Raw genomic sequence first — 72,089 nt, forward strand, 5'->3', positions numbered from 1 at the left:
AATTATATGGTCAATTTTGGAGAAGGTGCCATGAGGTGCTGAGAAAAAGGTATATTTTTTGTTTTAGGATAGAATGTTCTCTATATATCTGTTAAATCTAATTGGTCCAAAGCTTCAATTAGTTTCATTGTGTCCCTGTTTAGTTTCTGTTTTCCTGATCGGTCCATTGAGGAAAGTGCAGTGTTGAAGTCACCCACAATTATTGTGTTAGGTGCAATGTGTGCTTTGAGTTTTAATAAAGTTTCTTTTACGAAAGAGGGTGCCCTTGCATTTGGAGCATAGATGTTTAGGATTGAGAGTTCTTCTTGTTGTATTTTTCCTTTGACCAACAAGAATTTTCCCTCAGAGTCTCTTTTGATGACTTTGGGTTGAAAGTCAATTTTATCTGATATTAAAATGGCTACTCCAGCTTGTTTCCTGAGACCATTTGCTTGTAAAATTGTCTTCCAGCCTTTTACTCTAAGGTAGTGTTTGTCTTTGACCCTGAGGTGTGTTTCCTGTAAGCAGCAAAATGTATGGTCCTGTTTACGTATCTAGTCAGTTAGTCTGTGTCTTTTTATTGGGGCATTAAGTCCATTGATGTTAAGAGATATTAAGGAATAGTGATTGTTACTTCCTATCATTTTTGACTTTTTTTTTTTTTAAATTTGATGGCTTAACTTCTTTTGGGTTTGATGAAAGGTTAGTATCTTGCTTTTTCCAGGGTGAAGTTTCCCTCCTTGTATTGATGTTTTCCTCCTATTATCCTTTGTAGGGCTGGGTTTGTGGATAGATATTGGGTAAACTTGGTTTTGTCATGAAATATCTTAGTTTCTCCATCTACAGTGATTGAGAGTTTTGCTGGATATAGTAGTTTTGGTTGGCATTTGTGTTCTCTTAGAGTCTGCATGAGATCTTCCCAGGACCTTCTAGCCTTCATAGTCTCAGGTGAAAAGTCTGCTGTGATTCTGATAGGTCTTCCTTTATATGTTACTTGGCCTTTTTCTCTTACTGCCTTTAGTATTCTTTCTTTTTTTTTTTTTTTTTTAGAACATTTGGTGTTTTGATTATTATGTGACGGGAAGTATTTCTGTTCTAGTCCAGTCTGTTTGGAGTTCTGTAGACTTCTTGTATATTCATGGGCATCTCTCTCTTTAGGTTAGGGAAGTTTTCTTCCATAATTTTATTGAAGATATTTGTTGGCCCTTTAAGTTGTAAATCTTCACTCTCACCTATGCCTATAATCCTTAGGTTTGGTCTTCTCATTGTGTCCTGGATTTCCTGGATATTTTGGGTTACAAGCTTTTTGCATTTTGCATTTTCTTTAACTGTTGAGTCCATGGTTTCTATGGAATCTTCAGCATATGAGATTCTTTCTTCTATCTCTTGTATTCTGTTGTTGATATTTGCATCTCTGTCCCCTGATTTCTTCCCAAGGCTTTCTATCTCCAAAGTTGCCTCCCTTTGAGTTTTCTTAGTTGTTTCTACTTCTGATTTTAGATCCTGGATGGTTTTGCTTAGATCCTTCACTTGCTTGTTTGTGCTTTCCTGTAATTCTTTAAGAGATTTTTGTGTTTCGTCTTTCATGACCTCAGCCTGTTGACCAAAGTTCTCATGCATTTCTTTAAATTTTTTTTGCGCTTCCTCATTGTTGGCTTTTTTGTTCTCCTGGATTTCTTTCAATGATTTTTGTGTTTCCCTTGCAAGGGCCTCTAACTTTTGATCCATTTTCTCCTGAATTTCTTTAAGTATGTCCTTCATGTGTTCCTGTACCAGCATCATGACCGGTGATTTTAAATCCAAATCTTGTGTACTGGTGTGATGGGGTATCCAGGACATGTTGGTAGAGGAGAATTGGGTTCAGATGTTGCCATATTGCCTTGATTTCTGTTAGTGACGTTCCTGCGTTTGCCTTTTGCCATCTAGTTCTCACTGGTGTTAGTTTGTCTTGTCAGTGCTGGACTCACCAGTGCAAGCTGCCCCTTCCCAGTTGGCCTCTGGTGCACAGCTTACCTCCTGCACTGCCTGTAGACAGGATGCTGCTGCCCAGGCTGTTCAGATCCCGAAGCAGGCACCCGAAGGCTCCCGCTGGGGCCTGCTGGATTCACTGGAGCACACCGACTTCTCCCAGCTGGCTGCCCAGAAGCCCCTCTAGCCTCTTGCAGGACCTGGAGATGTGGTGCCACCGCCCAGGCTGATCTTGATCCGGAAGCGGAGAGAGTTGAGCTGAGGGCTCCCGCCTAAGGCCTTGCCCCAGATTGTGGCTGTGGACCACTTGGAGCCTGTGTGCACCTCCAGGGAGCGCCGACGGTGTATGCTGCCGGGACCTCCCCTGTGTTCTGATCACTCCGCTGGGCAGCCGATCCCCCAACCGGGCTGGTGCACACAAGGTTAGACTGGCCGCCCAGGCCCTGAGTCCAGGCCAAAGCCTGGGAGGCCAAGGTCCGAGCAAAGTTCCCCTAGGGCTATGACTATTAATTGGGTCTGCCAGGTGACCAGGATGGCGGGCGTGCGTGCTCATGCTCCCTGAAAGCACCGGGAGAGTCTGCTGTGCTAACAACCTCCTGGGTGGGTTGACACACAGATGGCCCACCAAGCCGCCCAGTTCTTGGGGTCAGTCCTGGGCCTTTTGGGGCCTAGACACCTGCTTTGTTAGCCTCAGGCTATGCCTGTTATGGATCTGCCCGCCAGAGCTCTCTGTCGTCCTGCAGGCAAAATGGTGTCGCGCGCGCAGGGCAAAAAACCTCCTGGCTGGGTTGGCACCCCGATGGCCCCCCGAACAGCCCAGGGCCTGGGTGCAGGCCAACGCCTGTCGGGCTCAAACCCCCACGGTGTTGGCCTTGGATTATGTTTGTGTACCTCAGTCTGTCTGATCTCTCTGGAGCCCGAAACCAAGATCCATCTTACCCATTCTAACCAGTATGAGGTGGAATCTCAGTGTTGTTTTGATTTGCATTTCCCTGATAACTAAGGATGCTGAACATTTCTTTAGGTGCTTTAGAGACATTTGAATTTCCTCAGTTGAGAATTCCCTGCTTAGCTCTTTACCCCATTTTTAATAGGGTTATTTGACTCTCTGGAGATTAACTTCTTGAGTTCTTTGAATACATTGGATATTAGTCCTCTATAGGATATAGGATTAGTAAAGATCTTTTCCAAGTTTGTTGGTTGCCCTTTTGTCCTATTGACTGTTGTTTGCCTTTGCAGTTTTACTAGGTCCCATTGGTCGATTCTTATTCTTAGAGCATAAGCCATTGTTGTTCTGTTCAGGAAAATTTCCCCTGTGCCCATGTGTTCAAGATTCATTCCAACTTTCTCCTCTATAAGCTTCAGTGTGTCTGGTTTTATGTGTAGAACCTTGATCCACTTGGAGTTGAGCTTTGTACAAGGAGACAAGAATGGGTTGATTTGCATTTTTCTGCATGCTGACCTCCAGTTGATCCAGCGCCATTTGTTAAATGTGCTGTCTTTTTTACACTGGATGTTTTTAGCTCCTTTGTCAAATATCATGTGACCGTACATGTGGGTTCTTTTCGGGTCTTCAATTCTATTCCATTGTTCTTCCTGTCTGTCTGCATATCAATACCAAACAGATTTTTTTATCACTATTGCTTTGTAGTTGAGGTTGAAGTCAGGGATGGTGATTTCCCCAGAAGATCTTTTGTTGTGGAGAATAGTTTTTGCTATCCTGGGTTTTTTGCTATTCCAGATGAATTTGAGAATTGCTCTTTCTAGATCTATGCTGAATTGATTTGGGATTTTGTTGGGGATTACATTGAATCCGTAGATTGCTTTAAGCAAGATGCCCATTTTTACTATATTGGTCCTGCCAATCCATGAACATGGGAGATCCTTCTATCTTCTGAGATTTTCTTCCATTTCTTTCTTCATATGCTTGAGGTTCTTGCCATACAGATCTTTCACTTGCTTCACTAGGGTCACACCTAGGTAGGAAATATTATTTGTGACTATTTTGAAGGGTGTCATTTCCTTAATTTCTTTCTCATCTTGTTTATCCTTTGAGTAGAGGAAGGCTACTGATAAACTTGAGTTAATTTTATATCCAGACACTTTGCTAAAGCTCTTTATCAGCTTTAGGAGTTCTCTGGTAGAAGTCTTGGGGTCGCTTATGTATACCATCATATCATCTGCAAATAGTGATATTTTGACTTCTTCCTTTTCAATTTGTATACATTTGACCTCCTTTTGTTGTCTGATTGCACTGACTAGAACTTAAAGTACTATATTGAATTGATAGGGAGAGAGTGGGCAGCCTTGTTTGGTCCCCAATTTTAGTGGAATTGCTTAAAGTTTCTTTCCATTTAACTTGTTGTTGGCTACCAGTTTGCAGTATATTGCTTTCACTATGTTTAGGTATGGGCCTTGGATTCCAGATCTCTCCAAGCCTTTTATCATGAAGGGATGCTGGATTTTTTCACAAAAACCTTTCCAGCATCTAATGAAATGACCATGTGTGTTTTTTTCTGTTAGTTTGTTTATGTAGTGGATTACATTGATGGATTTCCATATATTGAACCATCCCTGCATCACTGGGATGAAGCCTACCTGTTCATGGTGAGTTAGAGTTTTGGTGCATTCTTGGGTTAGGTGGGCCAGGATTTTTTTTCAGTATTTTTGCATCAATGTTCATGAGGGAGATTGGTCTGAAGTTCTCCTTCCTTGTTTGGTCTTTGTTTTGTTTAGGTATAATCGTTATTGTGGCTTCATAGAATGAGTTGGGTAGTGTTCCTTGAGTTTCTATTTTGTGGAATAGTTTGAAGAGTATCAGTATTAGTTTTTCTTTGAAGATCTACTAGAATTCCCCCTAAACCCATCTGGTCCTAGGCTGGTTTTTTTTTTGTTGTTGTTGTTTTTTTTGTTTGTTTTTTTTTTTTTTTGTTTTTTGATGGGAGACTATTAATGACTGCTTCTATTTCCTCAGGATTTTTGGGACTATTTAGATGGTTAATCTGATCCTGTTTTAACATTGGCACCTGGTATGTATCTAGAAAGTTGTCCATTTCATCCAGATTTTCAAACTTTGTTGAGTATCAACTCTTGTAGTAGGATCTGATGATTTTTTTGAATTTCCACAATTTCTGTTGTTATGCCTCTCTTTTCATTTCTGATTTTATTAATTTGGATACTGTCTCTGTGCCCTCTGGTTAGTCTGGCTAAGGGTATATCTATCTGTTGGTTTTCTCAAAGAACTAGGTTCTTGTTTTGTTGATTCTTTGTATTATTCTTTTTGTTTTTGTTTGGTTGATTTCGGCCCTGAGTTTGATTATTTCCTGTCATCTACTCCTCTTGGGTATGTTTGCTTCTTTTTGTTCTAGAGCTTTCAATTGCACTGTCAAGATGTTAGTGTAAGCTCTTTCCATTCTCTTTTTGGAGGCACTCAGAGCTATGAGTTTCCTCTTAGCACTGCTTTCATTGTGTCCCATAAATTTTGGTATGGTGTATCTTCATTTTCATTAAATTCTAAAAAGTTTTTAATTTCTTTCTTTATTTTTTTCTTGACCAACCTATTCTTGAGAAGAGCATTTTTCAAAGTACATGTGTATGTGTGTTTTCCATTGTTTTTGCTTGAGTTTAAGACCAGCCTTAGACCATGGTGATAAGATAAGGTATATGGAATAATTTCAATATTTCTGTATATGTTGAGGCCCACTGTGTGACCATATGGTCAATTTTGGAGAAGGTACCATGAAGTGCTGAGAAGACGGTATATTCTTTTACTTTATGGTGGAATGTTCTATAAATATCTGTTAGATCCATTTGGTCCATAACTTTAGTTAGTTTTACTGTATCTCTGTTTAGTTTCTGATTCCATGATTTGTCCATTGTTGAGAGTGTGGTGTTGAAGTCTCCCAATATTACTGTGTGCGGTGCAATGTGTGCTTTGAGCTTTATTAAAGTTCCTTTTATAAATGTGGTTGCCCTTGCGTTTGGAGCATAGATGTTCCAAATTGAGAATTCATATGGTAGACTTTTCCTTTGACCAGTATGAAGTGTCTCTCCTTATCTTTTTTGACAACTTTTGGTTGAAAGTCAATTTTATCTGATATAAGAATGGCCACCCCAGCTTGTTTCTTGGAAAATTGTTTTTGAACCTTTGACTCTTAAATAGTTACTGTCTTTGTCACTGAGGTGGGTTTCTTGTATGCAGCAAAACGTTGCATAGGACCAGCTGGTTTTAGTGCAGAATTCTATCAGACCTTCAAAGAAGACCTAACACTAATACTCTTCACACTATTCTACAAAATAGGAACAGAAGGAACAATATCCACCTTGTTCTATGATAGCCACAATTATAGTGATAACAAAACCACATAAACATCCAAAAAAGAAAGAGAACTTCAGAACAATTTCTCTTATAAATATTGATGCGAAAATACTCAATAAAATTTTTACCAACCTAATCCAAGAACACATCGAATAGTTCATTCACCATGATCAAGTAGGCTTTATCCTAGGGATGCACAGATGGTTCCATATATGGAAATCCACCAATGTAATCCACTACACAAACAAACTCAAAGTAAAAAAAAATACATGTTCATTTCATTAGATGCTGAAAAAGCATTTGGCAAAAGTCAGCATCCTTTCATGTAAAAAGTCTTGCTGGATATAAAATTAACTCAAACAAATCAGAACCCTTCCTATACTCAAAGGATGAACAGGCTGAGAAAGAAATTAGGGAAACGACACCATTCACAATAGTCACAAACAAGATAAATTATCTTCATGTGAGTCTAACCAAACAAGAGAATGATCTGTATGACTAGAACTTCAATTCTCTGAAGAAAGAAATTGAAGAAGATCTCAGAAGATGGAAAGATCTGCTATGCTTGTGGATTGGTAGGAATTTTTTCAAATTATTATTATTTTTATTAGATATATTCTTTATTTACATTTCAAATGATTTCCACTTTCCTGGTTCTCCCCTCCCTGATAGTCCCATAAACCCTCTCCCCTCCCTCTGATCCTCAATCAACCCTCTCCCACTTCCCTGTCCTGTATCCCACTACATTGCTTCATGGAGACTTTACTGGACCACGAGCCACTACTTTCTTCTTCTTGGGAGTCATTTGATATGTGAATTGTGTCTTGGGTATTCCAAGCTTCTGGGCTAATATCCACTTATCAGTCAGTGCATACCATGTGTGTTCTTTTGCGATTGGGTTACCTCACTCAGGATGGTATTTCCTAGTTCCACCCATTTGCCTAAGAATTTCATGAATTCATTGTTAGTTAATAGCTGAGTAGTATTCCACTGTGTAAATATACCACAATTTCTGTATTCATTCCTTTGTCGAGGTGGGTTCTTTCCAGCTTCTGGCTATTATAAATAAGGCTGCAATGAACAGAGTGGAGCATATGTCCTTATTGCATGCTGGGGAGTCCTCTGGGTATATGCCCTGGACTGTTATAACAAGGTCCTCCAGTAGTATTTTGCCCAGTTTTCTGAGGAACTGCCAAACTGATTTCCAGAGGTGTTGTACCAGCTTTCAATCCCACCAGCAGTGGAGAAGTGTTCCTCTTTCTCCACATCCTTGCCAGCACCTGTTGTCTCCTGAGTTTTTGATCTTAGTCATTCTGACTGGTGTGAGGTGAGGCCTCTGCCATCTTTGTTTTGATTTGCATTGTCCTGATGACTAAGGATGTTGAACATTTCTTTAGGTGCTTCTCAGCCATTCTCTTATTTCTCAGGTGAAAATTCTTTGTTTAGCTCACTACCCAATTTTTAATAGGATTATTTGGCACTCTGGAATCTAACTTCTTGAGTTCTTTGTATATATTGGATATTTCCTGCTGCCTACTTCTCTTGGGTGTATTTGCTTCTTTTTGTTCTAGAGCTTTCAGATGAGCTGTTAAGCTGCTAGTGTATGCTCTCTCCAGTTTCTTTTTGGAGGTACTCAGAACTATGAGTTTTCCTCTTAGCACTGCTTTCATTGTGCCCCATAAATTTAATGTTTCTACCTCCATTTTTGGATCCTGAATGGCTTTGTTCAATTCCTTTACCTGTTTTGCTGTGTTTTCCTGTAGATCTTTAAGGGCATCATCCTGTTTACTTGTGTTCTCATGCATTTCTTTAAGGGAGTTATTTATGTTCTTCTTGAAGCCTTCTATCAGCATCATGAACTGTGATTTTAAGTCCAAATCTTGCTTTTCTGGTGTGTTGGGGTATCCAGGACTTGCTGTTGTGGGAGAATTGGGTTCGGATGGTACCATATTGCTTTGATTTTTGTTAATAATGTTCCTAAGTTTGCCTTTTGCCATCTGGTTATCTCTAGTGTTAGTTGGTCCTGATGTCACTGGCTGGTGCTTGTCCCTCCGGTGTGCCTGCAAGCCTATCTCAGCACCCCTGGGTGACTGACTTTACCCTGGCACATATTGCTGTGGGGCTGTCCAACTCCTGGATGGAGGTGGGGCCTTGGCAGACCAAGTCTCCTGTGATCTTACACTCTGGTATTCCCTACGTTCCTGGCTGTAACAGCTTGCTCAGTAGATGGAGTGAAGATGGCAGCCTCACCTGTAATTGCAGGACTCCCTGCATAGCAGATATCCCCTAGTAGACTAGCTGCACAGATGGCTGTCATGGTGCTGCCCAGCTTCTGGGTGCAGGTGGGGCCCTGTTGGACCATGTACCAAGTGGTGTTCTACTAGGGTGATCCCTGTGTACTTGTGTGCACCTCTCTACACAGTGACTCTATACAGTCACAGGAGCAAGGATGGCAGTCCATCACCTCTAAGAGATGGACTTCCTTTAACCGCTTCCTGCAGGGCAGATGACCCAGGCAGGGTAGGTGCCCAGTTGGCTATGGTGCTGCCAAGCTCCTGGGTGCAAGTGGAGTCCTGGGGGGCATGTACCAAGAGATCTTCTACTCTGGTGATCCCTGAGTAACTACCTGTCTGCAACTGTCTGCTCATTCACAAAAGCAAAGATGGCAGAGGCCTCACCTCTAACTGCGGGACTCCCTCTCTCTGCAGGGCAGACATCCCCTGGTAGGGTAGGAGCACAGATGGCTGTAGCACTGCCCAGATCCTAGGTTCATGTTGAGCTGTGGCAGGCTGTCTCCCAAGCGATCTTATACTTGGGTTATCTCTGTGTGCCTGGCTGCACTTGTCTGCTCAGTTAGAGGAGCAAAGATCAACTACTGACTTCTTTCTTAGGTTTTCTATGTCCCGAGTTGTTTCCCTTTGTGATTTCTTTATAGTTTTTACCTCTATTTTTAGATCCTGGATGGTTTTGTTCAGTTCCTTCACCTGTTTTGTTGTGTTTTCCTGTAGATCTTTAAGGGCTTCTCCCTGTTTACTTGTGTTCTCCTGTATTTAAGCGAGATATTTATGTCCTTCTTGAAGCCTTCTATCAGCATCATGAACTGATTTTAAGTCCAAATCTTGCTTTTTTGGTGTGTTGGGGTATCCAGGACTTGCAGTTGTGGGAGAATTGGGTTCAGATGGTGCCATATTGCCTTGATTCTGTTAGCAATGTTCCTAAGTTTGCCTTTTGCCATCTGGTTATCTCTGGTGTTAGTTGGTCCTGCTGTCACTGGCTGGTGCTTGTCCCTCCTGTGTGCCTGCAAGCCTATCTCAGCACCGCAGGGTGACCGGCTTTATCCTGGCATAGATTGCTGTGGGGCTGCCTAGCTCCTGGGTCGAGATGGGGCCCTGGCAGACTGTGTTCCAAGTGATCTTACATTCTGGTATTCCCTGTCTGTACCTGTCTGTTCAGTCACAGGAACAAAGATGGCAGCCTAACTTCTAAATGCTCGACTCCCTCTAAATGCGGGACTCCCTGCAGATCAGATATCCCCTGGCAGGATAGGTGCACAGAGGACTGTGGAGCTGCTCAGCTACTGGGTGCAGGTGGTGCCCTGGTAGTCTGAATCCCAAGTGATCTTACCCTTAGGTGTTCTCTGCATTCCTGGCTATAACAGCACACTCAGTAGCAGGAGTGAAGATAGTGACCTCACCTCTAACAGCAGGACTCCCTGAAGAGCAGATGTCCCCTAGCTGGATAGGTACACAGACAGCTGTGGTGGTTTTGCCTAGCTTCTGGGTGCAGGTGGAGCCCTGGTGGACTGTGTCCCAAGCTATCTTACACTCGGGTGTTCCCTGCATACCTGTCTGCACCTGTCTGCTCAGTTACGAAGCAAAGATGGCAGGATTAATATATCATAAATGGCCATCTTGCCAAAAGCTCTCTACATATTTAATGCAATCCCAATTAAATTTCATAGAGTTAGAAAGAGCAATTTGCAAATTCATCTGGAATAACAGAAAAACCCAGGATAGCTAAAACTATTCTCAACAGTAAAAGAAATTCTGGGGGAATCAGTATCCTGGGCCTCAAGCAGTACTACAGAGAAATAGTGTTAAAAACTGTATGGTATTGGTGCAATGACAGGCAGGTGGATCAGTGGAATAGAATTGAAGACCCAGAAATGAACCCACACACCTATGGTCACTTGATCTTTGACAAAGGAGCTAAAACCATCCAGTGGAATATAGATAGCCTTTTCAGCAAATGGTGCTGGTTCAACTGGCAGTTAGCATGTAGAAGAATGCAAATTGATTCATTTTTATCTCCTTGTACAAAGATCAAGTTCAAGTGGATCAAGGACCTAAAACCAGACACACTGAAACTACTAGAAAAGAAACTAGGGAAGAGCCTTGAGCACATGGACATGGGAAATTTTCTGAACAGAATGCCAATAGTTTATACTTTAAGATCAAGAATTGATAAATGGGACCTCATAAAATTACAAAGTTTCTGTAAGGCAAAGGACACTGTCAATAGGACAAAATAGCAACCAACAAATTGTGAAAAGATCTTTACCAACCCTACATTCGACAGTGGTCTAATATCCAATATATACAAAGAACTCAAGAAGTTAGACTCTAGAGAGTGAAATAACTCTATTAAAAATGGGGTACAGAGCTAAACAAAGAATTGGGATATTCACCTGACGAATATCGAATGTCTCAGAAGCACCTAAAGAAATGTTCAACATCCTTAGTCGTCAGGACAATGCAAATCAAAACAACCCTGAGATGTCACCTCACACCAGTCAGAATGACTAAGATCAAAAACTCAGGAGACAACAGGTGCTGGCAAGGATGTGGAGAAAGAGGAACACTCCTCCACAGCTGGTGGGATTGAAAGCTGGTACAATACCTCTGGAAATCAGTTTGGCAGTTCCTCAGAAAACTGGGCAAAATACTACTGGAGGACCCTGTTATAACAGTCCAGGGCATATACCCAGAGGACTCCTCAGCATGTAATAAGGACACATGCTCCACTCTGTTCATTGCAGCCCTATTTACAATAGCTAGAAGCTGGGAAGAACCCAAATGTCCCTCGACAGAGGAATGGATACAGAAATTGTGGTTTATTTACACATTGGAATACTACTCAGCTATTAAATCAATGAATTCATGAAATTTTTGGGTAAATGGGTGGAACTGGAAAATATCATCCTGAGTGAGGTAACCCAATCACAAAAGAACACACATGGTATGCACTCACTGATAAGTGGATATTAGCCCAGAAGCTTGGAATACCCAAGACACATTTCACATATCAAATGATCCTCAAGAAGAAGGAAGAACCATGTATGCATACTATGGTCCTTCTTAGTAGAGGGAACAAAATTCCTACAGAAGGAGATACAAAGTGTGGAGCAGAGTCTGAGGGAAGGACCAGCCAGAGACTATGTCACCTAGTGATCCTTCCCATATACAGTTACAAAACCCAGACACTATTATTGCTGTCCACAGGTACTTGCTCACCAATGCCAGATATAGCTGTCACCTGGGATGCTCTACTAGTACATGACAAATACAGAGGGGGACACTCTCAGCCAGCCATTGAACTGAGCACAGGTTCCCCAATGGAGGAGCTGTCGAAAGGATCCAAGGAGCTGAAGGGGTTTGCAGCGCCATAGGAAGAACAACAATATGAGCCTCCCAGTACTCCCAGAGCTCCCAGGGACAAAACCATTAACCAGAAAGTGCACATGGAGTTACCCAGGGCTCCAGACACACAGGCAGCAGAGAATGACCTTGTTGGACATCAAAGGGAGGAGAGGTCCTTGGTCCTGGAAAGGCTCAATGCTTCAGTGTGGGGGAATGCTGGGACAGGGAAGTGGGAGAGGGTTGACTGGGGAACAGGGGGAGGGGAGATGGGTTATGAAGCTTTTGGGGGGGGGGGACTAGGAAAGGGGACAACATTTGAAATGTAAATGAAGAATTTATCTAACAAAAAACGTACTTAAAAAAAGAAATATGTAACTTTCCTCTTCAATACTCATTTATTTTTCCTCATTGTTCAAGATTTTTTATTTAATTAAAGATTCACTGAAGTTTTTTGCATATTAAATAATCAAGCCAGGCATTGGTTGAACATGCCTGTAATCCTAGCACTCTTGGAGGCAGAGGCAGGTGGATTTCTGAGTTCGAGGCCAGCCTGGTCTACAGAGTGAGTTCCAGGACAGCCAGGGATACACAGAGAAACCCTGTCTTGAAAAAACCAAATCCAAAAAACCAAAAAAAGAAAAAGAAATAATCAATCTTAATTTTATCGTAACAAATATCCTTGATGAAGAAGCAATGACACAAGCATATTAAAAAACTGCTGGTGGAATGTACAGAGCCATATTGGGGCAGTCTTGCACTTGGTCAGAGTTTGACTTTGGTCAAGGTTAACTTCTCCCAGTTAGCCAGGATCCTGCTCCACCTAGGGTGGAGCGCTCGTACTAAAGGTTAAGTTCATTGTTCCTCCAGGTATAGGGATTCCTGAATTAAACAGGTGACCCACCCAGCTGCCGGAGCAGTCAAGACGAAGACCTCCAAGAGAAGCTAGACAACTTCCACCGGAACTCAGCCTGGAGTCTGGGGGGAAGGGTTTGCCCGAACTGTTAAAAGGTCTGGCGCCATTAAAGTTTACGGCTTTGATCAGTGAACATTGACTTGGCCGTACGTTCTTTTCGCCCCTCTTCCCTATAACCCCAAAATTCTCTCAACAGGTAACCCGGTTTACATGTGGCTGCGGGCAGCTACATATTGGCGCCTGAACGTGGGAAGACCTGGCACGAGAGAATTTCTTGAGGTAGCCCTATCCAGCGAAGCTTCGCGGAAAAGGTGAAAATTAATGGTATCCGCACGGTAAGCAACATAGAGGTCAAAACTAGCGCTAGTGAATTCGTGTCTATTGTTGTGAGTGCAAGGAAGGGATACAGTTTTTCAAGCATACTGTGTGGACCCAGCGCAGGGACTGCTTGGGTTGATAAGATAGGGAAATATGGGGAAGGAATTTGGTAGGCATTTGCCCAAAGCTCGTAAGAGCTGATTTCGGCGAAAAGAAAGGGGTTTTTAAAAATAGGCATATGTCCACAGCTTCTAAGAGCTGTTTAAAGAGGAAAATGGATGCATGCTTAACAAGCACGCTTAACTTTCTGTGTATCTTTCCGTGTTTGTACCGGTGCACCGACTGTCTATGTGTATGTTTATGTCCTCTCTGTGTCTTTGTGTGAATGACTGTTTCATGTTAAAAAGAAAAATTGGTAAAGATTACATCTGCTGGTAACCTCTTGAGCTAGCCACAGTTTGTGTGGGGATTGATTCAAAGCCACGCCGCGACAGCGCAGCTCACTCAAGAGGCAAGCGTGGCTGGGGAAAAAGCCGCTCTTAAAGCCCAGAAACCTCGAGATTTGGGAAGACCTTGGTTTGGCTTGTGAAATTCATGTAGTCGCTTTATACTTGTTTCTAATTGGTTTTAATGATATAAGGCTTTACATTTCTTGACTAAAGAGTTATAAATTAATTGGTTATTATGTAAAAGGTATAGTGTTATTAAGAAAAGATTAGTTTAAAACTGGTGATTCAGTGTTAGAGCTATCTTAACTAACTACACGTGGCCTAACGCCACTCATGCTTTGTTCTTGTTTATAATTGGATTTAAAGGTATATTTTGCATGACTTGACTATAGAGTATTGGCTTAAGTCACTGGACATGATTTAAAAGGTATAATGTTATTAACAAATGTTAGGTGAAAGCTGGTAGTTTAGGGTAGTCGCCATTTTTAAACAAACACGTGGCATGACGATTAAGGCTGGTAGTTTAGGGTAGCCGCCATTTTGAACACCACGTGGCATGACGCAATCCAGGAAATACAGGCATTTGGGACGCTCCTAAATTGGCATGGTGTTTCATGTGAATCTTGGCCTGGAGATTAGACTTAATGAAGATTAAGATTTAAAATATTGTCTCTTTAATAAGTTACACTGTTATACACTTGAACATAAGAACTGGCATACAAACCTTGTGCTGTAAATATGTGTTTGCCATTAATTTTAAAGAAAATAGATTGTTTAAAATTGAGATTTGCTTCCAAAATTACAATTGTGCTCTAATATTGCAAGAAAACATTGAGTTACCATAAAAATCAGTGTGTCATTGGCTACAGTTTTCAGTTTGCAGGCTCGTAATTGTTAACATTTTGTAATTAAGATAATTTTGAGAGTGATACAGCTATGGGTTTTAGAGGCCCATTGCCACTTTTCCACAAGTTTATAGGCTACAATGGTAGGAGCAAAATTTAACCCTCCAAGATTAAAAAGGATATCTCTGTAGAAATGTATTTGATATCAAGTAGGTTCCTTTGACCATGAAATTACAGGTTTCTTTTGTTTAATCCTGTCTTAGTTAAAAGGCTCAGGTCTAGTCCTTGCCAAGGACTAAAGGTAGATCCTAGGGCAGATAAATAAAAAAAAAAAGTGTTTTGTCTCTGTTTCAATACTAGAAGTTAAGATCTTAAAATTTTCAGTGTATAATGTTCATAGAATGTTTGTTACAGGCCCTTGCTCCTATAGACTTTTAGAATTTTTAGGTAAATGGCTTTCAAAGGTTGTTAAGATATATTAATTGGCTTTATCTTATATTTACCTCATTTTAAGCTTGCCACAAAAGGTCTTAAACCTCTGTTTTCAAGGTAGGAAACATTTGTTCCTTGCTTCAAGCAACAATCAAATTTATTATTAATGGTTGATCTATTACATGGCAAGCATTTTTAGGCAAAATTAATAACTGTTATCCAAAAGATAATTTGTACTATCAGATCACATGTTTATTCCTTTAAGTTTCTCCCTGCTTCAACACAGATACCTGAATTGGGTGCTATAGCAGCTATTTTTAAGATGTTAAAGGTCAAGCTTTTAATAATAGTAGATATACATAGCTCATGGTTTATAATTGCTTAAAATTGGTCCATTTTTAATACTGCTAATTCTTAATTTCTACAGTTTATACAAATGTGATTCAAATTTCTAAGAACAAAGGATATGTTCTCTAAATGACTGTCCTTTAGGTATTTGAAATAATTTTATATTTTGTACACATCAAATTGTAAAGATTTGTTCTTGATGTCCTCAATTTCTACCTCTACCACGTAATGGTGTTAATCCTAGAGGACTTAGTTATTACAGATAAATGATATTCATATTTCTAATTTAAAAGATTAAAAAAATATGTACATGTGACTAATGATTCATTTTTAGGCTGTCTAGTTACAACTGCTCTAACAGAAAAACCAACTAAAAATGCTATGTTTATTTTATATAATTACATAGTTATTGCCTATGTTATGGGTTATACTTTGTGTTCCAACTTAAATTAATAAAACAATATCTTCTTGGAAGAAAGAAGAGAGGGGAAATCGTGTCCCTGTACATATCATTTAAATTATGCTTGCATGTTTTTAAAAAAAATTTTAAAATTTGGATGCCAAGAAACTCCTTGCTAAATGTATATGACATCTTGTAATTAGACATATTGATGTCTAGGTGAAATGAAGGAATTCACTTACTAACATATGCCATGATCCTGATTTAATATTGGGGGAGAAGGCATGTCCTCTGTTTTTTCCACAGAATGCTGCAGAAGATATGCTGACTGTGCTTGCTGAATGCCCAGACCATGGTAACATAAGAGCTATATTGGGTATATGTTCTTGACTTACCTCAATTGTTAAATGTCCCAGGTTAGATAAATTGCCTAGCTTCAAGCTTTTAGACTTTGTGGGACAGAACATAGAGACTGTTAAGCTAGCTTAGGAAAAATTAATCTAAAGAAGAGTTAAAATGACTCTTCTCCTTATTGTGTTCAGCTGACTCAACCATAGACTGGTCTAGAAATAATTCCAATATTGAAGATTCCAATTTTGAAGATGGCTAACAATCTTCAGCCAGCTGTGTTAATTTAACATATAGTCTCCACTTTTCCTGAGAAGTAACAGCTTATTTCTTGATACACTAGGCTACCTCTCCCACCTCAGAGGCCAAGCCTTGGGTCCTTAAAGTTGTTAATTTACAACTGAATTGGATACTTCTGGGACAAGTTAATCCTATTCCACCTTTAACTCTTGACCTTGTCTGTTAAGCAGACTGGCTGTCTCCACCCAGGCTCACCTGGATGGAGAGATTACATGTCTGTTAAAGACACTTGCAGACCCCCCTGGCTTCAAAACTTACACAAGTGGATCTCCAAAGAGGGAGCCACATAGAACTCAGATCTATGTGTGTTTGTTTTTGAACAAACATGGGTACCAGCGAGACGTGCGAGGCAAAGCACTGCATGGGGAGGTGAATTTCTGCTTCTGAGTCCCCAGGAAGTACACCTAATTGCATAGGGGTTAACGTCGAGAGGCTGTCCTTAAAATAATAAGGGAGCCTATTACCCCTCCTCTGAAAAAGACATTATACAATATTTAAGAGGAATTACGGTCAATGCTTCCCCTCCTGGTTAAGGCCCGCCTTCTTATGAAGGATATTTATCCACTTGTTTTCTACCTCCTCGTGTTCAAATTAATAAAAAAAGGGAGGACATGTACAGAGCCATATTGGGGCAGTCTTGCACTTGGTCAGAGTTTGACTTTGGTCAAGGTTAACTTCTCCCAGTTAGCCAGGATCCTGCTCCACCTAGGGTGGAGCGCTCGTACTAAAGGTTAAGTTCATTGTTCCTCCAGGTATAGGGATTCCTGAATTAAACAGGTGACCCACCCAGCTGCCGGAGCAGTCAAGACGAAGACCTCCAAGAGAAGCTAGACAACTTCCACCGGAACTCAGCCTGGAGTCTGGGGGGAAGGGTTTGCCTGAACTGTTAAAAGGTCTGGCGCCATTAAAGTTTACGGCTTTGATCAGTGAACATTGACTTGGCCGTACGTTCTTTTCGCCCCTCTTCCCTATAACCCCAAAATTCTCTCAACAGGTAACCCGGTTTACATGTGGCTGCGGGCAGCTACAGTGGAAGTTTAAATGGATTGATTTCTTTCATTATTTAATAGTATTTTTGCTTTTATCCTTTGCCAAATGGGCAAAAGATCAGGGATCAGGACGTTCAAATGAATTCATTTTCTAGTTTTACATCTGTCACACATACCGTGATAAATAAAAGACTTATGCAAAATGCTGACAACATGATTTGTCACAGTAAATGATTAAATAAAGTAATGAATCATCTATAAGATACAGTGCCATGAGGTTATGGAAGGAATCCTAGAATTAATGATCTCTTGGTACCAGCTAGTCTGTAACTCATGCTCTGATGTAGCACCATGATTGACATGTATGATACCACTTCAACAACGCGTACAGACCTACATGTGAGCCAGGGTGCTCACAGGATTTCAGGACAACTATCCTGGCAAGGACTCAGTGGGAAGGAAGTGGCCACTGAGGTTATACAGACATGTTTATCAAGGTTATGGGACCAGTGTTCTGTGCTATATCCTAGTTAGCTTAGAAGAACCTATATGGCCTCATGGTCATGAATGGAGATCCATGACAAGGAGGGGATTGATGCTGGGTGAGGGATCAGGACATTCAAATTTGACAAAAGGTGTGAATTACACAAAGGAAGAGGAAATGACTATGATTCAGGATGGGTTTTCCCTCTCCTTCTACATATAATCTAATGTTAAAATTAGTAGTTATTTTATAGTGTTCACTGTATGTATTGCATAGGAGTAACATAATCTTGAAATCCTTGTCACTGAACTGTAAAAATGCCAAGAGGAGCACTAAGTAAAGAAATAAAAACATTGAAGTTGTCCTCTGTAGCCAGTTGAGCGTTTATCAACCCCAGTGTTCTTTGATATTGTTTGATGTTGAATTCCAGGGTTGTATCTTCTTTGAGATGTTTGCAAAGTTCCAGAAAAAATTGTCATACTCTGAGCATTGTAGAGTAAGGACTTGGTCATAAAACTTCCTCTATTCATAGAATTGTTCCATGATTCATGTGGCAAAGACTTAATCTTTGATACTGGCACTCTCAGCAAGTCCATCCACAGGGAGAAATTTGAAGATGATAACTTCATTCTGAAGCATAAAGACCCTGGTATTTTGTCCATAGAAAATGCTGCACCAAACAGTAATAGTTCCAAGTTTCATCTGCTTTACCATGATAGAAGTGGTTGGATGACAAATATGTGTTCACTGGAAAGGTGAAAAGCATGGGCAGTTTGGAAGCATGGAGACCTTGGAATGACAAGAAAGTCACCCTGGGTAACCCTAATACTTCTGTCTTGTGTATATCTTAACCACCTCTCACTTCTTCAGGAAAGTCCCTCCTAACCAGCCCACAATATTCACAATTAATCTCACTATGGTTTTCTGATTTCCTTTTCTTCCTTATTCACCTCAAAGTGTAGGTGATTTAAGAGTTAAGTTCATAACTGTAAATAGAAACTAAATAAGAAAATTAAAGATACAATGTTGTCATTATATAATTAGCAAGTAAAGTAAATTTTGTGTAGATTGCAATAATATGTCTAAACTACATTAGACCCTTTTTTTTCTTCTTCTATTGAAATTTCCAAAATTCACATTGGCAACAGGAATTTATATGCTCTCCATTTCACAAATATTAACCTTACCTTTTAGTGTCTACAGGATAAATTTTCTGAGGGTCAGGGCCTTGTGGAGGGTCCTGCTGAGGGCATTCTTCATCTCATTATTTCTCAGGCTATAGATGATGGGGTTCAGCAGAGGAGTCACAACAGTGTAAGACAATGATAACACTTTCTTGCTTTCAGGAGAATTATTTGATTTCGGCCTAGAGTAAGTGAGGCTTAAAGACACATAGAAAAGAGAGACCACAACGAGATGTGAGGAGCAGGTGGAGAAGGCTTTGTGCTTCCCTTTAGCTGATGGAATCTTGAGGATGGAAGCTGCAATGAGAGTGTAGGAACACAGAATCAGCAGGCAGGGTATCATGACGACCAGAATGGTCCCAACAATGGCATAGATCTCAAACCGTGCTGTGTCTGCACAGACCAACCTCAGCACAGGGGGGCTGTCACAGAAGAAGTGGTTCACCTTGTTGTTGGCACAGAATGGAAAGCTGAAGAGCCATGTTGTAGACACTGTGGCTATAATAAGTCCTGGAAACCAGGAGGCAGCAGCCAGTCTGCCACATGTCTCTTGGTTCATGATGACTGGGTAATGCAGGGGACTGCAGATGGCCACATAGCGGTCATACGCCATTGTAACCAGGAGAAAGCACTCAGCTACTCCGAAGGACAGGAAGAAATACAACTGAGTGGCACATCCAAGGAAGGAAATGCTTGTGTCCTGGGCAATCAGGGTCCCCAACATTTTGGGTACAATGACCATGTTGAATCCAAGCTCCATGAAGGATAAGATCCTGAGAAAGAAATACATGGGGCTTTGCAGCATGGGGTCAGCCAAAGTCACCAGAATGATGAGGCTGTTTCCCAGAAAAGTGACTAAATAAATGGCTAGAAATGCCACGAATAACATGACCTGTATTTCAGAAGGCAGGGTAGAGAAGCTCATGAGGATAAATTCAGTTATTCTTGTCTGGTTTCCTGAAATAAAGATATTGGAAAAGATATTGAAAGAAACATATTTCATTAAAATCAACCAGTTTAGGAGGTTCCTCAGATAGAATTGGATCCTGTGTGTATTATTTCATTATAATTTTGTTGATTATCAACAAGAAGTTAGCATCACTGCTGTAATATATATTGAATTCTAAGAAAACATGATAAGATAAAGTTGGAAAATGAGATGTAGTAAACCATATATGTTTACGGAATCACTATAAGAAAAACAGTACAAAAGAAAAAGAATATTATGAAAAGTGAAAGACTGAGATTTAGATTTTGTGTGTAACTGCTCATACCTATAATCCCAGCATTTGGGAAGCTGAGGCAGGTGATGGCCATGTGTTCCAGGGAAATATGAAACTCTTGTGAGTACCAGGCTAGCCTGTTAGTCTTGTCTCACAAAATAAACTAAACAAAGCATTAAAAATCCAGCAAATCAACATTTATACAGTAAAAAGTAAAAAAAAACAAAACAAAAAAAACTGTTGGCATTAGATATCTTATACTCTTAGATTTTTATTCCATGCTAATGAATTTGGGATTTATTTTGTATTAGAAGAAACCATGTGAACATTGGAGCACTGAAACGAAATATTCATACATTTCCTGTAGACAAATTACTCTGAAAATTGGAAGGCCATGTGGAATAGTATGAGTGAAGGAGAAGAGAGAGAGCCATGCACCCAGAAACAAGGAGACCCCATTGTAGGCTCAGCTTCCTAGGAGTATTCACTATCAACCAATTGGGAAGTAGGAGAATTATTGGTGAAAGCTCAACATTATTAATAAATAATGAGACTATCAAGGCAACCTTAAAAAAAAATCCCAAAGCTGTATCAACGGACAGGTGATTGTTATAACAGAATGGCTATGGTCAAATTTATCAGAGATTTCCCTGAGGCATGTAATATTTTGAATTTTCTAATAAAGTCTCAGGAAATAGTAAAAGGATCTATAATGTAGCAGAAACTCTCAAGTAGAAACCTTTTTACTGTCACTGAAAGGCAGCACCAGCTCTGTCACACAAGTTATGAATCAAAAAAGATATACAGTGGCTTTTATAATGAATCAATCAGTATCTTGTTTTACTTAAAACTGGCTGGGGGGTAATAAGGAACATTTGATTAAGTTTTTTGATTAGAAAAATAATTCAACAATGTAAAAAATGAAAATGCCCTTATAAACTACAATTTGGGAGGGAGAAGAAAGAAAATTGTTTACCAACATCCATTTTAAAGGAAATGTTAGCATCCCGGGTTTCGAACCGTAAGGTAGTTTTACAGCTATTCACTTTGGGAAAAGGGGTATACCAGAGTTTTTGGCTCTAAATCCTGCAACTGCATACAAAACTAAACTTATTTCCAGAAGTAATATAAGAAATATTTAAGTTGTATCTTTGAAGTAAAGGTCACGTTTTAACAAATGGAAAGAAGTAGTTTTGTGAAGGAATCCTTTATGATGAGGGGGGACGAGAAGTTTGGAAATATCTTCATCATATCAGTTGATTGTCATAATTGGTTATGTCTTACACAAAATTACCATATTTATTCACATAACATTGTAAAGAGAACTTCATAGCAAATTAGTGCCAGTGACCTTTCAATGCATTTCAAAAGAGGCACTGTGTAATGGAATCAGTTACTTTGAATGCTAACTAAAACTCAATAACAAGGAAATGGTAATAATGAAGACATAAATGTCTTATAATTAAGAAGAGAAAAATCTTTTTGTTTGTTTGTTTGTTTGTTTTCCGAGACAGGATTTCTCTGTGTAGCCCCGGCTGTCCTGGAACTCACTCTGGAGACCAGGCTGGCCTCGGACTCAGAAATCCACTGTCTCTGCCTCCCAAGTGCTGGGATTAAAGGCATGTGCCACCACTGCCCAGCTGAGAAATCTTTAAGAAGATTAGAAATTTCTTTACAATCTCTGAAACTTTTTTGGTCAGCATCATAGTATCAGTGAGAATATCTAAACATCATAAACAGTAACAGACATTCCATTTGTCTTCCTTCCTATCTATTTTCCAATACTCCTCTTAATACTTGATGTTAAGTGAGACACACTGGCCTTTCTGGAGCTGGCTGAAGAAACTGCTAAGAGATGCATCTGCACTGAGCTTTACTGGAGCAGTGGAAGCTGAACCAGACGACAGAAAACCTTCAGTTGTCCTCAGCTGTGTCTCACTTGTCCTTGGAGTGAGATGAAGATAAAGGACCTTTATTTTCCCAGGTGTTAACAGATTTTCTTTTATTCCCCATGGGACCTGCCCTTTTCTGAATCTATTGCCCTTCAAGGACATTATGAAGTTACAATACCATCAGGATAAACCTCAAGAAAGAAGACCAAACTCTAGTAAACGGAAGCATAATCACCATGTATGGGAGCATACTGAGACTCAGAAGCTGAATGACTTAAATTTAACCCCAGTTCTGGAACTCTGCTTGTGATGCTCACCAGTTTTGTTAAAGTCTCTGAGCTTCATTTTCCAATTTTTTTAAACTATTTTTTTCATTGTATAGAAGTGATGCTATAAAATATGGCTTATATTTGTTAAAAAAGTTATCATTTATCAATTTAACTAATATGTCACATACTACCACAGGCGAGGCCTTCTTTTGTGCATTCAATTATACAAGTTAAAAAAAACAGATATGATTCCTGTGCTTATATATCTTGTATTTTATTTATTTATTTTGTTAGGGATGGGTTCTCACAGTATAGGATGGTCTTACATTCCCTATGTAACTCAGGATGACTTTGAATTTCTAGCCCTCCTGTCTTGACTTACTAGTTACTGAAATCTGTGTGGAGATGCATGCCCAATGTATGTAGTATAGTATGTTGCACCAGAACTTCATCACTGTCATCCAAGCACACTACCCAAAGAGCTACATCCCCAGTCCAAATCTTACTCCATATTTAGTGGTGCCTCCAAGTAGATTATCACTAAATAAGATTATATTGTCTCTAAAAATGTAAGAGGTAAGAAATATAACACTATGAGGGGGGAGACCCAAACACATAGCTCTTAATATTAGATTTATCATACTTAGTTATCATGTTTTATGCTGGTCATTCTCTAACAAATTGTATAAGGAGGAGACACATTCCTTCTCCATAATTTTTCAGGTGACTTGATGCTATTTGTATTTGAAGAAGTCAGTCATCTGTTCAATATAGAAATATAATGGAATTAGATTATTATTTTTTTTAGCAAGCTTAATTAATCTTTTGGTATGAAGCCCCTGTGTTGTCATAGCTATAGCTGAAGCTTGGATCCTATGCTCCCAACCTGGTACTTCAAGATTTTGCAAGGCTAGGTCCTTCCTCTCTCATGGAGACCAGACATGGCAGCATAGCTAGAACATATTCAGGCATGTTCAGGCAGCACCTTTGGATATCCCTACTCCAGTTGTTCAGGACACACTTTAAGATCAAGATGCGTATCTGCTATATATGTATGGGTAGGCCCAGGTACAGACCGTGTATACTCTTTGGCTGGTGATTGAGATTCTGAGAACCCCAAGTGTCCATCTTAGTTGACTCTGCTGGTCTTCCTACAAAGTTCCTATCCCCTTCAGGGCCCACAATCTTTCCTCCTATTCATCCATAAGATTTTGGTGCCTGAATTTCTGACAGAAATCTTTGGTGTCCATGTTTCCATAGATCAGTTAGCTATAGGCTGTACAGACGGGATAAGAGTCTAGATACAGTTGTCCATGTGGCAATACAGTAGTTAGCTGAAGTGAGGAGTCACCAGTACTGGCCATTAGCAGCATCTGTGTTACCAGTGCCTGCAGATCCTTGATGTGGTTGATATGCACAGAGGCAGAGTGCATTATCACCTTGAATGGGAAAGTGTGGTACTTATTTTACATTTTCCCCTCACTAGCCTCCCTGAGCAGGGGCACAGAGAGCTTGGGCTAGGTCTCACATGGAGGTGATGGCCTCCTATTAATATATATTACTCAGTCTGTCCCTTGTAGCCTCCATGGCAACAAAGGCATTGAACACAGTCCTCTGGCTGACATGAGTTTACTTAAAAATCTCATCTTGGAAGAAGACTCAGAAGAAAAAATCAATGATCTCAGATTCCTTGATTGGCATTTAGCGTAGGACCTTGATCTTCATGTCTTTGTCTGTGTGAGCAAGCTTGGTGATGGGAATCCATTCCTTTAGTTTTGCCTCCGTAAAGTCCAGCATTTTCTTCCTGGCCAGGCATAGACAGGGCCCATGGCCCAGAAGGCCTTTGCAGTAGCCACTGTCTGTCCTGGATACTCCAGAGACTCTTGATACACCTGTGTTTTCTGCCATTTGATGTATACCAGGGAAGGTAAAATTAGATTTTTCAGTTTTAGGCTTTTAAAGTCCTTTTACTAGAGAAAGCAAAAATACTAACTGCGTTTTAAATTTTAATACCATTTAAACACACCATTAAATTACCAAACAATATAGAAACTACCTTAAATTCATTAATAGGAGCCTTTATAAATTATTATTTATGAGTGCAGCTGCACAGAAGAGCAAAACAGATGGATAACTGCTGAGAGCCATGCCACACGGCCCAGGTACAGAAGGAAGCCCACAGTCCTGCCCCTCAATAGACATCATGGATGAACACTAGACACATAAACCCCTGTGGAGTGGAAACTCAAGATTTCTTTAGAAAATCAGCTGTGTAGGATTGTGTTTTGCTGGGTCAGACATTTGATGGAAGTGTTTTCCTGAAATCGACACAGTGAGAGGATGTTTTGCTAAAACAAGCACATGAAAGGACACCCATATGATGAAGGATTCTTCACTATTGACAAGCACGTGTTGGTTTGCCTTACATTGCATTGCTGAGCTCCATTTGTTGTGACTCATATAGAGAAATGCACCAAAAGAACTTCTTATTGTGTTCTGATGGATTCTTTTTTTTTATTCGATATAATTTATTTACATTTCAAATGATTTCCCCTTTTCTAGCCCCCCCACTCCCCGAAAGTCCCGTAAGCCCCCTTCTCTTCCCCTGTCCTCCCACCCACCCCTTCCCACTTCCCTGTTCTGGTTTTGCTGAATACTGTTTCACTGAGTCTTTCCAGAACCAGGGGCCACTCCTCCTTTCTTCTTGTACCTCATTTGATGTGTGGATTATGTTTGGGGTATTCCAGTTTTCTAGGTTAATATCCACTTATTAGTGAGTGCATACCATGATTCACCTTTTGAGTCTGGGTTACCTCACTTAGTATGATATTCTCTAGCTCCATCCATTTGCCTAAGAATTTCATGAATTCATTGTTTCTAATGGCTGAATAGTACTCCATTGTGTAGATATACCACATTTTTTGCATCCACTCTTCTGTTGAGGGATACCTGGGTTCTTTCCAGCATCTGGCAATTATAAATAGGGCTGCTATGAAATAGTAGAACATGTATCCTTATTACATGGTGGGGAGTCTTCTGGGTATATGCCCAGGAGTGGTATAGCAGGATCTTCTGGAAGTGAGGTGCCCAGTTTTCGGAGGAACCGCCAGACTGATTTCCAGAGTGGTTGTACCAATTTGCAACCCCACCAGCAGTGGAGGAGTGTTCCTCTTTCTCCACACCCTCTCCAACACCTGCTGTCTCCTGAATTTTTAATCTTAGCCATTCTGACTGGTGTAAGATGAAATCTTAGGGTTGTTTTGATTTGTATTTCCCTAATGACTAATGAAGTTGAGCATTTTTTAAGATGCTTCTCAGCCATCCGAAGTTCTTCAGGTGAGAATTCTTTGTTTAACTCTGTACCCCATTTTTTAATAGGGTTGTTTGGTTTTCTGGAATCTAACTTCTTGAGTTCTTTATATATATTGGATATTAGCCCTCTATCTGATGTAGGATTGGTGAAGATCTTTTCCCAATTTGTTGGTTGCCGATTTGTCCTCTTGATGGTGTCCTTTGCCTTACAGAAACTTTGTAATTTTATGAGGTCTCATTTGTCAATTCTTGCTCTTAGAGCATACGCTATTGGTGTTCTGTTCAGAAACTTTCTCCCTGTACCAATGTCCTCAAGGGTCTTCCCCAGGTTCTTTTCTAGTAGCTTCAGAGTGTCTGGCTTTATGTGGAGGTCCTTGATCCATTTGGATTTGAGCTTAGTACAAGGAGACAAGGATGGATCAATTCTCATTCTTCTGCATGCTGACCTCCAGTTGAACCAGCACCATTTGTTGAAAAGGCTATCTTTTTTCCATTGGATGTTTTCAGCCTCTTTGTCGAGGATCAAGTGGCCATAGGTGTGTGGGTTCATTTCTGGATCTTCAATCCTCTTCCATTGATCCTCCTGCCTGTCACTGTACCAATACCATGCAGTTTTTAACACTATTGCTCTGTAGTATTGCTTGAGGTCAGGGATACTGATTCCCCCAGATTTTCTTTTGTTGCTGAGAATAGTTTTAGCTATCCTGGGTTTTTTGTTGTTCCAGATGAATTTGATAATTGCTCTTTCTAACTCTGTGAAGAATTGAGTTGGGATTTTGATGGGTATTGCATTGAATCTGTATAGTGCTTTAGGCAAAATGGCCATTTTAACTATATTGATTCTACCGATCCATGAGCATGGGAGGTTTTCCCATTTTTTGAGGTCTTCTTCCATTTCCTTCTTCAGAGTCTTGAAGTTCTTGTCATACAGATGTTTCACATGTTTGGTAAGAGTCACCCCAAGATACTCTATACTGTTTGTGGCTATTGTGAAGGGGGTCATTTCCCTAATTTCTTTCTCAGCCTGCTTGTCCTTTGAGTATAGGAAGGCCACTGATTTGCTTGAGTTGATTTTATAACCTGCCACTTTGCTGAAGTTGTTTATCAGCTGTAGGAGCTCTCTAGTGGAGTTCTTTGGGTCACTTAGGTAGACGATCATGTCATCTGCAAATAATGATAGTTTGACTTCTTCCTTTCCAATTTGTATCCCTTTGACCTCCTTATGTTGTCGAATTGCCCGAGCTAGTACCTCAAGTACAATATTGAAAAGATAAGGAGAAAGGGGGCAGCCTTGTCTGGTCCCTGATTTCAGTGGGATTGCTTCAAGTTTCTCTCCGTTTAGTTTGATGCTGGCTACCGGTTTGCTGTATATTGCTTTTACTATGTTTAGGTATGGGCCTTGAATTCCTGTTCTCTCCAAGACTTTAAGCATGAAGGGATGCTGAATTTTGTCAAATGCTTTTTCAGCATCCAATGAAATGACCATGTGGTTTTGTTCTTTGAGTTTGTTTATGTAGTGGATTGTATTGATGGATTTCCATATGTTGAACCAACCCTGCATTCCCGGGATAAAGCCTACTTGATCATGGTGGATGATCGTTTTGATGTGTTCTTGGATTCGGTTGGCAAGAATTTTATTGAGTATTTTTGCATCTATGTTCATAAGGGAAATTGGTCTGAAGTTCTCTTTCTTTGTTGGATCTTTTTGTGGCTTTGGTATCAGCGTAATTGTGGCTTTGTAGAAGGAATTGGGTAGTGTTCCTTCTGTTTCTATTTTGTGGAATAGTTTGAAGAGTATTGGTGTTAACTCTTCTTTGAAGGTCTGGTAGAATTCTGCACTGAAGCCATCTGGTCCTGTGCTTTTTTTGGTTGGAAGACTTTCTATGACTCCTTCTATTTCTTTAGGCATTATGGGACTGTTTAGATGGTCTAGTTGGTCCTGATTTAATTTTGGTATTTGGTATCTGTCAAGGAAATTGTCCATTTCCTCCAGATTCTCCAGTTGTGTTGAGTACAGGCTCTTGTAGTAGGATCTGATGATTTTTTGGATTTCCTCAGTTTCCGTTGTTATATCTCCCTTTTCATTTCTAAGTTTGTTAATTTGGATACTTTCTCTGTGCCCTTTGGTCAGTCTGGCTAAGGGTTTATCTATCTTGTTGATTTTCTCAAAGAACCAGCTCCCGGTTTTGTTGATTCTTTGTATGGTTCTCTTTGTTTCTACTTGATTGATTTCGGCCCTGAGTTTGATGATTTCCTGCCTTCTACTCCTCCTGGGCGAAATAGCTTCTTTTTGTTCTAGGGCTTTCAGGTGTGTCATTAAGCTGGTAATGTATGCTCTCTCCATTTTCTTTTTGGAGGCACTCAGGGCTATGAGTTTTCCTCTTAGCACTGCTTTCATTGTGTCCCATAGATTTGGGTATGTTGTGTTTTCATTTTCATTATGTTCTAAAAAGTCTTTAATTTCTTTCTTTATTTCTTCCTTGACCAAGGTATCATTGAGTAGAGTGTTGTTCAGTTTCCACGTGTATGTGGGTTTTCTGTTGTTTCTGTTGCTATTGAAGACCACTTTTACTCCATAGTGATCAGATAGGAGGCATGGGATTAGTTCTATCTTCTTATATTTGTTGAGGTCTGTCTTGTGACCAATTATATGGTCGATTTTGGAGAAGGTACCATGAGGTGCTGAGAAAAAGGTATATTCTTTTGTTTTAGGATAGAATGTTCTATATATATCTGTTAAATCTAATTGGTCCAAAGCTTCAATTAGTTTCATTGTGTCCCTGTTTAGTTTCTGTTTTCCTGATCGGTCCATTGAGGAAAGTGCAGTGTTGAAGTCACCCACAATTATTGTGTTAGGTGCAATGTGTGCTTTTAGTTTTAATAACGTTTCTTTAACGAAAGAGGGTGCCCTTGCATTTGGGGCATAGATGTTCAGGATTGACAGTTCTTCTTTTTGTATTTTTCCTTTGACCAGCAAGAAGTGTCCCTCAGGGTCCCTTTTGATGACTTTGGGTTGAAAGTCAATTTTATCTGATATTAAGATGGCTACTCCAGCTTGTTTCCTGAGACCATTTGCTTGTAAAATTGTCTTCCAGCTTTTTACTATGAGGTAGTGTTTGTCTTTGACCCTGAGGTGTGTTTCCTGTGAGCAGCAAAATGTAGGGTCCTGTTTATGTATCCATTCAGTTAGTCTGTGTCTTTTTATTGGGGCATTAAGTCCATTGATGTTAAGAGATATTAAGGAATAGTGATTGTTACTTCCTATCATTTTTGACGTTATTTTTTAAATTTGAATGCTTAACTTCTTTTGGGTTTCATGAAAGGTTACTATCTTGCTTTTTCCAGGGTGAATTTTCCCTCCTTGTATTGGTGTTGTCCTCCTATTATCCTTTTTAGGGCCCGGTTTGTGGATAGATATTGGGTAAACTTGGTTTTGTCATGAAATATCTTAGTTTCTCCATCTATGGTGATTGAGAGTTTTGCTGGATATAGTAGTTTTGGTTGACATTTGTGTTCTCTTAGAGTCTGCATGAGATCTGCCCAGGACCTTCTAGCCTTCATAGTCTCAGGTGAAAAGTCTGCTGTGATTCTGATAGGTCTTCCTTTATATGTTACTTGGCCTTTTTCTCTTACTGCCTTTAGTATTCTTTCTTTGTTTAGAACATTTGGTGTTTTGATTATTATGTGACGGGAAGTATTTCTGTTCTGGTCCAGTCTGTTTGGAGTTCTGTAGGCTTCTTGTGTATTCATGGGCATCTCTCTCTTTAGGTTAGGGAAGTTTTCTTCCATAATTTTATTGAAGATATTTGCTGGCCCTTTAAGTTGTAAATCTTCACTCTCATCTATGCCTATAATCCTTAGGTTTGGTCTTCTCATTGTGTCTCGGATTTCCTGGATATTTTGGGTTACAATCTTTTTGCATTTTGCATTTTCTTTAACTGTTGAGTCCATGGTTTCTATGGAATCTTCAGCATCTGAGATTCTTCTATCTCTTGTATTCTGTTGTTGATATTTGCATCTCTGTCCCCCGATTTCTTCCCAAGGCTTTCTATCTCCAAAGTTGTCTCCCTTTGAGTTTTCTTAGTTGTTTCTACTTCTGATTTTAGATCCTGGATGGTTTTGCTTAGCTCCTTCACTTGCATGTTTGTGTTTTCCTGTAATTCTTTAAGAGATTTTTGTGTTTCCTTTTTCATGACCTCAGCCTGTTGACCAAAGTTCTCCTGTATTTCTTTAAGAGATTTTTGTGTTTCGTCTTTCATGACCTCAGCCTGTTGACCAAAGTTCTCCTGTATTTCTTTAAGTGTTTTTTGCATTTCCTCCTTGTTGGCTTTTGTATTCTCCTGGATTTCTTTCAATGATTTTTGTGTTTCCCTTGCAAGGGCTTCTAACTTTTGATCCATTTTCTCCTGAATTTCTTTAAGTATGTCCTTCATGTGTTCCTGTACCAGCATCATGACCAGTGATTTTAAATCCAAATCTTGTTTTACTGGTGTGATGGGGTATCCAGGACATGTTGGTAGAGGAGAATTGGGTTCAGATGTTGCCATATTGCCTTGATTTCTGTTAGTGACGTTCCTGCGTTTGCCTTTTGGCATCTAGTTCTCACTGGTGTTAGTTTGTCTTGTCAGTGCTGAACTCACCAGTGCAAGCTGGCCCTTCCCAGTTGGCCTCTGGTGCACAGCTTACCTCCTGCACTGCTTGTAGACAGGGTGCTGCTGCCCAGGCTGTTCAGATCCCAAAGCAGGCACCCGAAGGCTCCCGCTGTGGCCCCGCTGGATTCACTGGAGCACACTGACTTCTCCCAGCTGGCCTCCCAGAAGCCCAGCTAGCCACTTGCAGGACTTGGAGATGTGGTGCTGCAGCCCAGGTTGATCTGGATCCGGAAGCGGAGGGAGTAGAGCTGAGAGCTTCTGCCTGAGGCCTTGCCCCAGATTGTGTCTGTGGAGCATATGGAGCCTGTGTGCACCCCCAGGGAGTGCCGATGGTGTATGCTGCTGTGATCTCCCCTGTGTTCCGCTCACTGCGCTGGGCAGCCGATCCACCAACCGGGCTGTCGCACACAAAGTTAGCCTGGCCGCCCAGTCCCTGAGTCCAGGCAAAAGCCTGGGAGGCCAAGGTCCGAGCAAAGTTCCCCTAGGGCTATGACTGTTAATTGGGTCGGCCAGGTGACTAGGATGGCGGGCGTGCGCGCCCGCGCTCCCTGAAAGTGCTGGGAGAGTCTGCTGTGCTAACAATCCCCTGGGCGGGTTGACTCACAGATGGCCCACCAAGCCGCCCAGTCCTTGGGGTCAGTCCTGTGCCTTTTGGGGCCTGGACCCCCGCTTTGTTAGCCTCAGGCTATGCCTGTTACAGGTCTGCCCGCCAGAGCTCTCTGTCGTCCTGCAGGCAAAATGGCGGCAGCACGCGCGCAGGCCTGGGCAAAAACCCCCCTGGCTGGGTTGGTACCCCGGTGTTCCCCCGACCAGCCCAGGGCCTGGGTGCAGGCCAACGCCCGTCGGGCTCAGACCACCGCGGTGTTGGCCTCAGATTACATTTGTGTACCTCAGTCTGTCCGATCCCCGGAGTCCGGAACCAAGATGGATGCACCTCTCCTGACTGGTGGGAGGCCGAGTTCTGAAGTGGCCTCCATGCAGGAAAGGCGCAGCACAACTGCAGCTGCTTGCCGCCCGGCTGGTCAGCGAAGGTCAGTGGTCGTGGGCACAGGGCCTAACTGGTCCCTGTGTCGCCCTGGCTCCACTGCTCCTGATAGATTCTTGATGCTTCCTCAGACTCAGGCCAATTGGCAGACTGATATCAGCTGATAGAGACTCATGTGGAGTTTTGCTAAGATAGACTCATGTGGTGAGGGAAGATGGGCAGGAAGACACTTGATATTTGGAGGGAATATAAATAGGGTCCAAGGGCAGTGATGGTGAAGGTGGGGAGTAGGGGTTGAGGGTATGGAGAGGCTTGCACTTCTTTCTACCACAGACATTTGCACCACCATGTCACATAGGTAGTATGTAAACACCTAAAAGTCTTACTTTCCACAATGCCATACAGCACAGGCCCAGATCATCTTGAAGTCTACCAGCTGTCTGGCTTGCCTGCAGTGGTCATCATTGCAATGTACAGGTATGTGCTGAACAGATGGGGGAGAAAGAGAAGTAGAACAGCTTTAGCACTGTGAAGAGAGCTGGAACTAGAGACCTGAGAGCAGAGAGGGACAGTGTATTGTGAGTAGACAACCCCATCTTCTAAGGCCATGGTGAAGCCCCAATCTGTTGCTACTGAGGGTCATGTCTGGGTCTATAACTATTCAGTGGCAGGGTCATTATAAATGTTTGTGGCACATATTGCCACTAGAGATTCCAGGGATGTCCATGGTCTGGGCAGCTGCCAGGGTCCATGTGGATACTCAAGGGCTGAGCAGAACTGGCCCTGGCCATCAGTGTCTGTGGTGTTTTGGAGAGCTGACCCCACCTCTTACTGGCTGCAGCACCCAGGAAAGTGAGCTCTGTACCTTGCCTGGATAACAGAGCAGAGCTGGCCTTGCTGGTGGAAACCTGGCTGAGCTGGCCCTGAGAGTAAGAACACAGAAGTCTGGGTCCTGAAATGCCTCTGTTATTAGGTGGTGGGAGTGTAAGTGATGCCCTCACAGTCTCATCCTTCACCATATGTGGATTTCAGAAGAGCTGACCACAAGGCCTTGAGAGCTGGAGAGATGTCCCTGCCTCTCAGTGGCTGCAGCACTGGGGAGAGTGGTCCCTGTACTTTACCTATGCAGCACAGTAGAATGAGGCCTAGTGGCAAGGGCAAAGGTAACCTGACCCTGAAGGAGAGAGCACAGGAGAGCTGGCCCTACCACTTGTCTGCCATCTGGTGGTGATGGCATAGATGTGATTCCTTCCCTCTACCCCATGCTTGTCATTTCAGCAGTTAGGAAAGCGGGCCCCTGATTCATGAGAGAGGGAGAGATGGCCCTGCCCCTAATAGCATGGCAGAGGTGAGAGGGCCTGGAGGGTAAGGACACAGCAATCTTGGTCCTACCACTCCTATGTTGTGAGGTGAAATGTGCTAAGAGGTAAAGTTCTTGGCTCTTGCCACCAGATACAGTCAGAAGATCTGGCCCCAGGGCCAAGAGCGTGGTAGAACAGGGTCTTCCTCTCACTGGATGCAATAATTGACAGAGCTGGTCCTGTACTTTACCTGCACACCTTTGTAGAGCTGGACCTAGTGACAGGGACATGGGTGAGCCAGCTGATGGTGAGAGAGCTGGCAGCACCACTCTTCTTGTGCAAGGTTGCAGGGTACAGTGGTGATGCCCTTCTACTTCTTCTCTTGTATCCTGCACTGTTTGGGAGAGCTGGCCATGAGGTCATGAGAATAAAAGAGCTAACCATGCTTCTTCTCATTAGACATAGCACTCAAGATAGTGGGCCCTGCTCCTTTCCTGGGTAACACAGTAGAACAGGCATGTTGCAGAGGGCACAGGTGACTCATCCCTGAAGGTATGAGAGTGGGAGAATTGGCCCAGGTCCTCACAGGCTGCAGCACTTGGGAGAGTGGACCCTGTACCTTGACTGTGCAGCATAGTGGAAGTGGCTCAAGAGAGTTGGGTACTGGTGAGCTGGCCCCTATGGCCTGAGAATGGGAGAACTTATCCCATTTTCTGCTAAAGGCAGCATTGGGTGGGCTAGCCACAGCAGTGTGGGAGAGGTTGCCCTAGTGGGAAAGATAAGGGAGATCCTGTTGCCTTATCAGCACAGGTAACACCCAGGCCCATGACTCTTTTTTTTTCCCCAATAAATGATTTTATGTACATATATACTATATATTGCATATATACACTTATATATTACACCTATACAAGGAATTTTAAAAATTCTACATGAGGTCGACCAGATGCTTCAAATTTGGCCTACCCAAAGCTTCAGGATCCATAACACAGTACCACAACAGGATAACCTGGAGAAGTACCAGGGAGGATTCAATATTGATGGTGTAGCAGAACTGAGAGGTCTTGAACCAGACAAGTGACTCATTGTGATGGAAATTTGTAAGTGAAGACGTATGGGCAGAGGGGTCCCACATTGCATGACAATGTGACACACTACAGCTTCCACGGTGAGATATTTTATGCTTTATTTTGTCCTATTATTTGTTTGTTTTGTATTTTCTTTTGTGGGAGAGGCTGCAAAGGCAGAGAGCAGATATGAGGGGACAAGGAGATGGGTGAGAATGGGGTGCATGATGTGATGTTCTCAAAGGATCAGTAAAAGGTTAATCTGGTATTTGCCTTCATTGAGAAAAATTACGGAAAGTGTTGAAAGATAAGTGATCGCTGGGCCTCTGGAAGTGTGGGTATCATACAGATTCCAACCCTGGTATGAACTTGTGGCTGGACAAGTTATAGGCTCTAGGGAAGAACCTATTAGTATGATTTTATTGAAGGGATATTCCATAAACTGTTGCCATATTTTTTGTACCAACAGACTAGTATATCTCTCAGACTTCATCAGATAAGTTTAATTTTTCAGTAGATATTGATTAACACAGAAATCTTCAACTGGGTAAAGTGTGAAGAAGAGATTTCAGAATGCTCATACAAAGGAGACAACTGTATCACACTCCCATCTCCCAAAGCTCAGGGATCATTGATGGAGAGAGGAAGAAAGATTATAGAGCTAAAAGATGTAGCTGAATAAAAGGAATCAGTGTTTGTTTCATGGTCCATGAGGGTAGGTACACTTATCAACTCACAGTGGCTGTAACCCCATGCCCAAGACCTGCATAAGTACAAGCCAGAAACAACCAAAGCAGAGCAGAGCAGAGCAGAGCAGAGCAGAGCAGAGCAGAGCAGAGCAGAGCAGAGCAGAGCAGAGCAAAGCAAACAAAATGAAATGAAACAAAATGAAACCAAACCAAACCAAACCAAACCAAACCAAACCAAACCAAACCAAACCAAACCAAACTAAACCAAACCAAACTAAACCATCACTGTGATGGGAGATGGGAGACTAGAGATGGCAGAAGAAGTCAGACCTCTACCTGTGGAGCTATTGGCAAATGGTAGCTGCTGGGAGGAGAATTAATTTTGCTTTTGCTGTTTATTTATTGGCGTGACCCTTCGTGAGCCTAATAAGCTCCAGGGATGGCAATCCCCTGCCAAGAATATATTAGCAGTATAAATGAGACTTCAACAGGTTTATTTTTAAGGGGACACAAAGATGGATGGGTAGGGAAGAGGGGTTGGGTCTGGTAGGAGCTGGAGGATAATGGATACATATTGACAAAATGCATTGCATGAATTCTCAAAATCTAATAAACTTGAGAAAGAAAAAAATCTCTTCTCCTTTTTTAAAATAACAGAACCTAAAATATTGCTTTTAAAATTGTCCAACCTGTGGCTAGTGAGATGGCTTAGCAGCCAACATTACCTATTATCAAGCCTACTGACCTGAGTTCAGTTTCTGAAGTACACATAACAGGAGGCAACAATTGCTTTTCACTAGTTATTCTCTGGCTTCCCATTTTGTGGCACATGTGCACATGTACATACACCATGTACACACACGCGCGCGCGCGCACACACACACACACACACACACACACACACACATTTGTCTTATTATAAATTATACCTTTGAACAAAACTTTGTCTTTAGCCCAATGGAAGTATTTGAGTTTAAGAAGCAATACATTGGAAATAATATCATGCTATTATTAGAGCAGAAATAAGAAAATCAAATTCTTGTTATTTTAGGTGGTCTTCTGTATACTTTAGGTGTAAAAACCACAAACTGAATGGAAAGTGCAAGCTTACAAGTCAAGTTACATTCCTCAAATGTAAAGCCAAAACTCAGGTGAGCTGGTGCATGCTCCTTTTGATTTCATTTACTATATTAACAAAATCACAAGTTAGATAGCTTTGTAAAATCATTAGCACATATCTTCTGATCCTATTTAGAGCAAAATTTGCGCAAGATTTGAGAGACAGAAATGTGTGGTTTAGCAAATTCAGTTTGTGATTTTAATTACAACACAAAGTGTCCCAGGGTGTTGCTGTAAAGGACAGAAAGCTAATAATGCTAAGGACTCTCAATGCTCCAGGGAATTCCCTGTTTACACAACTCTTAGGACCTTACCTTTAAATAGTTCCTCAAAGGAAAATATTTAGAAGCAAGACCTAGGAGACTTGGAGCTTGTACTCAGTGAAGTAAAGCAGAAATGCATAATTATGATACAGCTAAAACTCATAAGATCAGTATGGGCTTTGAGAAAAATTTTCCAGAAACAAGAGCCATCGTTTAAGTCTCTCCTCATGCTAGGTCCTAGGTTCCTCCATGGATGACAGCCCCAACACTGTTTCTGCTCCCTGCCTGCACTAAGGAAAGAGAGGAGAAGTGGCAAATAATTCTATAGGGTTGACTGGAGATTGGGTGGAAGAAATAGGTTGTTTTATTGGTCATCCTACCACTCATTCATAGTTTTTCATATCCGGCTCCCAGGCAAAAAAATCTATTCTCATTCAGCTCCAAAACCCCAGTCTGAAAACTGGAATCCAAACTTTTGCCTTTAGGGATTAATCTCATCCCATAAAACTCATAAGATACAGAGAGCCCATAGTCCATGCCTTCCAGTATTCCTCTCCCTTTGGTTGGGAATGCAGATCTATCTGGCTCTCTCCTTGCTCAGCTCTCAGCCTTCAGCTTTTCATTGCTTCCTTAGTTTTCTATATGTGCCACCATCTTCTGTAATGTATGGCATACTAAATACAGCAGGAGTTGCCAAGACACTAGGAATATAGGTTTGGGGAGCTCATCAAGAATGTGCTTGTTTCTCTTTAGCATTGCTTTGTGTGTAGGAGTTATGAATAAATTAACACTGGTGGATCAAATACCCTGATGATACTATGAAGAAAAGAGTCCAATTACAACCAAGATGGTTCTCCTAATGCAGAAGAGGTTACAACCCTACTACTGATACATCAAACTTTAACTTAATGTTTAATTATTCTTTTCATACACAACAGGCCTCATGAGTTGCTGCATAGCTCAGCCATGCTCAGTACTTACTCTGCTATGGTGAAAGAATTAGCAGCTATCCAGATGCTATATAAAAGCCTGTGTGCTTCCTGAGTGAGTTTATATTGAAGGCTGATGTGTTGTGTGTGTGTGTGTGTGTGTCTATGTGTCTGTGTGTGTCTGTGTGAGTGTGAAGCAGATTGTATACAAAAGGTGCTGGTAGAGTGTGTGTTTGAAGAATTCTCAAGTGTGCAACTGTGTGGATGTGTGAGAGTCATTAAGATACACATGTATGACCTTATCAAAAAACAAAAAACAAATCAACAAGTAACTATATACAGACACCTTGATGCAGGTATGGTGACATATGCCTATAATCCCATCACCAGGGAAGGAAAGAGAGTCATGAGTTTGAGGCTAATCCTATCTAGTGAGTTATATGATAAAACTGAAAGACACATGGAAAGAACTTTCTATTGCAGTGTTATTAGGGAACAAAAGATATAATAATATTGCAAATCCCTTCATAGGCACCTTCCAGACTTGCACATCATTCCTTGGGTTCTCTTCCTCCTGCCTTTTCTCTACATATCAAGATTCTTACAGTCTTAGGTCCCTCTCCATCTCTTATAGCTTTTATCTTCCTTATTCTATTTCCCTTACTCCTACTGATTCTTCTTCATGATCTCTCCACAACAGAGATGACACTGTTGATTCCCTCAGGAAAGTTGACAGTCATACAGAAACTTTATGTGAGGAAATGTATCCCTGGCCTTCTATGAACAATGAATGACACTATCCTTCGTGCCCTACCACCTTCTCACTCATTTATTACTCTAATGTCCTTTTCCTCTTTTGATATTACACTACATTTCCTCATATACATGTGTATATACAAAATCTACATTTATTCAGCAGCCCATATTTTTAGTGCAACAATTTCACCTTATCCATGATTTTGCCATGCTTGACTTCAGTCACCCACTGTTGATCCCAGTCTACAAATTTTAATGTTTGTTTTCAGTCTTTCAAAAGAAAAATATTATTCACTTAACATTCATTATGTTGTGTTTTCACAGCTGTCCTATTTCATTAATTACATTGTATTGTCAATGTTCTTCTGTTCTTAACAAATAATTTAATCTTTATCATGTGTATTTATTTATGTGTAGGAAATAAACATTATAGGAATTGTATATTCCACTGCCTTTAGTGTCCTCTGAGGGTCTTACAATATATTCCTAGAAGACAAAGAAGAATCTTGAATTCACTACAGATTCTATCAGAATTCTGTGTCAGTCCACTGGTTAGTTTGAGGTCAACATTGTGATAAGGGAATCATTTCTGCATATATAATACAGAAATAAAAATTGTATTCATGTATACTTTTATTCAACTTCTTATTCTTTTATTGTGCTATTTATTTATTTATTGTGTATGAATGCATGTTGAGGCAACCTCTTTCTGACACTGATATATATCAGATGTCTTTTCATGGATAACATAGATGTTGTTAACAACTAATTAATTAGTTAATTAATTAATATCATATCTTCATTATCATTACAGCCATTTCTTTAATGTCATTTCCTGGAATAATGCAAATTTCTTATTTAAGTTTTATTTAGTCTTTACATTTGCATCATAGTTTTGGTATAATATTAATTTTACAAATTGGCAACAAAAGGAGACTTTATTTGTGCTGTACAAATAAAAAAAACCCAATTCATGTATGTGTATCTCAGATGTCTGTATTTTTACTAATTCTTTGTTATACTGCATAGATTTGACTTTATAGGAAAACTACAACTTATCTGACCTATGTTTAAACTATAAATTAAAACTAGGTATAATTTTATAAGTAATTATAAAACAGTGCATGTCTATAATTACTTATAAGATACAAAGTGCCAAAAGCTGTTATTCTCAGGAAAAAAGGAACATTTATTTTATTGTAATTAATATCTTGAGATTATAGTATACTTATATCATTTCCATCTTTCTTTTGCTCCCTGTAACTCTTCCCATGTATAACTAACCCTTGACATCTACCAAATTCCTGGCATCCTTTTCATCAGTTGTTGTTACTTATACACATATGTATGTATGTATGTATGTAACTTTATAAATCCATATAACATTACTTATGATGCATATATTTTCAGAGCTGACCTTTTGGTATTGGATAGCCAATGTATGTGCTCTTCCCTGGGGAAGACTATTTCTCTCACTTTCAGCATTTCCCTAGCTGCTTTTAGTTCTCAGTTTAGAGCCGGGTTTTCCCCTACCATATTAACATGCCTATTGGTGACCTGCATCATTCAGGTCATGTTTAGACAGCCAATTTGTTGAGACTTCATGGATGTACTATGACATTTCTAAGTGACACAATCTCACAGCAAGTTCTTTTTCCTTTGGCTCTTACATTCTTTCTGTTCCCCCACCCCCCGGAGCCTTGGGTGCAGGAATTGTTTTGCAGATGTATTCACTGAATTTGGTCTCCACATCTTTGCATTATGATCAGTTCTGGTTTTCTGTAATAGTCTCCACTTGTTGCTAAGAGGCATTTCCTCAATGAATGGTGAGAACTACAGTTATCTATTGGAGTAAGCACAAATGTTAGAATGTAGTTAGGATTATGGTGATTTAATAAATAGGTGGTAGTAGCTGTAGCATTTCTCCCAAGATTCATGACTGCACTAGCCCTAGGTAACTGGCTAGGTTTCCAGGACCAGGTATAATTTCCCTCCTCTTGAGCAGATCTTAAGTCCAATTAGAGAGCTGATTAAAACCAATAAGGTATGTGTGGCATAACTGCAGCTTTTGGGTTATTCCAAAAATGGGGTATGCCATTCCAGTTTTTCTTATGGTTCATTTACACTACAGATGTGTAGGACTGTTGGTTGTTTCTGTCCTTTGGAACCTTGAATGGTACCTCAGGTATGATTAGATGAAAGCTAGTCCTTGGGGTTCCTGTGAACTTTAAGGTTAGGTCTAGTTTCTGAGCCCTGTGTCCAAAGTACATGTTGTCTTCTTCAATGGGAATTTACCATCTATCTCTAAGAGGTGGGGTGGCAAGCAACAGCAATAGCAATAGCAATAGCTTTCAGTAGTTTTCGCAGGTCTCTTGGACAATCTTGATTCACAAGTCAAAACAGTACTTGTCATGCATGGTGTCAGGGGTTTTCTTGTTGGATTTTAGGAGCACTGTTAATCAAAATGGGATATTTTCATTTAAACTACATATGCGCTGAATGTCATAGCTAAGTTTTATCTAGAATATTCATCATAATGTTCTCTTCTGGTACTGTCATAATTATATTATTATTTCACAGAAACCTTTCCACATATGTCAAGAGTGCAATTCATACTTCCTTCATTGTTTCACATGTAGTCCTAAGCAGGCATCGTAACAATTTTTAGTTGGTTTTTCTTGTTTTCCAAATATGAATTTGAACCTCCCATCAAAACAAGCCAGTGAGAATTTAATTTTTTTTCTTAATGTCTATGAGTGGTTTTGCCTGCATTTACATCTGTGCACTAGGTGTGTGCCTAATGCTCTCTGGAACCAGCAGGGGGCATCATCTTCTCTCAAACTAGAGTTAAAGGCATGTATAAGCTGCCATGCTGAGAAGTAAATCTGGGTGTTGTGGAAGAGAAGCCAGTTCTCATAACATCTGAGCCATAGTTCTGGTACTTCCAGGAGGCTTTAAACTATTGCATTTAAACTATTGCATTTAAACTATTGCACGGGTTATAAGAAGGATTTGAGGAATACACCATCACCTATAAAAGTTTGTTTTATACTACAAACAATGACTATTGGATATAAAGTATTCATTTTCTCCAAATTGCATGAAATAATTTTGACTACTTAGTTCACAATTGTTTTTGAAAAAATCCTGCTTTTCCCTCCAATTAACCTGACATGCATTGCATGTATTTGTACATGTCCAAGCTTTTCTCTGTTCTGTGGAGAACATGTGAAAGCACAGCTCCACATACACATGGAGGCTGAACAATACTCTACTCAATGACACCTTGGCCAAAGAAGAAATAAAGAAAGAAATCAGAGACTTTTTAGAATTTAATGAAAATGAAGGCACAACATACCCAAATCTTTGGGACACAATGAAAGCAGGGCTAAGAGGAAAACTCATAGCCATGAGTGCCTCCAAAAAGAAAATGGAGAGTGCATACACTAGCAGCTTAATGACACACCTGAAAACCCTGGAACAAAAAGAAGCCACTTCGCCCAGGAGGAGTAGAAGACAGGAAATCATCAAACTCAGGGCTGAAATCAGTCAAGTGGAAACAAAGAGAACCATACAAAGAATCAACGAATCCAGGAGATGGTTCTTTGAGAAAATCAACAAGATAGATAAACCCTTAGCCAGACTAACCAAAGGGCACAGAGAAAGTATCCAAATTAACAAAATTAGAAATGAAAAGGGAGATAAAACAACAGAAACTGAGGAAATTCAAAAAATCATCAGATCCTACTACAAAAGCCTATACTCAACACAACTGGAGAATCTAGAGGAAATGGACAATTTCCTAGACAGATACCAAATACCAAAATTAAATCAGGACCAAATAGATCATCTAAATAGTCTTATAACCCCTAAAGAAATAGAAGGGGTCATAGAAAGCCTTCCAACCAAAAAAAGCACAAGACCAGATGGCTTCAGTGCAGAATTCTATCAGACCTTCAAAGAAGACATAACACCAATACTCTTCAAACTATTCCACAAAATAGAAACAGAAGGAACACTACCAAATTCCTTATATGAAGCCACAATTACGCTGATACCAAAACCACACAAAGATCCAACAAAGAAAGAGAACTTCAGACCAATTTCCCTTGTGAACATCGATGCAAAAATACTCAATAAAATTCTTGCCAACCAAATCCAAGAACGCATAAAAATGATCATCCACCATGATCAAGTAGGCTTTATCCCAGGGATGCAGTGTTGGTTCAATATACGGAAATCCATCAATGCAATCCACCACCTAAACAAACTCAAAGAAAAAAAAAAAAACACACGGTCATTTCATTGGATGCTGACAAGGCATTTGTCAAATTCAGCATCCTTTCATGCTTAAAGTCTTGGAAAGAACAGGAATTCAAGGCCCATACCTAAACATAGTAAAAGCAATATACAGCAAACTGGTAGCCAGCATCAAACTAAATGGAGAGAAACTTGAAGCAATCCCACTAAAATCAGGGACTAGACAGGGTTGCCCCCTTTCTCCTTATCTTTTCAATATTGTACTTGAGGTACTAGCTCGGGCAATTAGACAACATAAGGAGGTCAAAGGGATACAAATTGGAAAGGAGGAAGTCAAACTATCATTATTTGCAGACGACATGATAGTCTACCTAAGTGACCCAAAAAACTCCACTAGAGAACTCCTACAGCTGATAAGCAACTTCAGCAAAGTGGCAGGTTATAAAATCAAGTCAAGCAAATCAGTAGCCTTCCTGTACTCAAAGGATAAGCAGCAGGCTGAGAAAGCAATTAGGGAAATGACACCCTTCACAATAGCCACAAACAGTATAAAGTACCTTGGGGTGACTCTTACCAAACATGTGAAAGATCTGTATGACAAGAACTTCAAGACTATGAAGAAGGAAATGGAAGAAGACCTCAAAAAATGGAAAAACCTCCCATGCTCATGTATTGGCAGGATTAATATAGTTAAAATGGCCATTTTGCCAAAAGCAATATACAGATTCAATGCAATACCCATCAAAATTCCAACTTAATTCTTCACAGAGTTAGAAAGAGTAATCCTCAAATTCATCTGGAATAACAAAAAACCCAGGATAGCCAAAACTATTCTCAACAAGAAAAGAAATTCTGGGGGAATCAGTATCCTTGACCTCAAGCAATACTATAGAGCAATAATGTTAAAAACTACATGGTATTGGTACAGTGACAGGCAGGCGGATCAATGGAACAGGATTGAAGATCCAGAAATGAAGCCACACACCTATGGCCACTTGATCCTTGACAAAGGGGCTGAAAACATCCAATGGAAAAAAGATAGCCTTCCCAACAAATGGTGCTGGTTCAACTGGAGGTCAGCATGCAGATGAATGCGAATTGATCCATTCTTATCTCCCTGTACTAAGCTTAACTCCAAATGGATCAAGGACCTCCACATAAAGCCAGACAGTCTGAAGCTAATAGTAAAGAAACTGGGGAAGACCCTTGAGGACATGGGCACAGGGGAAAAGTTCCTGAACAGAACACCAATAGCGTATGCTCTAAGATCAAGAATTGTCAAATGGGACCTCATAAAATTACAAAGTTTCTGTAAGGCAAAGGATACCATAAAAAGGACAAATCGGCAACCAACAAATTGGGAAAAGATCTTCACCAACCCTACATCATATAGAGGCCTAATATCCAATATATACAAAGAATTCAAGAAGTTAGACCCCAGAAAACCAAATAACACTATTAAAAAATGGCATGCAGAATTAACCAAAGAATTCTCACCTGAAGAACTTCGGATGGCGGAGAAACATCTTAAAAAAATGCTCAACTTCATTAGTCATTAGGGAAATGCAAATCAAAACAACCCTGAGATTTCCCCTTACACCAGTCAGAATGGCTAAGATTAAAAACTCAGGAAACAGCAGGTGTTGGCGAGGACATGGAGAAAGAGGAACACTCCTCCACTGCTGGTGGGGTTGCAAATTGGTACAACCACTCTGGAAATCAGTCTGGCGGTTCCTCAGAAAATTGGGCAGGTCACTTCCAAAAGATCCTGCTATACCACTCCTGGGCATATAACCAGACAACTCTCCAGCATGTAATAAGGATATATGCTCCACTATGTTCATAGCAGCCCTATTTATAATAGTCAGAAGCTGGAAAGAACCCAGGTATCCCTCAACAGAAGAATGGATGCAAAAAATGTGGTATATATACACAATGGAGCTATTAGAAACAATGAATTCATGAAATTCTTAGGCAAATGGATGGAGCTGGAGAACATCATAATAAGTGAGGTAACCCAGTCTCAAAAGATCAATCATGGTATGCACTCACTAATAAATGGATATTAGCCTGGAAAAATGGAATACCCAAAACATAATCCACACATCAAATGAGGCAGAAGAAGAACGGAAGAGTGGCCCCTGGTTCTGGAAAGACTCAGTGTAGCAGTTTATGGCAAAACCAGAAGAGGGAAGTGGGAAGGGGTGAGTGGGAGAACAGGGGGAGGGAAGGGGGCTTATGTGACTTTCAGGAATTGGGGGACCAGAAAAGGGGAAATCATTTGAAATATAAATAAAAAATATATCGAATAAAAAAAACAGCTATGACAATTCTATGGAAATGATTCTTGAGTAGTGATCCTAAAACAGTCCTAATATCCAGACCCTTCTTTAAAAAAAAATTATTTGATGTATTCTTTATTTACGTTTCAAATGATTTCCCCTTTCCTGGATCCCACCTCCCTGAATGTCCCATAAGACCTCTTCCCTCCCCTTGTTCCCCAATCTACCCTTTCCTGCTTCCCTGTCCTTGTATTCCCCTACACTGCTGCACTGCTGCACTGCTGCACTGAGCCTTTTCGGGACCAGGGGCCTCTCCTTCCTTCTTCTTGGGTATCATTTGATGTGAGAATTGTTTCTTGGGTATTCCTATCTTCTGGGCTACTATCCACTTATCTGTGAGTATATACGATGTGTGTTCTTTTGTGATTGGGTCTCATCACTCAGGATGACATTCTCTAGTTCCATGCACTTGCCTAAGAATTTCATGAATTCATCGTTTTAATAGCTGAGTTGTATTCCATAGTGTAAATATACCACATTTTCTGTATCTATTCCTCAGTTGAGGGACATCTGGGTTCTTTCCAGCTTCTGGTTATTATAAATAGGGCTGCTATGTACATAGTGGAGCATATGTCCTTATTACATGCTAGAGAATCCTCTGGGTATATGCACAGGAGTGGTATAGCGGGGGTCCTCTGGTAGTATCATGTCCAGTTTTCTGAGGAACTGCCAGGCTGATTTCCAAAGTGGTTGTACCAGCTTGCAACCCACCAGCTGTGGAGGAGTGTTCCTCTTTTTCCACATCCTCACCAGCACCTGTTTTCTCTTGAGTTTTTGATCTTAGCCATTCTGCTTGTGTTAGGTGAAATCTCAGGGTTGTTTTGATTTGCATTTCCCTGATGACTAAGGATGTTGAACATTTCTTTAGGTTCTTCTCAGCCATTCGATATTCTCCAGATGAAAATTCGTTGTTTAGCTCTGTCCTCCATTTTCAATAGGGTTATTTGGCTCTCTAGAGTCTAGCTTCTTTTTTTTAAATATTTTTATTTTCTATATTCTTTGTTTACATTCCAAATGATTTCCCCTTTCCCAGATCCCCCCTCCCGATATGTCCCATAAATCTTCTTCTCTCCACCCATTCTCCAATTACCTCTTCTTTTTCTCTGTCCTGATACTCCCCTCCAATTCTAGATCAATCCTTTTTAGGATCAGGACCCTCTCCATACTTCTTCATGGGAGTCATTTGTTATGCTATTTGTGCCTTGGGTATTCAGAGCTTCTGGGCTAATTAATATCCACTTATCAGAGATTGCATTCCATGTGTATTCTTTTGTGGTTGGGTTACCTCACTTAGGATGATATTTTCCAGATCAAACCATTTGCCTAAAAATTTTGTGAATTCATTGTTTCTAATTGCTGAGTAGTATTCCACTGTCAGAATTGCTAAGATCAAAAACTCAGGAGACGACAGGTGTTGGGGAAGATGTGGAGAAAGAGGAACACTCCTCCACTGCTCGTGGGGCTGTAAGATGGTACAACCAGTTTGGAAATCAGTCTGGCGGTTCCTCAGAAAACTGGACATGACACTTCCAGAGGACCCTGCTATACCTCTCCTGGGCATATATCCAAAGGATTCCCCGACATGCAATAAAGACACATGCTCCATTAAATTTATAGCAGCCTTGTTTATAATAGCCAGAAGCTGGAAAGAACCCAGATGTCCCTCAAAGGAGGAATGGATACAGAAAATGTGGTATATTTAGAGTCTAACTTCTTGACTTCTTTTATATCTTGGATATTAGCTCTCTCTCAGATGTAGGGTTGGTAAAGATCTTTTCCCAATTTGTTGGTTGCCATTTTGTCCTTTTGACAGTGTCCTTTGTCTTACAGAAACTTTGCAATTTTATGAGCTCCTATTTGTCAATTCTTGATTTTAGAGCATAAGCTATTGGTGTTCTGTTTAGGAAAATTTCCCCTGGGCCCATGTGCTTAAGGCTCTTTCCCAGTTTCTTTTCTATTAGTTTCAGTGTGTCTGGTTTTATGTGGAGGTCCTTGATCCACTTGGACTTGAGCTTAGTACAAGGAGATAAGAATGGATCAATTTGTATTCTTCTGCATGCTGACCGAGACTTAATATTGAGAAAGATTTAATATTATTACAGGAGGTCCCATTTGTATACTCATCAGTACTTTCAGCACAGAAGTGAAGAGATATGCATCTCAGGGAGGAATACCTCTCAAGGTTAGTGTGCATGATCAAAGAAAACATAGTTGAGATGACATCAGACTCATGCGAGAATCCTGAGGTATAACCAAGAATCTCCTCTTGGTTAACTTGTGCTTGTCTTTTGAGGCATTTGAAGGTAATATATTACATGTTAATAATGTCCACAACAAACTTGCAGATGTCAGTACTAAGAAGACTTTCCAAGAGGAAGAGATAGAAGATTTAATTAATAATAAAGTTTCAAAATTTTATGAGGTCCCATTTGTCAATTCTTGCTCTTAGAGCATACGCTATTGGTGTTCTGTTCAGAAACTTTCTCCCTGTACTGATGTCCTCATGGGTCTTCCCCAGTTTCTTTTCTATTAACTTCAGAGTGTCTGGCTTTATGTGGAGGTCCTTGATCCATTTGGATTTGAGCTTAGATTTCACCTTACACCAGTCAGAATGGCTAAGATTAAAAATTCAGGAGACAGCAGGTGCTGGAGAGGGTGTGGAGAAAGAGGAACACTCCTCCACTGCTGGTGGGGTTGCAAATTGGTACAACCACTCTGGAAATCAGTCTGGCGGTTCCTCAGAAAACTGGGCACCTCACTTCCAGAAGATCCTGCTATACCACTCCTGGGCATATACCCAGAGGATTCCCCACCATGTAATAAGGATACATGCTCTACTATGTTCATAGCAGCCCTATTCATAATCGCCAGATGCTGGAAAGAACCCAGGTATCCCTCAACAGAAGAGTGGATACAAAAAATGTGGTATATCTACACAATGGAGTACTATTCAGCCATTAGAAACAATGAATTCATGAAATTCTTAGGCAAATGGATGGAGCTAGAGAACATCATACTAAGTGAGGTAACCCAGACTCAAAAGGTGAATCATGGTATGCACTCACTAATAAGTGGATATTAACCTAGAAAACTGGAATACCCAAAACATAATCTACACATCAAATGAGGTACAAGAAGAAAGGAAGAGTGGCCCCTTGTTCTGGAAAGACTCAATGAAGCAGTAATCAGCAAAACCAGAACGGGGAAGTGGGAAGGGGTGGGTGGGAGGACAGGGGGAGAGAAGGGGGCTTATGGGACTTTCAGGGAGTGGGGGGCTAGGAAAGGGGAAATCATTTGAAATGTAAATAAAAAATATATCGAATAAAAAAAATAAAGTTTCAAAATTGAAAGACTCAGATTTTGATGATGAGAATCTTAGGTAAAGGAACAACATTAAAATGTATAGCATGCTGTCTTATGCATTATATATGCTCAGTAAAAGTCACCCATCATAATTATGGCAATTGATGGTATTTTGCTTTCTTTTTTTAAATTTATTTTTATACTCCATATTTTATCCTCCATTCCTCTGCCTACCCTCTGATTGTTCCACATGCCATACCTCGTCCCCACTCCCTTTCTCCACATAGATATCCCCAACCCACACCCCATCTGAGCTCTAAACTCCCTGGGGCCTCCAGTCTCTTGAGGGTTAGGTGCATCATCTCTGAATGAACACAGAACTAGCAGTCTTCTACTGTATGTATATTGGGGCCCTCATATCAGTTGGTGTATGCTGCCTTTTTGATGGTCCAATGTTTGAGAGATCTCAGGGGTCCAGATTAATTGAGACTGCTAGTCCTCCTACAGGACTGCCTTTCTCCCCAGGTTCTTTCAGCCTTCCCTAATTGAACAACAGGGGTCAGCTGCTTCTGTCCATTGGTTGGGTGTAAATATCTGCATCTGACTCTTTCAGCTGCTTTTTTGGGTCTGATGGAGTACAGTCTAAGAAGCAAATCTATCCAACACATTGCCTAAACTCTTTTGAGCCACTGCCATTCTAATTTATAAGTCAAAAGAATATTAATTATTCAATAAATACTAATTATGTTCTATGTGGTAGTCATCAAAGGTCATAATTGATGACAAGTGGTAATCTTTGCTCCCATCAAAACAGCTTTCTTTATAATCAGAAATATTACTAGACAATTGTGCTGGTATAATGTGTGCTGTGTGGATGGCTAGTATGAGAATACTGCACAATGAAGTTGTCAGGGAGCAAGGCATTTGCAGGTAGAGAGTGTTAGAAATGCCTCCTTGAAAAGAAGTCACTCAAGTCCCATTCAGGTTCAAGAGTCCAGCACTGAAGAGCCAGAAGGAAAGGGAAATACAAAACATGGATATTTAATGTTTTTGTTGATTGATATTTATTTAAAAATCCTCAACCTTGGTTTCTCTATGGGGACCTCTGAGTCTTTATCTATTGCCCGTGCCCTTTCTTGGGCCATTTCCCTCTATTTATCTGTTTTGTCTTATTCTGACACGTTAATTTTTCTTTGTCATATTATATTAGTTATATTAATTATATTATATTCCCATAGAAATTTGCTTGTTTTCTAATAAAAGACAAAAAGGGTGGTGGTGGTGAATGGATCTGTATGGGAGAGAAGGTGAGGGAGATTTTTTGGGGGGGGTAGAGGGATAATAGTAGTTAGCATAAATTATATGAGAAAAATATTATTTCAATAAGAAAAGAATAACAACAACAACAAAAAAAACCTTTGATATTTGTTTACATAGAAACTGGTCATTTATGAAGTACTAGCTGTAGTTTTTATAACTTCATTAAAGATTTATCAAATGATCTGGCAAAACATTGTTGAATAATTTAAAAATAAACCAGTGAGGTCTAGCCATGACCAGTGCCAGTTTATAACTGTTGTAAGCACAGTTTTCTAAGGACACATAGCCATACAACTCCATTTAGATACTGGAAAACAATCAAAAATAAAGAAAATGATTATCAAAAGAATACTTAGAAAAGTGGAAGGATTTTATACCTGTCTAGTTATAGCTTTCTGCCTCTGAAGCAGAGGTAGACTACTCTTAAAATACATCCAGTGAATGGAGTGCTTAAATTAAATGAGAATTTGGATGGAATGAAAGATAAGGTCTTAGAGCTATCATTATACAGCTTTGCTTGTCTACTGTTTTCTGAAATGCCTGCTGGTGCATCTGCCTGGAGACTCAGGGTTGTAAGAGACAAAGAAAAAACCCAAATTTAGAGCTTCTCACTTACCTCCTACCTCCTTCCCTGTGGTTGTAATTATGTGCTTTCTTTCACTTGTTTTCATCCCTTGCCAACCTACCACTTAATATTTTCCCATTTTGAGCTATTCTTTTTCATTCATGCCCATCATATTCCACTTCTGTTTTAGATTCTATTTCCCCACTAGCAGAGAAAGGCCATCAGAGAAGTCCCTGGGTAGATATTGCAAATAGCCTTCCTGTACCTGAGGTTCTGTTTGTGAGGATATTATCAGTGAAGTAGAACTTTAGTGTCCTTTAGGTATTGAACAGTGAATTCATTGGTTGTGGTTGTGGCATAAACATTGAGGACACTATACCAGGAAGTCAAGGTAATGGTTGGTAGCTTGGGCAGTGAAAAGTTTCTGATCACAGTGTTTCCTTTCATGACTAACACCTTGGAGATTCTGTGTTTTGTTAAAAATAGAAGAACTAGGAAAATACTAAAGAGTGCTTAACAAAATTGCCATTTAAGTAATGCCTCATGTTCTAAATTTCAATCTGCCAGGTCTTGACCATTTAAGGATTGGTTGCCTAGAGAGATGGCTCAGCAGGCAGGAGTGCTTGCTCTTCTTGCAGAGGACCCAGGTTCCATTCTCGGCACCCACAATGTAGTCTACAACTCTTGGAACTCCAGTTCCAAGAGATCTGACACAGTCTCCTGGGCTTCATGGACTTCTGTACATATGCATACATAAAAATTCATGTAGAAACATAGGTGAGCTTGTGCAAACACACACTGGGGCCCATATGCAAAATCTTTTTGAACATTAGGGAATGGAATTTGAGCATAATAACATGTACCTTGTCAAATACTTAGAAATTATAAATTAGAAAGCGGCATTAATATAGCAAAATTTATTCTATATAACCGCTATTAAAAATTCAATATGAACAGAGAATCAGGTAGACTAACTCTAGATCTCTTCTTCCTCTCTTTCTAATATATCTCCACAGTCTCACTGCCAGTTGTGCAGCAAACCCCTTCTATAGCCTCTCCTTTGCTCTGCCCTCACCTCTGTATATCACGAATTCCCATCTCATCCCAGTTTCCCAGGCCCTGGTTCCAGGAGGCAATCCCTGGAACCCTTGTTGCCACTTCAGCCAGGAAAGCAAGCAGGCAAACTGCAGATCTACACCTCCTACTCCTTTCCTTCCAAGCTGAATCCGCAAGTCTCATTCCCAGCTCGGTAGCAGAACCTTCTCCAAACCTCCCTTCCCCTTTCTCCAGCAGATCACACAGATCTTCTCGCCCTAACTTTCTTCCCCCTACCCATTACTTTATTTCAGTCTCCAACTCTCACAGGCATTTTGAGAACCGGCTACCCAAGCTTGCCAGAGATGCAAGTATGTCATCAAAGCAGGTAGACACATTTCAGAGCTTTTCTATATCCAATCCCACAGTCTCATCCTCAGCTCTTAAAGCACCATTTGTTGAAAACACTCTTTTCCCATGGAATGCTTCAGTTCCTTTGTCAAAGATCAAGTGCCATTCTTAATGCCCTGCTCATGTCACACAGCTGCCAGCCATTAGTCTAAATCTTCTGTGGGAGGGTGTGGGTTGTGGAGCTGTATCAATCATCCTGGCATTCCTTTCCCAATATAGAAACTGCCTCAAACCCAGAGTTTCCCTACTTTCTGCTTCCCATTAATGCATGTATACACAAAAATTACCTAAATCACAGTGAGGTATTAGGTAATATTGTCAAATTTTTTTGATAATGAAAAGAAATTCAGAAATAACAAAAGGAAATATATTAGGATCTGAGATAGACAACAACATGTGTTATAGTTTAGAAGATATATTTTTGTCTTAGAAGATTCTAAGAACTTAGACAAGTGGTTAGAAAGACCTCCTTAGGTGTCTTGGGTTGACTCCCAAGAAGGAGGAAAGAGAGGTCCCTGGTCCTAAAAATGCTTGTTCCAGCATTGTAGGGGAATACCAGGACAGAGAAGTAGGAGGGGGTTGACAGGAGAATGGGCAGAGGGAAGAGGGCTTAAGGAACTTATGGGGAGGGGGGAAACAGGAAAGGGAAAATTATTTTGAATGTAAACAAAGAATATTGAAAATAAAAAAATATATATAAAAAAGAAAGACCTCCTTAGAACAGTCCTCGGTCATGATGGTTGGGTAATGCAGTAGGTGAAATACTGTTACTTCCCAATCATACAGCATCACTGCCAGGAGAGAACATTGTATATTCACAAAGAATGAAAGCAGAAGCTCAGAATCTCTTCACTGTCTAAGAATAAATCAGAAGGAAAAATATCTTCCCTCATATTATTTCATATATTATAATCCTTCTCCATCAAGAAGGAAGTGTGGGATAAAGGTTAGTGCATGTCAATGGACAAAGCACAATGGTGATCGTCTTACCATAGCTTACATTCACACAGAAAACTGTCTAGCCTGTGTTAAATGTAGGCAGTCAAGAGTGAGTCAGGGTGTGACTCTAAGCCTGCTTGAGAAGTTCTTCATGGCTACTTTCCACAGAGCTCCCTTTACATCTTTGTTCCTCAGGCTGTAGATGAGGGGATTAAGCATAGGTGTCACCATTGTATAGAAAACAGACACCAGTTTCTTCTGTTCTTTGGAAGACTTTGGGGTCATGTAGGTGATAATCGCTGACCCATAAAAAAGGATGACAACCATGAGGTGGGAACCGCAGGTAGAAAATGCCTTGAACCTCCCAGCAGCTGATTTCATCTTAACAACAGTCACTATGATATGGCCATAGGACACCAGAATTAGGGAGACAGGTAAGAGGAGAATCACAACGCCCATGAGGAAAATGACCATCTCTGAAGTTTGAGTGTCTGTAGAGGCCAGGGTCAAAAGTGTAGGGGCCTCACAAAAGAAGTGAGCAATACTGTTGCTGCCTCGATAGGGAAGTCTTAGTGTGAAAGTGGTGTCCACTACAGACACTAAAATGCCACTAGTCCATGACACTGTAGCCAGCTGGATACACACCCTCCATGTCATGATGCTAGAGTAATGCAAAGGGTTACAGATAGCCACAAACCGATCATAGGACATCACAGCCAAAAGGGCACATTGTGTACCCCCAAAAATGAGGAAGAGCAGAAGCTGAGCTGCACAGCGTCTGAATGAAATCATCTTTTTCCTTGAAAGGAGATGGATGAGGGCCTGTGGGACAATGTTGGTAGAAAAGCAGAGGTCAGCCAGAGACAAGTTACACAGAAAGAAATACATGGGTGTGTGAAGCCGAGAGTCAGCCTGAACCAGGAACATGAGAAGCAAGTTTCCAAGGACAGTGACCATATAGATGCCCAGAAATAAGATGAACAGCAGCTTCTGGGTGTGGGGGTCATCAGAGAGTCCCAGAAGGAGAAATTCGGTCACCTGTGTCTGATTTTCCTGTCTCATAGTTCATCTGCCTTTTAGCAGGAACTGTCTATGAACGTGGATGTGTGTAATACAAAATTATTTTTTTCAGAGTTTGCAGAGCTTAAAGTTAGCCTGATCACTGGGAAACATTTCAAAACTTTCCTTTCCTGCTTCTTCAGAGGTTATCATGCTACAAGAAGGTTTTCAGTGATTGGACAACAGTGCTTTATGAAATGGAATATTTGTATTTGCTGTCATCTGGCAAGTTGGGAGTAGATGAAAAGAATCATATTTTTTTTAATCTGAACACGAGACTGCTAATAACACAATGATGAATCCAATTGCATTAATCTATAAAGCTATAATGAATGTGAGGTTCCCGTGTATTATCAGTGGACTCCTTGTGGCTTATGCGTTAATCTATAAAGCTATAATGTGAGGTTCTGGTGTTTTATCCGTGGACTCCTCGTGGCTTATGCGTTAATCTGTAAAGTTATATTGTGAGGTTCTGGTGTTTTATCCGTGGACTCCTTGTGGCTTATGCTGCTCTCACCACATTCCATCCATCTTATGATCGTGTTGAATTTTTAAAAGACAATTTTGGCACGTTTTCTCTTCTCTGAAAGGAGAATCACAAAGGTATAATTAAGGTTTTTAAAGAACCACTATGCCTTAACAAACATTTCTTAAATAAGAGAAAATAAACCATCTTGAAGGAGAACAAAACCTCAAAGGATAAGTCTGATTGATAGTCTTTGGCAATCTTGTCCATAGCACCAGATGTAGCTCTACCAGATCAGCTGTAAATGACCTTCAAAGACAGTGGACACCACATCACCACAATGAGACTTCCTCCCATAATCTATGGGCTACACAACCCAAAGACTATAAACCCTTTTTTGTAAAATGCTGTCATTTTTACTGTTTCCTTTAGAAGATATTGAATAGCATGTTGTTTAGTCCATGATTATAAATTAAGTAAAACAAATTACTTTGATCTTATACTCAAAAAGTTATTAGAAGGCTTGCAAATTAGGAAATTGGACAAAATTTTAATAATAATTGTGTTTTTTAATAATAATAATAACAATAATAATAATAATAATAATAATAGTGTTCTCCAAAAATGATGAAATTTAGAGCATAAAGTTTAAATTCCTATAAAGGTGTTGAGCTATCATGCTTTCATCTATCTAGCAAAGCAGTCTTAAAATAGTATTCTAAAATGCACCCATATAAATGTATATTTATTTTGTATATGTACTTTGCACATAACAAAGTAAATGTAGCTAGTAAGGAACTAGTGATATTGAATTAGTTACCTAGATAATTTTAGAAAATTTATGAATACAACATATGAGCTTTATTAGCATGATAACAAATACGTTGTGTTTTTATCAGCACATTGTTATATATAATGGTGACTCTAGAACAACTTTATTTTAAAGGAATTATGCCTTTAAATACTTAGAAATATCTTCAACAATTGTAATGTAATATTAAAGTATTTCTGAGTTTAACTGCTAGAAAATCCAGATATTTTAATGCCAGTTTGAGTTTGTTCCTGTGTTCAGAAGATGCCAAACACTGTTAGCAGGGAATAAAATGGAGATACAATATTTCATATCCAGATAGAAGAACACATTTTATTCCAACCTGAGGACTGCTGCATTCATCTCTCTCTAAAACATGACAAAGGCAAAAACACATTCCACATTATCTACTAACAGGCTATTAGCATCTGGATGGAGCTATGAGCATAAGTGACAAAACGTTTCAACTTATAAGAGGCCTTTATGAAAAAAGTTTAGGGGATGGAGAGATGGCTCAGTGGATGGCTCAGTAATTAAGAGCATTGACTACCCTTCCAGGGATTCTAGGTTCAGTTCCAGCAACTATATGGTGGCTTACAACCATCTGTAATGGGATCTGTCTCATACAGTTACTCATGAGTTACTTGTCACCATGACAACATACAGAAGAAATGGTCTGTTTTGGCTCACAGTTTGAGCATTCAATCCATCACAGTTGGGAGGTGGAGGGAGCAGAAATGTGAGGTTATGTATCATATTACATCCATAAACAGAAAGCAGAGAGATAAATGCTGGCACTTAGCTAGTTATCTTGTCCTGGATCCCAAATCACAAATAGTTTCAAGCCTTGAAGCTTCAAGATGGGCTTCAAGTCTACCTTCAAATTCAAGGCGGGCTTTCTCTCCTCAGTTACATCATTCTGAAAATACCCTCAAAATAGAGGTATGTTTCTATGGTGATTTTTAAAACCAGCCAAGTTGACAATGAAGAATAACCATTCATACTCTTACATGTGCCAAATGACGAAAGCCAATCTTATGACTATATCACATTTACTCACAGCTATTTCCTCCTAATATTTTCCACACTATCTTTACCCATCCCACATTATGACCACCCCAAATCACAACTGCATACATATGTACCCACTCACAAACACCTACTCTCAGATTCACAAATATGCCTGCAGCATTATCTAAATGCCTCCACAGTAGGTGTGAACAAACTATATTTTAAAACAGTTGTGTTTTTGTATTCCTATCAAGTACAGGGAGCACATAGGAATCACCATTATTCACAGCAAATATGATCAATTGTAATACAATAGGAATATACAAAGTTCTTGGACTTGTTTAACTTGAGCCAAAATATTCAGAGACATGGGTGACTGAATCTGACAGTAATGGGACTATGACTTTGCATGTGGAGCTATCACTCTGTGATGACATTACAAGGTAATACTCATACCTCCATTATTGTCATAAAAAACCCCATACAAATGTGCAGGTGAAAATATTGCCTTAGGGTCAGAAAGTTTCTGCTAAAATATTATTGTCACTGCTAAGTGTTCTAATATTTTGTTTAGCTTTTTCTATAGAGTTTTTGTTTAAATGCCCATTCCTTTAGAGATAAACAACCCTTCAGTGAAAACACTAAACACACACACACACACACACACACACACACACACACACACACACACACAGAACCAAACCTGATTCTGTGGAAGGTCTGCTTACAACTCCATAACATGAAAAACAAGATTTTTCTTCACTGGGAACATAATATTGTAATCATTATTTGATAGGGTAGAGAGCTCCTGTAGAAAAAACAACTTAGCCAGATCTATGCCAGAAGATAAGTAAATTCTAAAAATCAAATCTAGGTAAATACAATCTACTCTCAATCTGACCCATTTCCTTAGTTCATGTCAGGCCTTCTCTTCTTTTCCAATCTTGCCAACTTTTTCTCCTTTAGAGGAAAAGATAAAGATTAAATTAACATTTCAGAACTATTGAGTACATTTTACTCTTGATAGAGAAAGCCCTAGAATGGCACCACCTATAGTTTAACCAAGCAGGGAGTAGATGTCTTGTCATAAAGGCAGAGAGCTCAGTCAATGTTGGAAATTAAGACCAAGACAGGGTAGGAATGAGGCCCCTCACTTATCTCACACCCTCCTGCTGTATGTAAGGTCTTATTGTTGTCTTCAGAATATCTTATATTGTAGTCTGTTTAAATGTGGTGAATGGAGTAAGGAGTGGAGATGTTAAGAGCTGTCTCTGGGGCAGTCTAGAGTACTCAGGAGAATTGGTTCTCATTAGTGTGAGTGGATCCTGAACTGTTTCCTCTCAAGAGTCTTCCAAATGTTTGTAAAGAGTATGGAAAGATAACACGTAGTTATGAATCCCATTGTACTGACAGGCCCTATCACTGGGTCTTACATGGCTTTTTTGGAGAAGCACTGTATATTCTACCATATACTCCCTGTATTACTTTGAGAATGTTTATCTGCAAATATGAAGATAGTATGGTCTAGATATCCCTAGATGAGCATGACTGGCATAATGTCTGTGTGTGATAAGAGTATAATAATCAAAATCTGGGCTAAGAGATTAGTATCTGAATCTTAGTGATATCACGTGTTTGACGTTATTCTGGATATTTGCTATGTATTTACAGAATCCTAAGCTGTCCAGATGGGATACTGAAAATCTAATACAAACCAATGACAAAGGACAGTTAAGTGTAGCATTTGATACTATGGTTGTTGTGAGTAAAGTCTGTCCAAACCAAGGCTTCAGACAAATTCCATGCATGTCTAGTCCCTTCCAGGTTTTTATCATGAAGAGATATTAGATTTTTTTCAAAAAACTTTTCTTCAGCTATGGAGATGACCAAGTGATTTTTGTTCTTGAATCCATTTATCTGATGTGATATATCATATATATCCATATCTATGTATCACATATGTTTAACCAACTCTGTATGTCTGGAATGAAGCCAACTTGATTATAAACAATGATCTTTTTGATGTGTTTGTGAATTTGCTTTCTAAATATTTTGTTGGGAGTTTTGAATCTGTGTTCACCAAGGAGATCAGTCTATACTTTTCCTTTTTTGGCTGTGACATTTTCCATTTGTGGGTGTGAAGATAATATTGGCTTTGTAAAGAAATCTAAGCAGAAGCCTCCATTCTTCCTACTTTATGTTAGTTTGGAAAGTATTGGTGTTAATTCTTTAAGGTTAGAATTCAGCAGTAAATCCATCTAGGACAGGATAATTTTTAGTTAGAATTGTTTATTATTATTATTATCACTGCTTCCATCTCACTGCTTATTGTAGAGATATTTAAATTACCAGATCTAGAATTGATTTTTAGGTTATATGCATCTAGATGTTCATCTATTTCTTTGGAAAATTGCAGCTCATTGAAATATACATTCTTAGATATATCTTAATGATTTTCTCTACTCCATGTTTGCTATGATGTCTCAGTTTGCACCTCTCTTAATTTGGGTCATTTCTCACTGTCTTGTGATTAGTTTAGCTAAAGTTTGTTAAAGTTCTTTATCTTTGCAGAGGATAAACTCTTTGCTTATTGGATATTTGTATTGTTTTTATAATTCTCTGTTTCTCTGTCTCTGTCTCTCGTCTCTGTCTCTGTCTGTCTCTGTCTCTGTCTCTGTCTCTCTCTCTCTTACTTCAGCTCTTGTTGCTCCCATTAAGTGTGTTCACCAACCCTAAAAAACCACCAAGGAGCCAATTCTGATTGCACTAGGGTCTCTTTCTTCAAGCTAGCTTGGGCCACAGTGCTATCTCTTATGCAGCAGAATGGGACAGTGAAGCCTCAACTTTTCAGTGGGGCAAAGGTTTTATAGTAAATGGCAAGCAATCAGGAGTGTGTGGTGAGGTCCTAGCCTGTCAAACATCTGAATGGGGAGCTAATATGGAATTACCTTAAAATAATTGACTGGTTCTGGGAGCCAAAACATAAACTTCTGCTTTCCTCCTGATAAGTAATTGTTAGCAACTGAAGTGCCTGGGGCAGGCTTGTAACCTAGAGGTGCAGATTTATTGGAGAGTAACCTGGGAACTGGGACTAGACTCATATTTGTTGAGGAGTAGCCTGAAAACTGGAAATGGAGAGTTAAGCTTTAGCTTAGGTTTTCTAAGATGGAGTCTGAACCCAAAATCTGGACTACCTCCCTCATTGTAATTACTTCTGTCTATTGACGTTTGGTTGGCTTATATTGTTCTTCCAAATCCCTAGAGTGTTATTTTGAGATGTCTGTTGATATTTTAGTATAGTTTACATATATATATATATATATATATATATATATATATATATATATATATTCCTCTTAAGACTACTGTAACTTCACCATCAAAAGGATAAATCGGCAACGAACAAATTGGGAAAAGATCTTCACCAATCCTACATCCGACAGAGGGCTAATATCCAATATATACAAAGAACTCAAGAAGTTAGACCCCAGAAAACCAAATCATCCTATTAAAAAATAGGGTACAGAGCTAAACAAAGAAATTTCACCTGAGGAACTTCGGATGGCTGAGAAGCATCTTAAAAAATGTTCAACATCATTAGTCATTAGGGAAATGCAAAACAAAACAACCCTGAAATTTCCCCTTACACCAGTCAGAATGACTAAGATTAAAAACTCAGGAGACTGGAGGTGTAGGCGAGGATGTGAAGAAAAAGGAACACTTCTCCACTGTTGGTGGGAATTCAAATTGGTACAACCACTCTGGAAATCAGTCTGGCGGTTCCTCGGAGAACTGGGCAGGTCACTTCCTGAGGACCCTGCTATACCACTCATGGGCATATACCCAGAGGATTCCCCAGCATGTAATAAGGATAAATGATCTACTATGTTCATAGCAGCCCTATTTATAATAGTTAGAAGCTGGAAAGAACCCAGGTGTCCCTCAACGGAGGAATGGATACAGAAAATGTGGTATATATACACAATGGAATACTATTCAGCCATTAGAAACAATGAATTCATGAAATTCTTAGGCAATTGGATGTAACTGGAGAACATCATCCTAAGTGAGGTAACCCAGTCTCAAAAGATCAATCATGGTATGCACTCACTGATAAATGGATATTAGCCTAGAAACTTGGAATACCCAAGACATAATCCACATATCAAATGATGTCCAAGAAGAACAGAGGAGTAGCCCCTGGTTCTGGAAAGGCTCAGTGCAGCAGTATATGGCAATCCCAGAACAGGGAAGCGGGAAGGGGTGGATGGGGAAATACGGGGAGGGAAGAGGGCTTATGGGACTTTCAGGAAGTGGGGAGCCAGAAAAGGGGAAATCATTTAAAATGTAAATAAAAAATATATCGACTAGAAAAAAGGGGAAAAAAAAAGAAAAAAATTTCCGTGGACTGTTGAGAACAATGTGCGTGTTGCAGCATTGGGAATGCAATATTCTGTAACTCTTTGTTAGGTCCATTTGTTCTATGATGTAATTTATCTTTGTTTTTGTTTTGTTTCCTCTTTGGATGACTATACCTATGAAAGTGGGATACTGGAAGCATCTACTACTATCGGGGTAGAAGTACTCAATGGCGTAATGTCTACTAGTGTTTCCTCTATAAAGTTGGGTCCAGCCCCCCCCCTCCCACCACCAAAAAAAAAAAAAAGACTACTGTAACTTTTTTTTTCTCTGTAAATCTTTTTCTTTTAAATTTTATTCGATATATTTTTTTATTTACATTTCAAATGATTTCCCCTTTTCTGGTCCCCCACTCCCTGAAAGTCACATAAGCTCCCTTCCCTCCCCCTGTTCTCCCACCCACCCCTTCCCACTTCCCTCTTCTGGTTTTGCCTTATACTGCTACACTGAGTCTTTCCAGAACCAGGGGCCACTCCTCTGTTCTTCTTGTACGTCATTTGATGTGTGGATTATGTTTAGTGTATTCCATTTTTCCAGGCTAATATCCACTTATTAGTGAGTGCATATCATGATTGATCTTTTGAGACTGGGTTACCTCACTTAGTATGATGTTCTCCAGCTCCATCCATTTGCCTAATAATTTCATGAATTCATTGTTTCTAATGGCTGAATAGTACTCCATTGTGTATATATACCACCTTTTTTGCATCCATTCTTCTGTTGAGGGATACCTGGGTTCTTTCCAGCTTCTGGCTATTATAAATAGGGCTGCTATGAACACAGTGGAGCATATATCCTTATTATATGCTGGGGAATCGTCTGGGTATATGCCCAGGAGTGGTATAGCAGGATCTTTCGGAAGTAACCTGCCCAGTTTTCTGAGGAACCGCCAGACTGATTTCCAGAGTGGTTGTACCAATTTGCAACCCCATCAGCAGTGGAGGAGTGTTCCTCTTTCTCCACATCCTCGCCAACACCTGCTGTCTCCTGAGTTTTTAATCTTAGTCATTCTGACTGCTGTAAGGTGAAATCTCAAGGTTGTTTTGATTTACATTTCCCTGCTGACTAGTGAAGTTGAGCATGTTTTAAGATGTTTCTCCGCCATCCGAAGTTCTTCAGGTGAGAATTCTTTGTTTAACTCTGTACCCCATTTTTAATAGGGTTATTTGGTTTTCTGGGGGTCTAACTTCTTGAGTTCTTTGTATATATTGGATATTAGCCCTCTGTCGGATGTAGGGTTGGTGAAGATCTTTTCCCAATTTGTTGGTTGCCGATTTGTCCTTTTGATGGTGTCCTTTTCTTTACAGAAACTTTGTAATTTTATGAGGTCCCATTTGTCACTTCTTGATCTTAGAGCATACACTATTGGTGTTCTGTTCAGGAACTTTCCCCCTGTACCGATGTCCTCAAGGGTCTTCCCCAGTTTCTTTTCTATTAGCTTCAGAGTGTCTGGCTTTATGTGGAGGTCCTTGATCCATTTGGAGTTGAGCTTAAGACTACTGTAACTTAACCTCATTGTTTTTCTTTTTTTACAATTCTGGAAATTCTTTGAAGTCCTTCTTCATTTCTTCAATTATCCACTTATCATTTAATCTCTATGAGCATCTCTGTGCTCTGTAGTTTCTCTTGCAGGTAATTTCTGATTTTTTTCACCTAATTAGAAAAGAACAATAAATTATTTAGAATTTCCTACATTAATTAATATTTGCTTTGTGTTATTTTTCATGATCTACTTAGAAGAAAGTTTCATGGGATCAAGAGAAGAGTGCTTATCTTACAGTGTTGGTATGATATACTTTGCAGCTTTCTTTTGGGGGCATATTCTCTATGGTGTCATTTAACTCTGTTTTTTTTTGCTGTTGTTAGTTCAAAATAACCTGTCCATTGCTGATAATGGAGTATTGAAATTATCCACTATTACTCTATTACAGATTAATCTATCTTTACAACTAGTGGTGTTTGTTTTACACAATTATGTGTCACCCATGTTATGTGCATATATATTTAATATTTTAATGTTCCATTGATGATTTGTTCCCTTAATTGCTATGAAATGACTTTCATTGTATCTTCCAATTTTAATTATAGTTTCATTAGGTTTAATACCAACAACCATTTATTTTCTTTAGTGCCATTTATTTGTTCGACCTTTTATCATTTTTCAACCTCAGACTGTAGCTGACATTGTAGGCTCCAGTTTTTAATCTAATCTTCTACTTTGTGTCCTTTCATGTATTTATTTTTATGACGGTTTCCATGTGCATCCCTGTCTGACCTGGAACTTAATATGTGGATCAAGAAGGATCATCTTCTCTCTCACCATGGAGTGCTGGTATTAAAGGTAGGCACAACCATACCAGTCTAGGCCATGTCATTTGATCAAGTAATTAAGACCATTGGTATTTAGAATGATTATTAAGGTGTGTTATTAATTCCTACTATTTAATTTGTAGTATTTGGCATTTCCCTATTCCTTCTTTGTTTAACTCATGTAGACTTTATGGGTTCCTCAATCTTTTCTCTTAGTCTGAAGGAGTTCTTCAAGTATATTCTATAGAGCAGGGTTAGGGGTGATGAGTTCCTTCATCCTGTTTTTTTCATGGAGAGTTTTTCACTCTCCTTCAATTATTTCAGCTTTCAATAAATTCATTCCACATATTTGGTCAGTAATCTATAATATGGTTAGGAATAATTTTTCTAGACTGGTCTGGGCTGCTTTGTGATATAAATGCCTCCTCTATCTGGATAATTATCTCTCTCCCTATATCTGGGGAGGTCTTCACTATGATTTAATGTCTTGAGCTTGAAATTCTCCTCCTCCTCCTCTTTATGTTTCTGTATCTGTGATTATTAGATTAGTTATTTTCTTACCATCCCACAGATCTCAAATGTTTTCCGTGCATATTTATTTTGTTTTTCATGTTCTGAATTTTCCAGTTCCTCTATCTTGTCTTTAAACTCTCATAATCTGTCTTCCCATGATCTCTTTAGTTGGTGAAGATTTCCTCAGAGCTCTTTATTTGATGTTTGTGGCTTGCATATAATATACTCTTTCCTTCTGCTGTGTGAATTCTGCCCAAGGAATGCCACAGGCAATTTGTATCTTTTCTCTAATTCATAACATTCATTTTGCAAACAGCCCTCATTTGACTGAGACTTTCTGCCACTAAGTAGAAAGTGGTGAGTACAGGTATCAGTGCTTCACTGTTCCTGCTGTGAGCTCTGAGATATCCTAGATTTAAAGTTTCAGAGAAACCCAGTAATGGGTTAATGGGTTCTTGAGTCATACTCTCCAGAGCGTCTGGTTCTATTGAATGTCAAGTTTGTCAGAACAATCACTGGCTCTTCTTCTTCTTCTTCTTCTTCTTCTTCTTCTTCTTCTTCTTCTTCTTCTTCTTCTTCTTCTTCTTCTTCTTCTTCTTCTTCTTCTTCTTCTCCTCCTCCTCCTCCTCCTCCTCCTCCTTCTCCTCCTCCTTCTGCTTTTCCTTCTCCTCCTCCTCTTCCTTCTCCTTCTTCCTTCCTCTTCCTCTTCTTCTTCTCCTCCTCCTTTTCCTCCTCCTCCTTCTTTTTCCTTCTCCTCTTTCCTCCTCTCGCTCTCCCTTCCTCTATCTCTCTCCCACCCTTTCTCTCTCCCTCTCACCCTCTCCTTCTCCCTCCCTCCCTCTCTCTCCCTCCCAACATCTCCCCTCCCTCCCCCTCTCTCTCTCAAGTATTTCTACCTAATTGTCAAATCTCACTTCTATATCCTATACTGACTTTATTACATTATATTTTCATAGCACTCACTCAGGAAGTTTTGTGTTCTCTTTTATTTCTTTGAACATTCATGTGGTCATTAGAAAGAGAAATGTCCTTCATACCACATAAATTTGAACACTTTATCCCCATGGTGTCATTTGGAAAAGTTGTGAAGCCATTAGAAGGTGGAGTCTTGGTGAAGGAAATAGAGGAAGTTTTAAGAGTTTATAACCTTGTTTCACTTTAGATCTACAGACACCTTCTGGATGTGGTTAAATCTGTGATCTCTGAATTTTCTAATCTGCTTGTATTTTTCCATATATCCTGACCCTGTGGACTCTCACTCTGAAACCATAAGTCAACATAAACTCTTTATTCCACAGCTCACTTAGGTTTGACACCGAAATAAAACACAATGTAAATAATAATTTCTTCAACTCTTTTTTTCTGAGATATCTAATTCAATCTCATTGAAAACATTGTTTTTTTCATTTTTAATGTTTGTAAATTTTTTATTTATTTTTTTACACTACAGATTTTATTCCCCATCCCTAGTCCACCCTCTGACTGTTCCACATCCCATACCTCCTCCCCAACCCCTTGTCTCCATGAGAATATTCCCACCCAACAAGATCTCTAAACTCCCTGGGGCCTCCAGTCTCTTGAGGGTTAGGTGCATCTTCTCTGCCTGACCCCAGACCCAGCAGTCCTCTGCTGTACATGTATTTGAGGCCTCATATCAGGTGTTGTATGCTGTCTGGTTGGTGGTCCAGTATTTGAGAGATCTCAGGGGTCCAGGTTAATTGAGACTGCCGGTACTCCTACAGCACTCCGTAATTCAACCACAGGGGTCAGATGCTTCTGTCCATTGATTGGGTTTAAATATCTGCATCTAACTCTTTCAGCTGCTTTTTGGATCTTTTGGAAGGCAGTCATTCTAGGTCTGTTATTGTGGGTGCTAAATAGCCAGGCCTTGGGATCTCCTCTTTGGCTCCACTTTGTGTCTGTCACTGGACCTCCATTTTCTCAGGCCCTTCTCCATTTTTATCTCTACAGTTCTTTTAGACAGAAACAATTACATGTCAGAGTTTTGACTGTATTATGGCAACCCATCCCTCACTTGATGTCTTCCTGCTGAAATTGGGCTCTATAAGTTCCCTCTCCCTACTGTCTGGCATTTTATCTAAGGTTGAACCCTGAGAGTCTCTCACCTCCCAGGTCTCTGGTGTATTCTAGAGGCTCCCCTCAACCTCCTTTCTCTTGAGGTTACCTGTTTCCATTCTTTCTGCTGGCCCTCAGGGCTTCAGTCCTTTTCCCTCACCCAACACCAGATAAGGTTCTGTTCTACCCTGTACTCCCTCCCCCCTGTCCATTTTCCCTCCCCCAGGTCCCTCCTTCCTTCCCTTTTCCTTCCAAACTTGTGATTGCTGTCTTCTCCCTCCCAAGTGGGACTGAGGTGTCTTCACTTGGGCACTTCAGCTTGTTGACCTTTTTGAGTTCTGTGGACCCTATTTTGGGTATTCTCTATTTTTTGGCTAATATTCACTCATTAGTGAGTACATACCATGCATGTCCTTTTGGGTTTGAGTTACCTCACTCAGGAGATATTTTCTAGTTCCATACGTTTGCCTGTGAAACTCAGGATGTCTTCATTCTTAATAGGTGAGTAATATTCAATTGTGTAAATGAACCAAGATACAAAACAACAACAACAACAACAACAACAACAAAAAACAAAAAACAAAACAACCCAATCAAAAAATGGGGCATAGAACCAAACCAACATAGGAATCTCAAATGGCTGAGAAGCATCTAAAGAAATGTTCAAAGTTCTTAGTGATCAGAGAAATGCATATCAAAATGACTCTGAGATTGCACTTTACACCAATGAGAATGGCTAAGATCAAAACCTCAGGTGGCAATACATACTGGCAAGGTTGTGGAGAAAGAGGAACACTCCTCCATTGCTGGTGGGATGGCAAAATGGTACAACCACTCTGAAAATCAATATGGAGGTTCCTGAGAAAATTGGAAATAGATCTGCCTGAAGATCTAGCAATACCACTCTTGGGAATATAGAAAAAAGATACCCCACCATGCTATAGGAGCACATGTTCCACTGTGTTAATAGCAGCCTTATTTGTGATAGCCTGAAGGTTAAAACAACCCAGATGTCCCATGACAGAAGAATGGCTACAGAAACCATTGCTTTTTAATACTTTTCCATGTTGCCTTGAATTTTATCTTTCTTGTATTTTTGTGTTAAGTAAGACTTGTTTTTTAAGGAGTTACCGGTTAGATGTTCTAAATACCCTAATTCTTTTGTTTTTGTCTATTTGTTTGCAATGCTCAAGAGGAAATAGGTTACAGTACTTTGAAGGCTTCAGTGCCGCCCTCCACTAGACTAGTATTGGCACCATACTCAGTTCCCACTACTCCCCAGAAAATACAGTCCATCTTTGTGGTCCAGTCTCTATTCTTGCATTTCTTCCCAGGTTCTATGATGTCCAGATAACACAAATGTTCATCAGCTTCACATTGTGACAAAAAAATACAGTGGCATAATCCTAAATCATAAAAAGAAACAAAATAGAGGTGTTGGAGAGATGGCTCAGCGATTAGGAGAAACACAATAGAAAAAATCATAAAATCATCCCAGTATGAAGTAAACAAGACTGGAGTATACATTGATTACAGTATAATTATCAACTCAGTTTGATTATTTCCATAACTAAGTAGAGTTACTCTCAAATTTATGAGGGAAAATAGGAATCCACAATTAGAATTTCAAAAACAGTTATGTTGAAATTCTTGAATACATTTTAAACTGAGATGCTATTGACAATTGATAGTTGCTGGGAGGACAGTCAGTTTTGTTGCTGTTGTGTTCTTGTTGTTGCTTGATGCTGATGCTGATGCTTAGGATGTTGTTTATTTATGAAAATAAGCCCTGATAAGCCTAATAGGCTCCAGTGAATGACCACAAAACCCCAAGAGTGTATAGGCAGTACAAATGAGACTCAAAAGTTTTATTTTTTTAAAAAGAGACACAAAAATGGGAAACATGTAGGGAAGAAGAGTTGAGTCTGCAAGTACTTGAAGAATGAAGGATAAATATGGTCAAAATTGTATTTCATACTATTTATTTCATACATTGTATGCAATTCTCTTTTTTTATTCTATATAGTCTTTATTTACATTTCAAATGATTTCCTGTTTCCTGGTTCCCCTCTCCCTGAAAGTCCCATAAGCCCTCTTCCCTCCCCCTGTTCCCCTGTCCTCCCCTTCCTACTTCCATGTTCTGGTATTCCCCTACACTGCTGCACTGAGCCTTTCCAGAACCAGGGCCTACTCCTTCCTTCTTCTTGGACATCATTTGATATGTGGACTATGTCTTGGGTATTTCAAGCTTCTAGCCTAATATCTACTTATCAGTGAGTGCACACCATGAGTGATCTTTCAAGACTGGGTTACCTCACTTAGGATTATATTCTCTAGCTCCATTCATTTGTCTAAGAATTTCTTGAATTCATTGTTTCTAATGGCTGATTAGTACTCCATTGTGTATATATCCACATTTTTTTGTATCCATTCCTCTGTTGAGGGACATCTGGGTTCTTTCCATCTTCTGGCTATTATAAATAGGGCTGCTATTAACGTAGTGGAGCATGTATCCTTATTACATGCTGAGGAATCCTCTGGGTATATGCGCAGGAGTGGTATAGCAGGGTCCTCCGGAAGTGTCATGCCCAGTATCTGAGGAACCACCAGACTGATTTCCAGAGTGGTTGTACCAGCACAATCCCACCAGCAGTAGAGTGTTCTTCATTCTCCACATCCTCGCCAACAACTGCTGTTTCCTGAGTTTTTAATCTTAGTCATTCTGACTGGTGTGAGGTGAAATCTCAGGGTTGTTTTGATTTGCATTTCCCTAATGACTAATGATGTTGAACATTTCTTAAAGTGCTTCTCGGCCATCCTAATGAACAAATTATTTTTATTATAATTTTTTATTTTCTATATTCTTTGTTTACATTCCAAATGATTTTCCCTTTCTCAGTCCCCCCTCCCCATAAGTATCCTAAGCCCTCTTCCCTCCACCCACTCTCCTATCAAACCCCTCCTACTTCTTTGTACTGGTGCTCCCCTAGAATGCTGGAACAAGCCTTTTCAGGACCAGGGACCTCTCCTTCGTTCTTCTTGGGAGTCATTTGATAAGTGAATTGTGTCTTGGGTATTCAGAATTTCTAAGCTAATATCCATTTATCAGTGAATAAAATTTTTAAAACAAAGAACAAAAAATTAGTTCTGACTTCAGGCTAGTAAGATAGCTCAGCAGCTAAAGACACTTACTACAAACCTAACAACCTAAGTTTAATTCCTGAAACCCATATGGTATATCCTACCAAGTTGTCCTCTGGATCCACATGCTGTGGCATATGAGCATACTCTCTCTCCTCTCTCTCTCTCTCTCTCTCTCTCTCTCTCTCTCTCTCTCTCTCACACACACACACACACAAATGCAATTATTTATTGTACTAGTGTAAATCATCCCTATGAACAAAATAAAACTTCACTTTATGTCGAATAGAAGTATAAAAGTATAAAAGTTTAATAAAGAAAACATTAGTGTAAAATGAATTCTTTTTTCTCTAAACTAGTCTATATGTTTGTCAACAGCCTGATCTTGTGAAGGCATTTTTTTTTTAATATATGTGAGTAAACCCTTCAGGTATACCAGAGGAGCGCATCAAATCCCATTACAGGATGGTTGAGAGCCACCATAGGGTTGCTGGAATTTGAACTCAGGACCTCTGGAAGAGCAGCCAGTGCTCTTAACTGCTGAGCTGTAGAAAGGGTCAGTCCATGAATTAATTTAATATAAGTGCAAGTAGCAAATTAATCCATTCATTGTATTTCATTACTTTTGCTAATTCACAATAACTACACAGAAAAACAAGATTTATTTCAAGCTGTACTTCACTATCTTGGCAATTATTGATCTATTAATACTCTAAAATAAAATGAGTTTTATGATCATGGCGGCCTCCCAGGCATGATCACATGATTCTCACATTATTATTGATCTGGCCCATTGAGCTTCAGATGTTTTTTTTTTTCTCCTGGTTTTCTCAGACCCTCTTCTCCTCCCTAATCATCTGAATCTCCCTCCGCAGCTTCTCTCCTCCCCCTGGCTAATAGAAGTTTCTGCCCCTTCTCTCTTCTGTCCACCCATTGCGTGATCAGTATCTATTGACAGGGCAGAGAATAAATAGGGAGAATAATTTATACAAACTTGAGACAGGAGATTTTAAGACAGTAGCATTACAATGCTGTCTCTTGATTGAAACAAGATATGAGATCAGAGGAATCAGCATTTCAATAACACAAGTATAACCTTGCACTGTGCACAAAACATTATTCCTGCACATTAGAGAAACACTTTGCCATCTCAATACTAGGTCAGTGTTAAGAAAATTAAATTCTTGTTATTTTATGTGGTCCTCTGTGTACTTTAGGTGTCAAAACTTCCAAAAAACTGAATGGAAAGTTCAAGCCCAGAAATCAAGTTACATTCCTCAACTGTACAGCCAAACCTCAGGTGAGGCAAGGCATGGTCATCTTGAGTTCAATTGCTACATTAAGAAAATCAGAAGTCAGATGTCTTTGTGAAACTCTAAGCATATATATTCTGATGCTAATTTGAGCAAAATTGTGAAAGATTTGAAAGACACATATGTGAAGTTTAGCAAATTTAGTTTATGATTTTAATTATAACATAAAGTGTCCCAGGGTGTTACTGTAAAGGACAGAAAGGTAATAGTACTAAGAACTCTCAATGTTCCAGGGAATCCCCTGTTTACATAACCCTTAAGACCTTACCTTTAAATAGTTCCTCAAAGGAAAATATTTAGAAGCAAGACCTAGGAGACTTGGAGCTTGTACTCAGTGAGTAAAGCAAAAAGGCAGAATTAGGATACAGCTAAATCTCATAAGATCAGTACAGACATTAAAAATATTATCCCAGAAACCAGTGCTGTCCCTTAAGTCTCTCCCTCATGCTAAGTCCTAGGTTCCTTCATGGATGACACCTCCAACACTGTTTCTGCTCCATGTCTGCACCGAGGTAAGAGAGGGCAAACTGCTAATAAATCTAGTCTGCATAATTCTGTAGGGTTGTCTGGAGGTTGCGGTGGAAGAAATAGGCCGTGTTATTGGCCATCCTTCCACTCATTCAGAGTTCTTCTTATTAGGATCCCAGGTCAAAAAAAACCTATTTCCATTCTTCTCTGAAATCTCCGTCTGAAAACTGGAATGCAAACTTTCCCCTTCAGGGATGACGCTCATCCCATAGGAACCACAAAGACACAGAGGGCCCAGAGTCCACGCCCTCCAGTGTTGCTCTCCCTTTGGTGTGGAAGGCAGCTCTGCCTGCTCTCTCCTTGCTCAGCTATCAGCCTTCAGCTTTTCATTGCTTTCTTAGGTTTCTACACATCCCACCACCTCCCTTTGGCATATTAAATACAGCAGGAGTTGCAAGGACATTAGGAATCTTGGTTTGGGGAACTCATCAAGATTGTCCTTGTTTCTCTTAAGCATTGTTCTCTGTGTAGGAGCTATGAATAAATCAACACTGCTGGTTCCATTCCTCTGATAATACTGTGGAGAAGAGAGTCCAATTACAACCAAGATGGTCATCCTAGCACAGAAGAGGTAATTATCCTACTACTGATACATCAAACTTTAACTTTAAATTTTAATATTTAATGTTTAAATATTTTTTCTCATACACAACAGACCTGATCAGTTGCTGCATAGCTCAGCCTTGGTCAGTACTTACTCTGCTATGGTGAAAGAGTTAGCAGCTACCCAGATGCTACATAAAAGACTATGTGCTTCCTGTGTATATTGGTGTATATTACATATAAATTGAATTTAAATCGAATGTATATTGAGTGTTTATTGAATTCTAATGTGGGGCATGTGTGTGTGTGTGTGTGTGCAAAGAAGATTGTAAAAAGCACAGCTGGTATAGTGTGTGTATGAAGAACTCTCATGTGTGCAGCTGTGTGGAAGTGTGAGAATCATTAAGATACACATGTGTGACCTTATCAAAAAACAAACCAACCAGTAACCAAATAAAGACATCTAGAGGCAGGGATGGTGACATATGACTGTAATCCCATCACTAGACAAGGAAAGAGAGTCATGAGTTTGAGGCTAATCATATCTAGTGAATTATTTGAGAAAAATGAAAGAACATGTGGAAAGAGCTTTCTATTACAGTGTTACTGGGGCACAAAAGATATAATGACTTATTGCAAGTCCCTTCAGAGTCAGTTTCCAAACTTGCAGACTACTCCCTGGGTTCTCTTCCTCCTGCCTTTTCTCTACATATCAGGATTCTTATGGTCTAAGGTCCCTCTCCATCTCTTATAGCTTTTATGTTCCTTATTCTATTTCCCTTACTCCTACTGGTTCTTCTTCATGATCTCTCCACAGCAGACAGAGATGACACTGTTGATTCCCTCAGGAAAGTTGACAGTCATACAGAATTCTTATGTGAGGAAATATATCCCTGGCCTTCTATGAAACATAAATGACACCATGCTTCATGACCTACCCTCTCTCACTCATTTATTACTCTACTGTCCTCTTTACTCTTTTGATATTAGACCATATTTCCCCTATATGTCTGTATGTACAAATTCTAAATTTATTCAGTACCCCATATTCTTAGTGCAACAATTGCACCTTACCCATTATTTTGCTATCCCTGTCTTCAGTTGCCCATATTTTTACCACAGCCTATGAATTATATTAATGTTTGTCTTCAATATTTCAAAAGAGAAAGATCATATTCACCTAATGTTTATTTTTCATAACTGTTTCATATCTGTTCTAATGAATTATTTATTGTTGTCAATGCTCGCCTCTACTTAACATGTAAGTTAATCTTTTTCATATTATGTTTGTGTAGGAAATTATAGTTATAAGAATTGATATGTACCATAGCCTGAAGTACCCACTGGGAACTTAGAACATACTCCTAGTAAATAGAGGAATCTTGTATCTACTATAGACTCTACCAGAATTCTAACTTCCTCTTCTTTGTTCCGTATTGAACTCCTCATTGTGATAAGGGTATTATTTCTGCGTATATGCCATAGATACAAAATTATATCTATATATGTTATCTTTCAGCCTGCTTTTTTATTACAATATGTTTATCTATTTAATTATTGTTTGTGAATACATGTGTATGTGGGTGAGCCTGGTGTGTGTTTCTGTGTGTGTGTGTGTGTGTGTGTGTGTGTGCATGTGTGTGTTTGTGTACAACACACTGTATAACTTGACATATAACAGACATCTTTTCCTGGAAAACACAGATGCACTTAACAAATAATCAATGAATTTAATTATAGCATCTTTATCACTGTGGCTATATCTTTAATGCAGTTTTCAGAAACAATGCAAAGTCCTATTAAGCAATTCATTTACGTAGAACTCAGATATCTGTACTTTTTTTTTTATTGAATATCGTCTTCAATTTGCCTTACCAATGGTAAAACCATTCCCAATTTCCGGCCTCCCCACAGAGCCCCAACCCCTCCTCCCACTCCCTGCCTTCACATATATGCTCCTCCACCCAACCCACTTACACCTTCCCCCCATTGATTTCCCTTTGTTGGGGCATCTATTGAGCCTTCACCTGGCCAAGGACCACTCCTCCCACTGACTCCCAACAAGTCATTCCTCTGCCACATTTTTGCCTGGAACCATGTGTACCCCTTGGTTGATGGTTCAGACCCTGGGAGTCCTAGGGGATCTGGGTGGCCTACATCATTATTCTTCCTATGGGGCTGTAAACCCCTTCAGCTCCCCAGACCACCACCACTGGGGACCCCACACCCGGACCAATAGTTGGCAGTTAGCATCTGCTTCTGTATTTGTAAGGCTCTGGCAGGGCCCCTCCAGAGACAACCATGGCACGTTCCTTTTGGTATACACTTCTTGTTGTCCATAGTAGTGTCTGGG

The 72,089-nt window shown here is 39.9% G+C and overlaps 2 protein-coding genes across 2 annotated transcripts; both read right to left on the reverse strand.

The window, feature by feature from the left end:
* Window positions 1-18,927: 18,927 nt before the first annotated feature.
* LOC127680120 (olfactory receptor 10A2-like) lies at window positions 18,928-19,869 on the reverse strand. Its single transcript, XM_052175687.1, has one exon. It carries the CDS (start codon window positions 19,837-19,839, stop codon window positions 18,928-18,930), a length of 912 nt encoding a protein of 303 aa, XP_052031647.1. The 5' UTR covers window positions 19,840-19,869.
* A 31,791-nt stretch (window positions 19,870-51,660) lies between these two features.
* LOC127682105 (olfactory receptor 2D2-like) lies at window positions 51,661-52,611 on the reverse strand. The gene has a single exon (XM_052178536.1). It carries the CDS (start codon window positions 52,606-52,608, stop codon window positions 51,661-51,663), a length of 948 nt encoding a protein of 315 aa, XP_052034496.1. The 5' UTR covers window positions 52,609-52,611.
* Window positions 52,612-72,089: the final 19,478 nt, after the last annotated feature.

This window comes from Apodemus sylvaticus, chromosome 1 (genome assembly GCF_947179515.1).
Source record: "Apodemus sylvaticus chromosome 1, mApoSyl1.1, whole genome shotgun sequence".
NCBI classification, from domain to species: Eukaryota; Metazoa; Chordata; class Mammalia; order Rodentia; family Muridae; genus Apodemus; species Apodemus sylvaticus.

Excerpts from the sequence above, each read along its gene's own strand:
- LOC127680120 (XM_052175687.1), bottom strand. The coding sequence starts at position 19,839 with ATGAGCTTCTCTACCCTGCCTTCTGAAATACAGGTCATGTTATTCGTG.
- LOC127682105 (XM_052178536.1), bottom strand. The coding sequence starts at position 52,608 with ATGAGACAGGAAAATCAGACACAGGTGACCGAATTTCTCCTTCTGGGA.